Here is a 56,959-nt window from a genome sequence, read left to right as displayed (position 1 = left end):
CAAGGTACAGTTTGCAGGTAGATATGGGAAGGTGGTGTCGGGTGTCAGAATGCGTGGCTTGTTTTGGTTGGTCAAGAATGGGATCGTACAAAGATCAGGCGGCTCAATGTTGCATGTTGACTGACTCGGCGTGCTTGGGTCAGAGGTCATATTTGTCTTATTGAGGTTTTGTCCGACAACAGTCTGAGATCACCATTGCCTCGATATGGTGTGGTCATCGATAGATATGGTATGAATTGTATGTATGCATGAACACGATATGCAATAGAGTTGAGTTGGATGGTTGATACCTGAAATGGGAATGACCAATGCTCGCCAACTGTCCATAGCGTTGATTGACTTGGGCGTTGATCAACTCTGGCGTTGATTGACTGGGACGAACATGATCAATGACGATAGACGAGGTTGACAATCTCGAGCTTGGGCGCCCGAAGTTGGGCCGTTCTAGGGCGTTGGACGCTAGTAAACTTGTCCAACCTGGGTTCGTTCTGGTTACGTTGACCGACTGAATTGGGCGTTGACCGACGATCTCATGTTGACTGACAGCCAACCTAGCTGACTGGATCAAGTGTTGACTGACGAGTGGGCGAAGACGATTTTTGGCCACTACAGTTTGTCCCCCACTCTCGGAGTCAGACGAAGTTTGGCTGCGAGAGTAGTTCGTTGTTACTATTAGGAGGTTTGTTCGAGTGGCCTTGTTGACTGACATGGAATGTTGCTCAAGTGGACGCATTGGCAGACTTTGTTTGCTCAAGTGATCGTGTTGATCGACTTGGATGTCGCTCAAGTAGTCGTGTTGACTGACTTGGTTCGCTCAAGTGATCGCGTTGATCGACTTGGTTTGCTCAAATAATCATGTTGATCGACTTGATTTGCTCAAGTGATTGTATTAATCAACTTGGATCGCTTAAGTGGTCATGTTGACCGACTTGGATTGGTCAAGTGGTCGTGTTTGACCGACTTGGGTTTGCTCAAGTGGTCGTGTTTGACTGACTTGGTTCGCTCAAGTGATCGCGTTGATCGACTTGGATGTCGCTCAAGTAGTCGTGTTGACTGACTTGGTTCTCTCAAGTGATCGCGTTGATCGACTTGGTTTGCTCAAGTGGTAACGTTGACCGACTTGGATTGCTCAAGTGGTCACGTTTGACCGACTTGGGCTTGCTCAAGTGATTGTATTAATCAACTTGGATTGCTCAAGTGGTCATGTTGACCGACTCAGATCGCTCAAGTGGTCATGTTGACCGACTCGGATGTTGCTCAAGTAGTCGCGTTGACCGACTTGGAATGTTGCTCAAGTGGTCGTGTTGACCGACTTGGGATTTTGCTTGGGCGGCCAAGGCTGGCATACCTGGATTTGTTTCAGTTGTATGTTTCGACAAGCATCATCTGTCTTAAAATGACGAGCAATTTGAGAAGTACCGACTTAAAATGGTGATCGCCGTTTTAAAGTTGCGGACTACTTGAGTCAACGTTATACAAGATTAGGCATAGTAGAAAGTGGTGAGCCACTCGGTGAGCATGAGATAAATGATAAGGTGTAATAAGGCAAGGTATAAGAGATAAGTCAATGTTTAATGTGGCGAACAACCTGTGAAACACCAATGACGTGAGGCATAGGAAATTGCGAGAGTACGGTTCAAGTTGAAATAATATGGAATGATAATTAGTGTGAAACAAAATAATATGAATTCGAGATGCAATTGTCGTGAATACAATGTTAAAGTATTTCAAAAACATGGTGAGTTGTAAACAAAATAGAATGTGATTAGAAACAAAAAGGTGGCATCCATATATGAAAAAAGAAAGACGAATTCGTGTCCCGAGAAGCATGTCTGCATGTGTATAAGTGATGAAACAGGTTAATAAGAATTGAGTCTCTAAGGTTGAATCGATGGGCGGGCGACATTCATAAGAAGCGCCAATGATGTGCAATATGTTATGATAAGACAAAGGATGCGTAATAGTAGAGAGGTAATACAATGGATGGGTGGCGTACCAAAGTGGTGGACTATTCAAGTTGTTTTGTTGTTTGGTGAGCTTTTAATGTATAAAATGTTTTATAAAAGAGAGAAAGATGTGTATACAGATGAGACAAGTTAGCGTTGAAAAAAGTAAAATATATGTATATATAGACAATTGAGTGATAAAGTTTATGGCGTATAATGTTGTCCGTCACTACAAGATGCAGTGATAAAAGCGTGACAAGAGATAAGATGTAATATTGTGAAAAATTAGAAAAAATAAAGAAACGGGTGTAAGTTTCCAAGACGGAAGAGAAGACGTTGACGGAAACGAGGATATTGGGGGAGAAGGAAGTTGATCGCCAGCGGCTTGAGTTGGCGGATTCGAAGAGAGTGGCGGCAGATGCTATTCAAAGGGTCGAAATGGTAGTCAACGAGATGGAGGGGTTCAGGACGCCGGTCGCGGATGCTAAGGCGGGCGAGCATAAAGCAAAGATGGTGAATTGGTGGCTTCAGAGAAGTTGGGAGTGGTCGACCGTCAAAGGCGAGAGATGAATGCTACTATTTTGACTTTTTGAAAAGCGTGTGAGGTGGCCGTTTACACATATATATATATATATATAAAATGAGATAAAATTAGTGTTGAAGTACTAGACTTGAAGTTTGGCGAGCAAAGGTTTTTGGAGATCAATGTAAGAGATAGATTAGCAATAGAGTTTAGTTTTAAAATTTAAACAATGGATGATGAGTGGCGTGAGATAGGTTAGCAATAGAATTTGGTTTTAAAGTTCAAACAATATATGAGTGGTGAGCCACGTAAAAGAAGGGCCAATGAAATAGTGTGTAACTCGCTTTTAATAAAATAAAGAATGTATGCTAGAGAAAGATAAGTTATATAATAACTAATAAGCAAGTTAATATGTCAGTAGGAATGGCGGCCAAGGTTGGTGGCGCCATTATATAAAATTCAGGTATATATGAAATAGTTAACAGTAAAAAATGTGTAAGTAAACAATTGAACAACTTTCAAGACAATGAATATATAAAATAATTGACATGCAAATGTGGTGGACAAACCGAGAAGCGCCATTGACATGGCGTGCAAGGTGAAATATATGAAAAAATGGGATAACATGCAAGTTAACGAAACAGGTTAGTATGTATAATAGAGGAAGGTAAGCGGCGAAGCAGTACACAAACATGTATAAGACGAATGTCATATCGAATTGGGAGATAAAAAATAATACTTAGTTTGGATAAAGACAAACTTGGGTGACGTTTGACGTGTAATATGTTTTAAGACTTTTAATGTGTAACATGTTATAAGATAAAAGATTGGTGTTGGCGGACAAAGGAGACTTGACGGTCAACGAAACAACGGAGACTTGGCATAGCATGGCATTCAAAGTGTTTGTGTTCATTCCTTTTTAGAGAAATATAGCGCCAAACAACTGAAAATGAGTGTAAGACTAAACATACTTGTCAGTAGCCATTTAAAGATTAGTATCGACAAAAACATTTGTGTTGTAGTGAGTGCCAATGTATATATAAAATTAATGCATAGAAATATTGAATGGTAAAAACAATAAAGATAGAAAACAAGTGGCAATTTAATAATGTAGTGTAGTTTAGGAGATATGAGTCGAACATTGGGTGATATCCGATGGTGAGTAGGCATGGTTATAACGGTTTTATCATTGGATTTACTTCGAATGATCATGGTGGGGCATGGAAGTACCAAGGGGAAAATCGACATTTTGCGACGAAACTAGTTAGGATCTAGTCCTGTTAGCAACAATATGAGAATGAGTAAAGTCGGAGATGAGGGGGTCGAAGAAGTTGAGCAAGGGACAAAAGACAAAGAAGTTGAGTAAAAAGGCGGAGAGGGAGTTAGGAACGAGAGGTCATATGATGGTGATGATGTTGAGGCGAGCAAACCTACTTAGATATAGTTTTGTACTTTGCTTTTATTTTCACCTTTTGTTTGTATTTTGGGAACTTCATCGACGAAAGTGTTTCGATTTTTTTTTTCTTTCTCTTTTGTGTTGGCAAATACACCGTGTAACTAGGTTGTGGATGGGACGATCGAAAATATATAAACATGACAGATGAGAGGTGAGACTAACCCAATGTTCGAAAGTGTAGTAAAATGTCTCGGTAGCTTCACGTCTTTTGGTTGTTCGCCTTAGCTCTTTTATATTTGTGTGTCGTATATCCTTTGTCCCCCAGTTTGAGTGAAGTATCTGGTCAAAGGTTCTTTGCTCAAACTTAGTGTTAGTATAAACTAAAGTGGTGGGCCATAATACGGACTAACTAATAATACAGACAAGTCAACGGGTTTGTGATGAGAATTCCTTGGCGAACAAAACGTGGATAGCAAAGCCAATCAAAGACTGTTTGCTAATGAGACGAGCAAAGAGTTGTTAGTTGATGAAGAGGAAAAAATAACATTTGGCAAACGAGGGAATCAAGAAGTTGTTGGCTAACTAGGCATGTGAGGAACTCTTGGTTGGCCAGGCGAGCGAGATTATCTTGGTTGACGAGGCGCATGAGATGCTCTTGGCTGACGAGGCGCTCGAGATGATCTTGACCGACGAGGCTAGTGAGATGATCTTAGTTGACAAGGCTAGTGAGGGGATCTTGGCTGACAAGGCGCACAAGATGTTCTTGGCTGACGAGGCAAGCGAGATAATCTTAGTTGACATGGCCAGCGAAAGGATCTCGGTCGATGAGGTACACGAGATGCTCTTGGCTGACGAGGCGCACGAGATGATCTTGGCCGACTAGGCGAGCGAGATGATCTTAGCTGACAAGGCTAGCGAGGGGGTTTCGGCTGACAAGGCACACGAGATGCTCTTGGCTGATGAGGCAAGCAAGAGACACTTGGCTAGCAAAGCGAGCAAGAAGATTTTGGCAAGAGATGATGCTAAGGCTAAGGATGAGTTCAAGGCAAATGATGAGGTCAAGAGGGTTAATCGTTTGCGAGATAAAGCCAAAGAAATTAAGGAAGAAACGGAGAATTTGAGGAAGTTGGCGGCGGACGCTAATTTTGAAGAATAGACAAGAAAAAGTTGTTTTGGAATTTTTCTAAGTGGTACATAGTGTTAACAGTTTTGGGACTTGTCGGACAAACTCGCATGTCATGTATCCTTTGTCCCCCAATTTAGACGGAGTATCTTAATCAAAGTCATTGTCATTATTGAATCCATTTCTTAGTCTTCGGGCGTCGGGCGTTCCTTATCTTCAGGCGCCGGGAGTCCGTGAGGGAGTTGGTGGTAGAGGTAATGAAGAAGGGTGACACTGGTGGTGTAACTCTTTTCCAAGATAAATCAAAATATAGTTTAGGTGTTCGAAATTTTGGGTTTGTGGTGGATGAACCATATACGTTCGGCGATCAAGCTATAAAAACGAACGCCTAGACACTTAGAAAATTTTGATTTCAAATCGATTGGCAGTACTAGTTCGGACATAATCTCTGACGTCTGCCATAATAATAAACACTTAGCAAGTCAAAGATACTTAGCTTGGATTGTTGTTGATGTGTGCCCCGTTGTTGTAGTTTTAAGGTTGGCTTGTTATCTGTATTTTTCCGTGCACCATCCTTCTTTGTTTCTTTTCAAAGCTTGAGTGTCATATGTCTTATGCCTCTCACTGTTCTCGAGCTATCCATCTTGTGTTTCTTCACTTTTGGCGAATGAGGCTTTTCCTCTTTCTGTTAGCAAATCATACAGGTGGCCTTTCTTGAGCAAGTTGTCTATCTCGTAAAGATAAGCCTTGCAATATGAGGTTTCATGCCCGTGGTCTCGATGAAATTCGCACCATTTAGTAGTGTTCTTTCCTCTTCCAATGATATTCTTCAATGGTCATTTTACTTTATCCCCCATTCCTTTGAGTACAAGCACCGCCTCCTCGTGTGGAATGTTGAGGTTCTTTTTCGGCGCCTGTTCGAAGTATTCTTGTATGTTAAGTTCCTTACCAGGCGAACTAGCATTGGTCTTCGTATTTGAAGGAAGGGGTGGTTGGCCGTATAATTTTTCATCGACCGACAAGGGGAAATGTACTTCTTCATCACTGAAACTAGTCAAGTAACCTCAGACGACTCGTGTTGTCGAACGTTGTGCAAGTCATTCGAGTTATTTTTGGTCTTTTTGTTGTCATTAGTTGAGCTATCCGGATGGAGTTTTCACGTGGCTCCTCTTTCACAGACACCATCCAAATGGAGTTTTCACGTAGCTCTGTTCTCATAGCCGCCATATCGATGGAGTTTCCACGTAACTCCTCTCTCATGGCTGTCAATTGAGATAGCACGTTGACCATGGGGTCTATTTCCGGAGGAGACATGATGTTTCAAGGTGATTGAAGTTGTGGTTTCTGGCTTTGTCAGGCGAAGAGCTGTAGAGGCCCCACGATAGGCGCCAAATTGTAGATGCCTGAATCTACAATTGTTGAATAATCATCGTAATTTATATGGAGGCCTTCTACAGCAGGATCCTGAGAAGCAAAGCAAGGTTGAGATCAAAGAACTTGGGCACCAGTGGGGTACCTGCCAAAGAACCTCCGACGCTCAAGTCAGTCAATTGAAATTATGTTGGTCAAAGCAAAGATATAAGAATCGTAAAGTGCGAATGCTGGTATGAGAATGATGGATGCAAGATGCGAGGTTGCTGTGAATGAGCTGAAGGTTGAAGAAGATGAAAGGGCTATGGGTCTCAGTCTCTAAGATTCCGTGTCCGGCTCTTAAGGAGTGGAGGGCCTTTTATAGTGGGGCTACTTGCCGACCAAGACTGGGTACAAGGTACAGTTTGCAGGTAGATATGGGAAGGTGGTGTCGGGTGTCAGAATACGTGGCTTGTTTTGGTTGGTCAAGGATGGGATCGTACAAAGATCAGGCGGCTCAATGTTTCATGTTGACTGACTCGACGTGCTTGGGTCAGAGGTCATATTTGTCTTATTGAGGTTTTGTCCGACAACAGTCTGAGATCACCATTGCCTCGATATGGTGTGGTCATACGATAGATATGGAATGAATTGTATGTATGCATGAACACGATATGCAATAGAGTTGAGTTGGATGGTTGATACCTGAAATGGGAATGACCAATGCTCGCCAACTGTCCATAGCGTTGATTGACTTGGGCGTTGATCAACTCTGGCGTTGATTGACTGGGACGAACATGATCAATGACGATAGACGAGGTAAACAATCTCGAGCTTGGGCGCCCGAAGTTGGGCCATTCTAGGGCGTTGGACGCTAGTAAACTTGTCCAACCTAGGTTCGTTCTGGTTACGTTGACCGACTGAATTGGGCGTTGACCGACGATCTCATGTTGACTGACAGCCAACCTAGCTGACTGGATCAAGTGTTGACTGACGAGTGAGCGAAGACGATTTTTGGCCACTACACTAATTTCCTTTGACCGTTAAAAATGACAGACCTGGATTTGAGGTAATTGTGGGTTTTCTGGGCAGATAGGAATTGAAGAGCTATTGATGCAGATCGTTGAGGCATTTTAACAAACAGCTGTTAAGCTTCATTCATTCAACCTTGGCTACTCTTTGGGGCTTGATTTCTCCTTATACACTTAGGCCCATGAGAACGTTTTAACTATTAAGTGTGCACTCTAAGAGCTAATTAATGGATTTGTGGGTTGTAAGCATCTTGAAGCAATTGGTATAACATATTGAATGGTTTTTGTTTTTCCCTCTGATGCAGCTTGTAATGAATATAGGCGAACACGAAATTAACGGCATTCTAAAAACTCGTTGATTCTTAAGAATATCGGTGAAGTCGAGTAAAATCATGGAGAAAACTCTTAGGTCAATAAATACTAAAAATTGTCTCTCAATTGCGAGGTTACAACCCTTAAATAAAATAATAAAAACTACTCCTAGTAGCAAACAAGAAAGAAATAAAACTACTCCTAATAAAAAAGTATCTACGGTCTAAAATATACTACTTTTAACGAGTAATATACTTAAAAACAAATATCGAATTTCTAACTGATGTGAAATTTACAAGCTTCTAAAACTTGTTGTCACTAACATAATTCTAACTCAAATAAATAAACGATAAATAATATCTAGACTTAACTAGAAAGTAGTTTATAAACTATAGAATATATGTCTCATAACTCTATATGAACTCTGCTCTGATTTTTCTTCTTAATTTCCATCGCATCACCCTCTCTAAGTTTCAATTATTTGATAATTTCAATTATGTAAATTAGCTTGAATCCAAGAAAAATTTTTACTGAAAAAGAAACTTCTATTCATATTTGAATCCCTTCAATAAAAGAACATATGCTGAAAAAAAAAAAAAGGAAAGAAAGGAAAAAAAGAAAACCGGCGAGAGGCTACTTATGCAGTTCTCCGGGAAGGGAGGGTTTGGGAGGTTTCAATATATATATATATATTTCCTATCTAAACAACCCGAACCCTCCCCCTGCATAGGCTTAATAATAAACAAAAAAGACTCATTGGATCTCCAACTTTATCAATCATGCTCATCAAGTTTAATCCTGCATAATACATATCTGTCCATCTGTAAATACAAACAAAAACAAAAAAAAGAAGAGAAGAGAAGAATTAGATGATTTTCTTTCATGTTTTGCACTTTGAAAAGGAAATCAAAAACAACAGAAATAAGTATATATATAGCTGTTCTTAATTAATTACCTTTTCCCGAGCAGTTTCATCGAGTGATTCAATCTGAGACGATTCAGGATTGACTCTATACTCATGCATAAGCCAAGGGCTACTCCAATCTCTTCTTTCATTACTTCTCCAATGAAAAACCAAAGTTTTCTTGAATCCAATCACTTCTTCCTCGTGAACTATCTCCTCATCCTCTTCGATTGTTCTCCAAAAACCGGATTTGGTGCTTCTTCTTTGTGATGACTTTGTTGTGTATTCTGGATCTATTTGTGTGAAGTAGTAGGCTTCATTATTCATTCTACCGTGCTTGAATTCATCTGCATATGGTTATAGTTCCAATGTAATTAGAAATTCAAGTACATACGGGTGTACCGCTCATAAACCAGTCTAGGGTTGGTCAAGTTAGCTGAGAATGAATATTTCGAGGTAAGAGCCCTAATTTTGACTCGAAGATCGGAGCATTTACAAAGAGCGGAAAGTATATGATTACCTGTCAAAAAAGTCTAATTCTCTATAATTATAGATAAGATATATGAAAGCTAGCCATCAATAAATACCAACATATTATCCAAGTTGAAGCACCATTCCAACAACTCCAATAAAACCGACATAACATATATCTTTGCCTTTTATCTATTACGACACTCAGAGGCAGATCCACTCTCTTATAACACTAATAGATTTCCGTATGTGAAAAGAAGTATAACTATCTCCATATACCATACGCTCGCCGGCCGCATCTTCAGAATTGTAACCCTCCCATGGCATATAAGTTACTAAACCTAAATCTCAATAGTCACTATCCTATCTCTACTCAACAACGTTCAGCATATAAGTTACTAAACCTAAATCTCAATAGCCACCATCCTATCTCTGCTCAACAACGTTCCAAGAACTCTAGGAAAGAAAACCATAATAATACGAAAAAAAATCATTTTTCTCTTCAATATATCGAAGAACAAGGCCCAAAAACTTCATCTTGCTTTGATCAATATGCATGGGAATTAGTTAGTGTGTGCCTCCAATGATTGGATCCGCCACTGCGCACACAATGTTTTGTGCAAAACTAATTATAAACAAAAAACCCAAAAGTTTCTTTTTATGGGTAAGTAGAAAGAATAAAATTTTAACCTATATATACCTAGCTGCTAATAATCACACAACATCAATTCAGCTAAACAGAAACAAGTATATAAAATCAGGCACAAATCTTTGACCAATGTATTAAACTTACCCTCTGAGAGTTCATGAGGGTCATGGTTATACAAATCGATGTCTCTAATGATATTGACAGAGATTTTCCGATCCAAGATCTTCTTGTGGAGGAAAAACAAAATTAGCTCGTGATCCTCCGGTACAAATCGATACCCGAGTGGCAACATGATTTCGTATTCTTCTTCACCTTCACAAACCATGATTGAGATGTGTGGAGGAACATTAAGATACGGAGGAAGAGAAGGAGGAGGAGCTGAATTTGAATTTGAATTTGAAGCACTGGAATCACTGCCCATGGCTGTTAATTAGTTTCGATCCAGTTGTTGTTGTGATCTCTTTATATATCTCTCTCTCTCTATATATAGTGGTGAGCTATTCACCTTCCCTGATTTTTCGATGATATAGTTTGACTAAGAATCAATCACTATGATTCTTTCAACTACCAGTCTTTCTTTCTTTCTTTCTTTGTTTCCTTGTATGAAAATCAGGAATCAGTTTCCACATATCTTTCCATATCTTGGGCACCAGACGCCAGGGATACTGCCAAGAACAAGATTTCGCACTGTAATTTCTCTAACAAACTGATTGCTTCTGTGACTATGAGGAAAATATCAAAAGCTATTAATTCCCCGCTGGTGGAAATTTAAGTGGAAAGGTATCATTGCCCAAGTCGAATCATCCCATTAAGACTAATAGTATTCTCAACGATTGTGTTATTAAATATTATAAGATTAAGAGTACAACTGAGACTTGGGCACATAGATGATGTCTACCTCATAGAATTAGTTGAGGTACATATTGACGCAGGGGCATCCCTCGGCTGGGACGACATGGGTCGCCGCCCATGCTACCATATTTTTGAGAAAATTATCAATGTTATAGTAGCCCAAACCTATTTAAGTAACATAAGACATTTAAGTTTGTTTTGAGGACCCCTTTTAGGGTTCTCACAGGACCTCCAAAGACTCAGGTATGTTATACTGTATTAACGCAGTTAGGAAACTAACTACGATTAAGGCTAAACCAACGTCGACCTAGAATATCAACATTGGAATCCATTAAATAGAAAGAAAACACTCTCAAAGTTTTGATTGTTTTATTCAGAGCAACAACGAGATAATGAACCTTAAAGGTGACTACAAGTCTACAACCCCAAATGATATCCAAAAATCCTAAAAGACTCGTTTGAAACCTAAACAGTGGAATTTGATTAAAAAAATAAGGTAGGGCTTAAGTCATAGCTACTAGTTTTGACAATCACATTGAAATGAGTCTTCCAGTCAAGTTTTGCGCAATTATGACAATATGACGTTTTGATCCTACTAGTCAATTTACTTGTAATTAGCTTGCCACTAATCTTACACCACATATGGAAAGAAAGAGAAGAAAAAAAAAATCAAGCCCAATCATCAACAATATGGACCAAATTAAATATTATTATTATTTTAGCAAATAATATGCCACCATAATAGATATATATGCATTCAAGGGTCACTCATATATATTATATGGATAAGATAATGACATGAACATTAGGAATATGCAATGTCCTACATGTTTACTAACATGCACAAACAAATAGTGGAAGTTGATGATAATATGAACATGGGCCTAAATTTGAAGGAATGATAGGTTGAATGGGAGCACCATATCTAATCTTCTCATCAAATTATTGAAATATTTCAAGTAGCTGTTGGTCACACATAGTATTCTATTGTTTGTGTCCATTTCTTCTGTAATTTATAATTATCTCCACCTTAATATAAAAACTAATCAAGGCTTAAAATGGTCAAAGTCCTCCCTTCCACAAGTAAAATGATTAATTGTGGACAAGAGTGTATAATTTAATTTGATTAAACAGGGCCTTTTATATTAAAAGTCAAAGCTCATTGAATTTCAGTGGGGTTTAATAGTTGAGGAGTAGTCCACATTTGAACATAATTATCTCTATCTACTTTCATCAGTCAAATTCTTTAAATTAAAATTAGAAAGTTGGCCAATAACTTATTAAAATTAATCATATTTTTATGAAGAAATCCCTAAACATATTATATATTAGCAGTATCCTTGTTGCGTGGGCATAAATGTATTTCTTCTAGTGAAAATCGAATTCAAAACCTTCTGAATCTATACGGTTTGACCTCTAAGGAATTCATCAACACAACTATCACCCAAATAGAAATATGCAAAGCAAACCCTAAACAAAAAAACCCACTAAGTGAATGTCAAGTCTAAGTTCATTCCCTCTACAAATTAAAAAAATTGAATAAGATTAGAATAAAAAAGGTTACTGCTTTATTTGTTAGCTCAAAGTATAACACCACATATATATGGCTCTATCTTTAATATACATATATATATATGACAAAGTTGCAACCACATATCCTTATTTGTTAGTTCTGCAGCTGCCGCTGTTCCAAGAGGGCACATTGCAGTCTATGTTGGAGAAAGGTGTAGGAAAAGATTTGTGATTCCAATTTTTTACTTGAATCATCCTCTCTTCCAAGAACTACTAAATCGAGCTGAGGAAGAGTTTGGATTCGATCATCCGATGGGCGGTTTGACAATTCCTGGCAGTAAAGACTACTTCATCAATCTCACATCAGCTTTGAGTTGCTCATAGATAATTAATTATAATGCAATTGAGAAACTTCTGTGCGCACAAATCCTGCTCGAGTTTAGTTCCATATAAGATATTTGAGAACTTGTCTTGTGCCGCTTAGGGTTACCAAAAAAAGAATATACATTAATTTTTTTCTTTTTCTTTTTGGCGCATGAAGCAGATAGTATAAAATGGTTTCTCCACATAATTCAACCAAAATACAACCTTGCTTTTGGGAGATCAACCATAATATTAGAATGAAGCAATTGCTAAAGTTACTGAAGTAAAAGGAAATTATAGTTGAGCAGATTTAAGAAATCCAACCAATTATCTGACCAAATAAATAAGTGGGTCTACGTCTTAATTGACTAGGCCGAGTCAGCCAGTACAGGCGAGATAAATAATTAGAATACAGATGGTGTCAAATGTCACTTATGAATGTAGAGAAATTGGATGCCTAAAAATTGGACTAAATGTTTTGGTATATATGATATATAGAGATATATAGACAATATGATAGGAGTGCTCTATATATAGTGTCTACATATTTCTATATATCATATATACTGAAACATTGATCTAGTCCCAGTTTGAAAGATCCAATTTTTCTACGTTCTCATGAATGGCAATGACACCAAATCTTCAAAAACCACACAATACATCCAATGAGCTGCAAAAGCAAAAGCCACCCATTACTGTCCGATCGCCACGTCACCATGAAGACACGTGAAGATTATAGCCAAACAAGTCCACGCGGCAGGTCGACATGGGCGGACCAAAGTGTAAGAAGACTAATAATATGGGTCCCAGCTCCGTCTGGGGCTCTACCTCTTTTTATGGGAGGCTCTGTAACTGCCCCACGTGTCAGTATCCACGCAAGATTAAGTCATAAGTGGTTAGCCTCACTGTCCTAAGGCCATGTTTGTTTGGTTACACAAAATCTACCTACTCCCCAAGCGTCTCTTTTCTTATCAATTTATTTATTTTTAGTGGATTTCAGTGTTTTTTGTCTCAATTATCTCAAATATTGGGGATAGATACATATTATCCATGTGAAATCATAGGTTTTATATGTCTAATATGATTCATAGCAAATTATGTGCGTCTATCTCAATATTTAGACTAGTCAAGATAAAAAAAAAATCACTGAGATCTGTAAGATTGTTGTTTCTTAATACATGATCTATCTTTCTGCATTACAACACCGGGCACCGGTCCACCACCTCTCTTATTATTTAAAACCCATAAGCATACGAACAGAAACGAAAAGAGAGACTCGGGCACACAGGCCGGTCTCTCAACTTTAGCAAGTAAGGTTCACGAGACTCACACACGAACCCATAACCTTCACAAGATCATTCACAAGAAACCAGAGAACTTTTTTATCCAAAAACAAGCTAAAGCAGATAGAATTAATTAGATGGAGACAACAGAGAAGAAAAGTGAATGGTCAGGAGGATCAAGCAGTGGACAGGTGCTGGACCGTTCAGATATAATGGAGTTGGTTGGGAATGAGGATGTGAATCATAAGTTTCATGAGCTGAATAAGGACAGAGATGGTCAGCTCTCTGTGAAGGAGCTTCAACCTGCTGTTGCTGATATTGGTGCTGCTCTTGGCTTGCCTGCTCAAGGCACCTCTCCTGACTCAGACCACATCTACTCTGAGGTACTAGCTTGATTTTTAGATTTGTGGAGACTTTATTTCTTTGATTACAAACAATTTAATGAATGCATGTCAACTTGCCTTGTAAGTGTTTGTTGAAATGCTTGGTGCTTAACAGTATATAATGAGAAGTCTTGGCAGATGGGTTAGTTAGTTCTTGAGTTATTAGTGTTAATTTTGATAAATCAATAGAGGATTTAGGGCGGGAGATGATGTGTTCAAGGACAAATTCTGGTGACTCTCTCTTACTGTGCAAACAGATGAGGCAAGATTATGGACTCAGTAACTCCCTTGCTTCAAGACAATATTGAAGAGATAAGAGTCATCACATTACGTATTGTATCGACTTTTGGCACTTTATTAAATCGAATACAATTTGGGCTATATCAGATCACTTCAAAAACTACAGCAACAATGGTGGTTGTTGAAATTCCTAGCCCAAACACCCTAACAATATCCCTCTTTAAAGCCGGAGCCTACAAAGCTTTGTTTCTCTTGGCCGTCTCACTTAATAGTACTTAAGCCGAGAAAACGCGTTGTCGAAGTGAGAGGGATGTGGCTTTGCTTATAAGCCACTCGGCTGGGTTATTGCCAAACTTATGTGAGATTATAGTCTTGACAATTGTGTTTGTTTATTCACTAATTTACTTTCTGATGCCAAATTCTTGTGCTTCCTTCCTTGGGTGGCAAGTGCAACACAAAAATGTCAAAAGTTTTCTATTTCTAGCAAAGCTATAGAGAAAGCCCCTCCTGTTGTTCAACTAGGTCGGTGCATGTGTTGTGGGACTATGCCTTTTCAATTAGACTTTTCTCTTACTTTATCTCCCTTTCCTTTTATCTTCATATGTAAGGTGGAATCTACTCATCTAGTGATGAATTATGTTGAAAAAAATGCCTTTTCATGGACTTTAATTATTTACAAGAACTCATAGTCAATTGCTATTATATTCTATGATGATGGTTGTATGTCGCCTACCTGTTTCGAAAAGGGCAGTACTTTTAGTTCTACAAAGGAAAGTGCTTTGGATAATTTAAAAGTTACATATATACCTGCCATGAGGAAGATGTTGGAGCCAAAGTGCACGCTTGTATGGTGCCGGTTATCTAACAAAAATGGAGATGCTGGAGAATACCTATATATCAACCACATGTAATTTTATCATTTTACTCCAGAAAATTTCCGTCTTTTAGGTCCATTATAAACATGGCCACTCTGGTGCACTATCTCATGAGGATCATTGGTTCTGTTATGTCCACAGAGGTCTAGGCTTTCATATCTCTCTCTCTTTCCAACCAGTGAGTCTAAACTTTGAAATTAGGTCTTCGTTTACTTTCTGAATCATATGGTCCGAGAATTATGGATCGGATTTTGGATAGTTTTCTTGATATGAAATATCAAAGTACCTGCTACGTATATTTTGACTAAGATATATTGTTCTTGTTCTCTGTCATTCCAATTTACTGTAGTTCGTGAACATTTCTTCTAACAGCAGTGAATCATATTTCACCTACAATATGAGTTAAAATTTTAGAAATAAGCCATTATCATATTTGTATTTGCCATTAAAATGTTATAGGTTTCCAATGAGTTCACACATGGCAAGCAAGACAAAGTGAGCAAGACTGAGTTTAAAGTTCTCTCAGACATACTAATAGGCATGGCTGCTGCCGGTTTGAAACGTGACCCTGTAGTGATCCTTCGTATTGATGGAGAAGACCTCCTGGAGTTCATCAATGGACCAAGTTATGAAGCAGAAATGGTCAACATATTTTCAGGGATAGAGTTGCCCGATGGATCGCTCCATGATTGCCTTATTAAGGCTTTGGAAAAACTCACGGTCGAGCAAGGGATGCCCCCACCTTCTGATTTTTGGGTAATTAATTTTCAACCCTTGAACATAGCTTTTGAATTCATTACCAAATAATGGATACCAATAATGGTTGATGAAGTTTTTTCGTCTAAATTAGGTGATTAGAAGCATTGTGGCACCAGCTTTGCAGTCCCGCACTGGACCTGATCATGACAAACCCATCTCTCAGGAGACATATCTGGTTGAATTTAAGAAACTAGCAGAAAACGTGGCTCGACATCTCAAAGAGCAGCCTGTGATTGTCGCTCATAGTGAGAACACCTTCGATGGAAGTGGCATTAAGAGACTATTATCCAATAAGTTCGAATTAGAGAAGGTTTATTCATTTGCAATCATTCTCCTATTCAATTAGTTTCAGATTTATTACTAACCAGGGCATTTTACCAAGCAAAATAACTTACTGGGATTCATTTTGTAATTAAGACACTCAATGCAGCCATAGAAAATGTGTCAAAAGATCGCAATGGAAAACTGCCTAAGGAGTACTTGCGCGTTGCGCTTGATGTTATAGCATCATCTGCCAGTCTACCTCCAATCGGAGCAGTCGATCAGGTAATCAATCGATATTCATAGTTAACCTTTATTCTTGCTTAACATATGTAAAAGTTGCCGATATTAAACCTTGCGTTTCTTGATAATCTGCAGATTGACAAGGTTATTGCAGATGTATTGGAGATGATGAACACTGATGATGGAAAGACGGTTAAAGACGACGAGTTCAAGAAGATATTGACTGAAATTCTTGAGGGTCTCATGTTGGAACTAGAGGGCAATCCCATCTCAATTTCTACGAATTCGGTTGTGCACGAGCCTATTGCCTCCTCTTCCACACCCTTGCAATCATCTTCCTAGTTATAATAGGTGTCTTTACATAAAGAAATAACGAAGGATAAGACACAGTTCTTACTAAGCATATATATATATATATATAACCAGTAAGTGTTTGTCCTGTATGATTCACTTGGTTTTGCATCTATGGCATGACATGTAGTTGATAGGGTTGTCATGACGATCCACCCACCCTCTTGGTGTAATAGATCTCTTCTATGTGTACCTTTGGCTTGTGTTATTAATCAGTTCATGACCGACTTTTTTTATGTTTTGTATTCTTGGAGAATCTAATAAAATATTTTCCAGAAATTTTATTGCATGGTAGGTCTTCCACTGTCACCACTGTTTCTATCTTTTCTTCAAGATTATAAAAGTAGGGAGCTCCTTTTCGCTATATACTTGTGATGGAACACGATATTGTGTATTTGTTTTGGTGTTTTGTTATTTTTGGGCTTTTTATATTATTTATACAATATTTTAACACACAGGTAAAGATCCACGTTTAGGGTAACAACAAATGAGGGTTTAAGTTGCAGAAATTAAGGTTTGAACCCAATATCTCCCTGATACTATGTTAAGATTAGTTTTTTTGGTGACGAGAGAATCCACCGATGGCACTCCACCCTAAGCCACGAGCCACATGCAATACCTGCAAACCATTTGGGTTGATGAAGTCCTGGGCCAAAACTAATGTGGAAATAACTTCAAATCGTACAAGAGTGGATGTAACTAAGAATCTGCGGCCTACCACACACATATACTAAAAGGTTCAAATAGCTAACTTAACCATCTGAACCAATTATTTTTTGTTATGTTAATATTAATTACTTTGTCATTCAGCTCAATAAATTAACTTATTGATTTTGGACCTTTCACATAATTTATACAATATTCTAACTTTCTTTTTTTTTTTTTTGAAATAAATACACACACAGATATAACTCTAGCTAACCAAACACCGCCTCTAAGGGCTTAAAAGATGTTTGGTTTACTATACTTATATACTACACACACTTATAACAACCGATGTGGTATTTTTTACCCAAACTTTTTAAGTGAAACACCTAAACAATTTTGGAAACACACACACTGTACTAATCTCACACGGATTTTAGTTTTTTTGAAATAAATACACACACAGATATAACTCTAGCTAACCAAACACCGCCCCTAAGGACTTAAAAAATGTTTGGTTTACTAAACTTATATACTACACACACTTATAACAACCAATGTGGTATTTTTTACCCAGGCTTTTTAAGTGAAACACCTAAACCATTTTGGAAACACACACACCGTACTAAACTCATACGGATTTTAGTTTTTTGAAATAAATACACACACAGAGATATAACTCTAGCTAACCAAACACTACCCCTAAGGGCTTAAAAGATGTTTGGTTTACTAAACTTATATACTACACACGGATTTTAGTTCTAACAGTATTATTCATGTGTTTATGAGAATAATTAACTGAAATTCATAAGTATTTCTTCCTTTCTTATCCACCTTTTCTTCATGATTATTACATGCATTGCATTTGGTGTATCCAAGTGATGATGAAATATATAATTTTTTAAAAAAATAACATACTAATCAGTTCGATTATCGATCGGTTTTGTTATATCGGTAATTTTTAACAGGCCTAAAGAATAATGTCCAGAAAGCAAGTGCTCAAACGAAATCATAACTGACGCGAATTAAGATTGTTATAAATAGCAATGTCGTGTGGTTTTCTTATTGTAACAATTTACAATCAAGGGAGAGAGAATTAGAGTATGAGTTTCATTCTATGTAACATTCTCTAATATAATGAATCGTGATCTCTGTTGTCTCTAGACGTAGATTATTGCCGAATCACGTAAATCTATTGTGTCTTATACTACTTTGTTTTGATTCTTTGTCTCTAATTTGCTTGAATCTTAATGGATTTACTAATCCATTATGTGCTTTTTTAAGTGAAGTATTGGTAAGATGAGTAGATTTTAGGTGTAGTTAGGTACCATTTTTCTCATCAGATCTTGAAGTAAAAAGTCCCAAATAGACAAATAAAGTAGTGTTTATATTTGGACAACTGGTGAGCACATTCCAAACAAGTCCCAATGAAAAAGCAATACAAAGAACATAATTCACAATTCACTTATTACTTTTTCCTCCATTCAGTGCCTTTGCCTTTGTGGGATTGCTTTTGTGTACAGGCTGTATGCAACACAAGCAATAGCAGGCCCAGCCCAGAATACCCAGTGCCCATTCCACAGGTGGCCCCCTCTCACAATTGCAGGTCCAATACATCTTGCTGGGTTCATTCCTACCCCTGCATAGCCCTTTTGGGCCGTTACTGTAGTTGAAATAAACACAAGTAGGCCCACTACCAGTCCAACCACTGAGCAAATAATAAACCGGCCCATGGATTCGGCTTCACGCTTATCAAACGCAACCCATATTCCAGCAAACAAGAACACAAATGTACAGATTATCTCAAGCCAAAGGGCCTGGCCGGTCTCGAGCCCAACCGTGATGGGCCCATTTGGGCCTGGTGCAATAATATTGAGGGTGCAGCCTCCAAGTGAAAAGGTTTGTTCAATTTTGCTGTCCACAACGGCTTTTAGTGCTAGGGCTCCCAGTATGGCCCCAGCACATTGGGCCAAAATATATATGAAGGCCCGTGAAAGAGAAATGAGGCCCGTTAAGGCTGCTGCTAGAGTGACAGCAGGGTTAATGTTGCCACCAGAGACGGGAATCGTGGCAATAAGCAGGATTGCCAAGGTGATGGCGATTAGGGTTGACATTATGAGGTTTGGTGTTTTTGTCTGGGTCTCAAAGGAGGAGATCACTATGGTGTCTATTGCAAAAACAAGCACTGCTGACCCAACTAGCTCTGCCACAGATGCTCTCCACACCTTAAAAATGTCAATTCTAGGTTAGATGTACAGAAAAGGCAGACTGCTAAATATAAAAAATGCTAACCACATTAGTGTATTTTGTCCCAACTATCCCAAATATCGAGATGAACGTATATGATTCATATGAAATCGTAAGCCTCCACATGATTGATATGGAATCGCGTGAGTCTATTTCAGCATTTGGGATAGCTGTGACAAAATAATAATGATCACAACAATTGATATCTCAGTTATCCCAGTTGTTGAGTTGTACTTATAGGATTTCATGTGAACACAGATGCACTTAAATCATGTGCATCCAAATCAATAGTTGGGATAACTAGGATACCAAACTATTAGGATCTTTATCATTTTCAGGACAAAAAAGACTAGGATTCAGAAGACTGGAGTCTGCTACTTGAATATAGGAGCGTCTTATTGAACAGAGTGATGACATGCATGCCTACTTAGCTCACTAATTTCTATTTTTAGTAACGTGGAACCCAATCACCTGTCCACTAGACAACTGACCTGTAAATCTGGGCCACATGAAAGACCTTATAACCCTCTTGGACCAATTGAGACCTAGTGCGAAGAGATAACATAGGGTGACATTTACAAATGCTGGGCAGAGTAAGGGTTCATCACGCAGATTGCGATAATGAAAACATCCATGAAATTTAAACTCACGACCTCCCGTTTACGCTAAGAATTACCGCGATCAAGTTCACTATCTCAGCCAACGACCTATTGTTTTTAGCTCATTGTTCTCTCATGAATTGATGTAACCGAACCCAAACAACACTATGAGACAAAAATCAGGAAACATAATTGAGTAACTCTACCTCCAAGGAGAACAGCTCTTCCAAACGCACAATCTTGGCAATTGTATTGGCATTTTCCTTCTTATTCCTCCCTCTCTCAGCTCTCAATTCATGTGGCCTACACAAACAAAAAAACCAAAATTGAACAGACAAAACCTACAACCCTCAAAGACTAATAAGATCATGTAAAGTTATGAGACTTACTTGGGTGTAGAAGCAAATGGTTGGACTTTGCTTCCACCAATGATGCTTTCTTCATCCTCCATCATCACTCCATTGGCAGCCATATCTCCACTTAATTTGGATACACTTGTTCTCTCTATGATTGTGTGTAAATGTATAGATATAGAATTGTGTATATATAGGAGGTGGTAGGGACAAAAAATAATATATTTAATTGAGCAAGTATTTTTCAACTATCGTAACCACCTATTAAATTGTTCATAACTTAGCCTAGCTACTTCTCATTTATTGAGTTCTGTGCCAAATCAATTTCCCATCACATGCATTCATATCTTCTCTTCAAGGGTCGAATTTTTTTGTGAAAAATATTACGTCATTAGATTTTTTTAAAAGATTTATTAATTTCGTGTGGAAGAAGTGGATTGATATAAAAATGATAAATTAAATATTTTCATAAAGTCGTGGAGACTAAATGAAATATAAAAATGATGAAATTGAAGTTTCACCATAAATGAGAAGATTGAAAGAATCTTTTGGGATCTTCCAGTATCAATAGGCCGACTCTTTTGCAACCCAAGGGTGTTGTTAAAGCATAATTTTGCCTTAAACAATATGTCATGGTGAAGAAATGAAATATAAAAAATGATATGTAGAAATAATAGCCTCATTATTATATTATTGTGTTGATCAAAATAGGACGTTAATGTTTGTTAAGGGATATATTGTTGAGAAATGAAGATCTAGGTTAGCCCAACCAAAGCCCAACCATCACCCACAGTTGATTATCGCTTGAGTCTTTATTTTCTCTTCTGAAATCATATCTAAATCTACATATATTATATCTATTTTGGATTTATTCTGATATGTTATCTGTTTCAAAACTTCAAACAAATAACAGTTTAACAAGACATATAACATTTAGCAAGACAGATAATATTATGACAGATATCAAATTAATTGAAATAGATAACATATTACCTGCAGATCCTAAAAAACCACGAAAATGTCGAAAATAATAATGTGATGACAAATCGAAGAAAAACATTAAGATCTATAGGTCCCGTGGTGAGTATGAGTAGATATAGTTCGAATACAACAAAAATCGAGATCAAAAATCACTAAAAAATGTTATAGAACTCTGGAATAAGCCATGAGAGGCAGAGAAGAAGCTTCCGGCGGCGGAGACAAAACTTCCGGCTAAGGTCGGAGATGATCATGTGCAGGAGGCATGTGCCATGTTTGGGGATGAAGATGAGAGTATTTTAGACCATAAAACCATATATTTTAACTTTTTGGAATATTAGTTCAAAACTCTTCAATAAGGGATTAATCTTTAATTTTCCCTATTGTTAAAGCATAATTTTGCCTTAAACAATATGTCATGGTGAAGAAATGAAATATAAAAAATGATAAGTAGAAGTAATATCCTCATTATTATATTATTGTGTTGAGCAAAATAGGACGTTACTGTTTGTTAAGGGATATATTGTCGAGAAAAGTTTGAGGTCGCTAAGATAAAATTTTAATAGACAGATTATAAGCCTATGTATTTTTCTGACTATAATAAGACTCATTTTAAAGCCGTAAGTTTTAGAAGGTTTTAGAAGACCCTAGAAGTTTTGTGATGGGTTGAACTTGAATTTGGACTTGGGAAACTAGACAGTATCTTAAAATGATTGTCATTGTCAAATATATGTTAATGAGGATTTAAACAATTAAATCGTCAATAACCAATCAATTTAGTCGTTAAAATTTATGTTAAAAAATCTATCGTTGACACTCCTAAGATGAACCATGATGGTTATCATCCGAGTTTTTATCTCAAAAATTTAGAGTTGATTAAAAGCAACTCTTCGTGAATAAAATTCTCACAATATAAGTGATTGAGAACATGTAGAATGTATACAAATTTATAAGTTCGGGAAACAATGAGTAAATATGTAAAGCATAGAGTCGGTTATAAACAACTCTTCATGCATAAAATTCTCAAATTGATAAATAGAGTCCATTATTGTTTTTTAAGAGTGATATCAAAGAGAGCTAGGTTGTTTAGCTTGAATGTGGGGTTGTACATGTGTGACTCCTAATTTCACTTAGTGGGCTTGACCTCGGCCCATAAGTGAGGGGGAGATTTATTGAGACATCGATAAAATAAAAGATTTAATGAACATATTATAAATTCAAAGAGTTTTCTCAAAACTTAGTAAGACATGTTTTAAAGCCATGAGTCATAGAAGGTCCTAGAAGATTGGAAGTTCTACGATGAGTTGGACTTGAGAAAACGAACATCATTTTACAATAATAGTCAAGTTTAGACAGAGAGTCCATTAGTGTTTTCTAACATATAAATATGATGAATAAAGTACAACAAAAACTTTCAAAATACAAACTAATCAAATCTAAAGCTCTATTTATCGTGAATATTTTATTGATATTACAAAAGAGTTAATTATTTAAAATTATTCATGGATAAGTAATTGCAAAAGAGTTAATTATTTAAAATTATTCATGGATAAGTAATTGCATATATAGAATAGTAGTGCTTGAAAAACAAAATAGTATAACTTTGAGTGATAAAATTATGAGTATAGTTAAGGCAGTTGTAAGTGTAACTGGCCTCGTAAGTTGGTAGGGAGTGAGCATTCAAGTGGTCATGATCAATCAGACAATCACCGCCAAACAACCTTTCATTCATTGTGATATCCGAAAGCTTCCATACGAAATTGCAACTACTAACCCTAACATATGCATTATTAAATAATTATCTAACTGGTTAGGAGGAGGGTGTCTTTCCTCCTCATTGGAAGTTGTGGATTCGGTTCCCACTATATTTATACATTGAATTATTATTGTTTGCCTCGTACGTGTGGTTTGCGGGCTATTGCAGAGACGCATGAATATATCCGGTCAATGGATAATTCAAAATTTTTAAGTTATATTATAAGGTGTAATTGCTTCGTTATTGACTAGTTGAATTTTGCTTCGTTTGTGTATAACTTGATTGTCTTAAAAGAAGTTATGATGTAAGGTGGCTGACTCATATGAGTGTCCTTCAAATTAAAAAAAAAAAATTGAGAGTTAATCAAATTATTTTAAAACTAAAAAGTGTGCAAAAGGTCTTATAGTTCCAAGTCTTGAAGTGGAGTTAAATTAATTTTTGACAAATATATTTGGAGCTGTAAAGGTGAACTAATCTTCAAATGGATTGGAACACAACATCACAAAAGTGGATCATTGCTGGTCTCTCAACGGGATGTATTCCTTATTATGGGTCAGTTTGATATGGTATCTGAAATGTTAGTAGTATTTGGATCAATTTTTGTTGTTAGCCATAACATATATGATGTTAAAATTATTGTGGTAAATTACGTACAGGGGTATTATGCATTTAAGTGGTAAGATACAAATTCAAATTAATAGCAAAATAAAAAACAAATAATTTATAATATTAATAAAAATATTAAAATTAATTTTAAGATTTTTATTATATTAATAAAAGTCTCATCATCTCAGTGAGCTGGTACCGCCACACATGATCTTACAAACCAAGTAAACAATTGACCGTGAATGAGAACAGCAAGTACCCACACTGAAAGGATATTATCATTAGTCCAAATAACATCAAGGATATAACAGGAAAATACACTCAAAAATGGTTTGAGAATGGTTCAATTTGGAACAATTTCAAAGTGACAATAAAATGGTCTTGGATTGCTCAAAAATTGTTTGGGAATTCTAATCTATGAAATGTTGTTGAAAATTTCTTTAATTTCTTTATTGAAAATTTGTTGGTTATAAAAAAGAAAAAAGAGCACGGGCTTGAAAGCTTTGACTTCGGGTAGGAAAACTTTAGTCACACCCCACTTTTTACTAAAGAGACCCCGTCAACTGAGTTTTACAAGGGATGGTCAACTCAAATTGGAGTGTCTTTAATAAAAGGTGGGGTGTGACTAAAGTTTTCTCTTCAGGTATTGCAAGTTGGGCTCTTAATTGATTATCGGGCCCATTGGACTGGAAAGTCTATCCATGCTGCCCATGCATGTCCCTCAAGTTTGGCAAATAATTCTCTCTCTCTCTAATATATTATATAACTCAATCGAAAAAGTAAAATAAACGAATTTTCCCAATGATCCTTCTTGGAAGTTTGATTTTCATGAACAAATTTGTCAATCTTACTTCTTCATAAGCATCTTCCCGTTGACAGTTCGAGACTTACCGTTATATATATTATTTTGTGCTCTGTCAATAGCAGATTGGCTATGCAACGTATGCATATCGCCAACATAGGTTTCGGCCAACATGCAATATCCTCTAAGAATTTCCGAATCCACTATGTTTTTCCTCCAGCTTTGTCTAAAATTATAAACTCAGATTCCATTGTGGATATGGCTATACAATTTTGCTTTGACAATTTTAGAAGGGAGAAAGATAAGTTTTTATCGATTTCGAAATTATTTATTTTCTTCTCTTCTATCTCCTGTGGCTGATCTTTTGGAAGTCTCAGCAAGACTGCAATATTTGTAAGAGTTGTGACTGATATAGATGATGGTGAGAAACCAACTGCAGAGGAATTCATCTAGAATTTGGTGGCGATGACTGTTGCACTTGGTCGGGCAATTACCCAAGTCGTCGATTGTATCTGTTATGAGATAAATGTCTCACATCATCTAGTTTGGGTGAATTATATGCGCATACATGTAATATCCTCTCCTCTCTCTAATAGATCCTTTTAGAGAGAGTGTATGGGCCACTATAATCCAAACTGATATACTTTTCAATGTCATTCTTGGAAATGGCCCCCTTATGTAACAGTAGGGATGAATGTCCATGGAATGATATTCTGCTTGAGCTTCTCTTTTTTTTTTTTTTTTGAATTAAAACAATCTGAGCTAGCTATTGCCTTTTGTAGAGAATGATTAAAACATGTTAATTTGGTGCTGTTGAATAGGATGTGTATGACTGCACTATCTGATTTTGTCTGCAGTGTCATGCTTGGTGGTGCTAAGCGAACTACTGAGTGGTGAGGTGGACTTAGTGTTCTAAATCTCACATCGCTCAAGAGATAAGTGAAGTGCATAATATAATAGACCAAACTTTTTAATCAGTAACAAACGTTTTTCCTAAACTTAAACTAGTATGGACGGTTGCTGGACATAAGAAGACAAAGCCGTGTGGACCAGTATGAGCTGACCCAAAACGGACAAAATGTTACTAATGCGGAGAGACGAGTTGTTACATTATCTCAATGCACTTGAGTGTTCTTGATGTTCAGGTGGTTCATGGGAGTTTCAATTTTGTGGTTGTGGAACTCCCAATGCACTAATGTGGTGTTCTCAATTGGTTTAGTATGAAACTATGTGTTTACAAATGCAGAATATGGGTTTAAGGACAGTACTACAAGAGTGTATGACTGAGGCTAAATATCTATATTCAAGTGCCATGCCATTGATGCACCAAATATAAAACCAAAACCTGCACCAAATTCGTACCAAAACCTTCAAAAGCGAAAATCTTGCTTCTCAACTACTCTTCTCAAACCCTTATATCTCATATAAGATATATGTTGGCACCAAATTCTCCTTCTGCTTGTTATAATACCTTTTCATGCAACCATGGCACTGTATATATATACAAAGCAGTCATACTATGCTTCACCACCAACAGTTCTAGCAAACAATTAATTCTCACAGAATCAGAAGAGACATGGGGAGTGGAGAGACTGCACAAGTTTTTTCAACAAAGAAGGCCAACCCTGGCAAAGCTACAATTCTGGCTCTAGGCAAGGCCTTCCCTCACCAGCTTGTCATGCAGGAGTTTCTTGTTGATGGGTATTTCAAGAACACCAACTGCGACGATCCGGAGCTCAAGGAGAAGCTGACTCGCCTCTGTAACACTTCCCAACCCTTCTCTCTATTCTCTCTTTCCATAAATGCATTTACATTTTACTAGCTCTAAACTCTTCACTCTGGAAATTTGCAGGTAAGACAACAACTGTTAAAACAAGGTATGTGGTAATGTCAGAAGAGATCCTAAAAAAGTACCCGGAGCTCGCGGTTGAAGGACTCCCTACTGTGAAGCAGAGACTAGATATTTGCAACAATGCAGTAACACAGATGGCTATTGAAGCTTCTCAAGCATGTATCAAGAATTGGGGCAGATCTTTATCTGATATAACACATATAGTCTATGTATCCTCGAGTGAAGTCCGGCTTCCAGGCGGAGACCTTTACCTGGCAAGAGGACTCGGAATCAGCCCCGAGACTCAACGCGTCATGCTCTACTTTTCAGGCTGCTCGGGGGGCGTAGCAGGCATTCGTGTTGCGAAGGATATCGCTGAGAACAATCCGGGAAGCAGAGTTCTGCTAGCTACTTCTGAGACTACCATTATAGGGTTCAAACCACCAAGTGCTGATAGACCATATGATTTAGTTGGTGTTGCCCTATTTGGGGATGGTGCTGGAGCAATGATCATAGGCACAGACCCTGTTCAAGGCACCGAGAGGCCTCTTTTCGAGCTTCATACAGCAATCCAGAATTTCTTGCCAAATACTGAAAAGACTATTGATGGCAAGCTCACTGAAGAGGGAATTAGCTTCAAGCTAGCAAGGGAGCTTCCTCAGATAATTGAAGATCACATTGAGGGGTTCTGTGATAAGTTGATGAGAGTTATTGGATTAACTGACAAAGAGTATAACAAGATGTTTTGGGCAGTACATCCTGGCGGCCCTGCAATCCTAAATCGGATGGAAAAACGACTAGATTTATTGCCGGAGAAACTCAACGCCAGCCGACGAGCTCTAATGGACTATGGCAATGCTAGCAGTAACACCATTGTGTATGTATTGGAGTACATGATAGAGGAGGAGGGCTTAAAGATCAAGGGAAATCAGGAAGATAGTGAATGGGGATTGATTCTGGCTTTTGGACCTGGAATTACCTTTGAGGGAATTCTAGCAAGGAACCTCACTGTCTGAGAATAATAAGATGTCACTGTCATTAATGGACAAGAATTATAGATACATCTTGTCCAAACATGCCTGTCCTTCATGTAATTTTGATCACCACTTCCAGTTCCCCAATCTATGTCTGGAAGTCTTCCTAAGTTCTCCATTGTTTCTTTTTCTTTCTCCAATAGTTCCTCAAGCAGTAGACATCTGACTGATAGTATGAAACGAATAACTGATGGCTAACAGCAAACAAACAAATGTTAAGCCATGAATGAGTCATCATGTCGGTTTAATAGAGCTATCATAACTGATCAAAGCTGCTGAAAGATGTTAGGTAACCAGGTCAATGTATAAGCCTGAGAGTCATCTTGACTTCGAACAAACTAGTCCAGTAGAACATCACAAGATTTGGCTACTAGGATGTTGGTTCAAGGAAAAGAGACAAAAATGGACGTTCAATCATGTTTCAAATATAAATATCCAGCCAAGTTTTGTGCATCCCCTACTTTACAAACCGCTAATTCAACTTCCGGTCATGATGTAAGAAAATATCGTTACAGCAAGGCAGAAAGGAGCTCCAAGATCACATAAGTTCCCGTTTGATAATATGCCCCGGGTTTACGTCCCAAGAGGATTTTCCAGTTAGACCACTCCAGAGGGAAGTCGAAGGACAAGCTGTCCTCCAAAAACACTGCAAGCAAAGAATAACCGCAGTTCCAATCACAATTATCTTTACAACTATTCTGCCAATAGATTCTAGATACACTAGTTACAAAGAGAAAAACATGCAGATATTAACTGTTTGCAACTAACCTTTTGACATAATAATAACAAAAGTCAGCCAAGATGAAAGTCTGGACAATTTCAGAAATAAGAACCATAGAGGGCCATAATCCATAGCCCAAAGCAACCAGCAAGTGTCCGCGACTATCCAAAACCTGAAGCAATGAAAATAATTCAAAAATCTCAATTTATCCAATCAGTCCATATTATCACAAAAAAAAAAAGCAAACATCAAACACATATAGTCCACAACAATATAAGCCACGATTAATAAAGCTATCAAGCACACACTTAATTAAGAGGCACACATGCGACCACATGCCACAGCATCAGTTTAATCGCATGTAAGGTATAGTTGGAACTCCACTTTTGATAGTAATAAATGGATATAGAACCTTGCAAAGGTATTTTAAAAAGTGGATAGAAGATTCCCACTTATATCAATCTCATCAACATCCACAACTAAGTAACATATATTCTACTTGCATCATAAATTACAAAAATACATATTTTTAAAGTCTTGAATAAGATAGGATCGATAAGCCCCTATGCCACGAGAGACTCACAACAGAAGGCAGCCAACTCAGTAAAAGCATCCAAAAGCAGTATTAGACAGATTATATAGCCAGGTCAGATTCTTAGTTTGCCTTCCTCACACAAACTTAATCCATCAGGATCATATAAAATTGTTTGAGAAGCACATTAAAAGTAATTAGAGCAGAACTGGATTACATAACAGTACCACCCATGACCGTAAATGCACATTAATGATTCGCAAATAGCTCAAAAATACACGTAGTTGACTCTGCAAAATCAAACCTGAAGAACCCAATGGGCACAGCTCAGGAACCTTGCAACACCAAGTGCAAATACATAATGTGCTGTGAACGGTTCAACAATCTGGAAAATAAAACAAAAGATGAGTTTCAATCTGAAAGTCCGTCAAAAGCACGTAAGTCTTCTATAGATTACCTTGGTGTTCTGCATGACCCGCAATTGAGGTAGCACTGAAACAGCTTCCAGATATACACAAAACGCCCAGAATATTCTGTTCAACAGATTATGAGAAGTCGTTGGATGAATTAACAAGGCTAAAACAGCACAGGGAACCACCTGCAACAATATGTACAAACAATAATTTAGTTTGTGAAACAAACACAAACTCTACCATTAAAAGGAAAAATAAATCTAGAAAAAAAATAAAGTAAGGAATTATGCCTTCCTCTCAACAATCATAATTTTATGTATAAAATTGTACTCAATCTCAAGTTCATCAAACTTGAGCCTCAAATTTACGGAATGGGTGCAACAATGTTAATGTCCCAAATAATATCACAAATAACATCTGGAATGTACTCACAACAATTTTAAAACAAAGAAATCAGATAGACAAATCACATAGAAAATTTTCATAAGTTAAAATGTCAATACTCTGCCAAGTATCCGAACAATGTTTTTATGCCTTTACTTTTACTTATTACAAGCAGAAACCATGACTGGCATTGCCATTATAAGATTTAGAAAAGCCAATAGAGAATTCTCATCTACTTCAAAAGCCCTGCTAAACCAACAACAAATCTTATAATCCATTAATTTTTCAATTAACCAACAACAAAATCCCTATATGGGTGCAACCTAGTTGTCAAAACTCACACAAGTTCAATTTCTAGAGACAATATCTCCACATATCATGTGGGGGTAAAGCATACGTACATCTTTCTTATCCCCGACCCTGCCCACCACAAGAGTCTTATTTATGCACGGGTGTTGTTTACCTTCAGACCATACGATTTGTCTTTCATTCAAACACTGTTCTATGTGAAGTAAGTTTTTACCCTTTACTTTTACTTCTATCAAGCAAGAATCATGCACAATACTTCCATTATAGGCACAGATACCATCATCTTATATGTAATTTTACTAAAACTATCCAAATTATGAATATTAGTTTAATATATTAAAAGGAAAAGGAGACTCTTCTGAAGACTAACCACAAATGATAATAACAAGAGAAGGACGGAAACCTCACCACATAATATATCGCAAAGTTATCTTTATCCTCCATGTAACTAGACCTTAGTTTGAAACGGATCATATAAATAACCCAGATGGTTGTTGCCAAGGTAGCCAAATCGAGTAGAGTATGAATATCATATTCCATAACAAAACTGCAGTACAGTCTAACAGCTAAGAATATAGCTGTCAGTTCCTGTGTTTTGAGTGACAATCCTGCAAGCAATTCAGGAGTACACTATGAGATAGATAACCAGAGGCACCAAAAGGAGAAATGAAATGAGATATGTAGAGCATCAAGGAAACCTTTCTGAATCTGTTCTATACACGCACAGAGAGAGATTGCATTCACAGCTTGTGGACGTAAGAGATAGCAAGCTAATATTTATTTCAATGAACAACTAACGAGCTAGTATTACTAGGACTAGGGATACCACCTGTGCCAAGAACAAAGGCAGGCCGCCTGTGGCTAAAGACCAAGCTAATAAATATTTCCTTCTATTAAGTAAATTATCACGATCATGGACTTCAAATACATCAGCCATAATAGACTTCCATTTACAAGGATGGGCTTTGAGTGTAAGTCATAATCAGGTCACTCCAAAATTAGGAATTGATACTCATGAGTCATTATTTCACATATTAAACAAGCTACAAAGTTCCCTAGCATATTCAATGTGGAATCCAAACAAAAAAAACTTTGATTGTTCATCACTTGTTCTGATATTTTTGTTTTGAATGTTAATTGTTAAATGAATGAATTGAACTTCCAAAACTCGAAGTCGTGGAAGTTCAGCGATCATCGAATGGGCGGTTGCCTCCCAAAACTCGAAATGGGCCAGCTTTGCCACCCTTCCTATCAGATTCTCTCTCTTTCTCTCCATTTTTCATCTCGTTCTTTCATCCGTTTAGGTAAAGTTGATCTATATATGCTCTCTCTCTTTGTCACTGTTGGTCTCCGTTGGTCCACAGGTGTCCAACTCGTGTCCGATAATTAAAAAAAATTTTAAAAAAAAATCAGAAACTCAAATTAACATGTCCGACACATATCAGCCACGTTTCCGAGTGTGTCCGTGTCTGAGACGAGTCGGATAGGGATACTCTGTCCAAAACAGAGTGTCCATGCTTCTTAGCTTACAACAACAGAGTTTCTTTCAAAATCAGCTTTCACACATTTTGTCAACTCTTTCAAGTTTTCCATAATGATCAACACAAAGTTAACTTGGGTGAATAATTTCTTCTTACTTGAGATAAAGTCAAATTTTGCTCAAAACCATCACATTTATGGCTTTTAAGAAACCAAAAGAATCCACACTGCAATCACTAAAGTTTGGCACTCGTGTTTTGCAATTAAACTTCTACAAAAAAAATAGAAAATCGGTTACGACTTGGGAGTTATATTGGTATTAATAGATAGAAAATGCACTAAATTCTGATTCAAACAATTAGGGGACCTTGAAAAAGCAACGGATTTCTTTCCTTTTGCTGCAAATTTTCCCCAAAACTACAAATCATACCAAGCAAAAAAACATTCTGATTCAAACAATTAGGGGACCTGGAAAAAAGCAACGGATTTCTTTCCTTTTGCTGCAAATTTTCACCAAAACTACAAATCAGAACAAGCAAAAAAACCCCGTACCGTTTACAATCCAAAAAGAAACTGATCTCTCCAAACAAGATTCCCGTGTAAAAAAGACTCATCAAAACGGGAAAAAAAAACCCAAAAGAGAAAATTTACAACACGAATTCCATTGGAACGAGACATGGAGGATCAAAATAAAAGATAAGCAATCAAACAGTCACCCATCAACGCCATTAAATCCCTTCAAGATGAAAAATTTTCCACAAATCGTCAGGCCCAAAGTAGTCTGAATATCTTTTCTAAGAAAATTTCAAAGCAAACCCTATGTGCCGAAAACTCAATCGCCCCCCCCCCCCACCCCCCCAAACACGGAAAATTAACCCAGAAAAAAAAAACAAATTTAATTCGAATATAGTATTACCAGCACAAGTTTTCTCCTTCATGAGCTTGTAGATAAGGACGGAGATTCCGATGGAGTGTACAGCCTCGGCGGCTACGAAGAGATTGTCGTGGTCGTGTACGATGAAGCGAAGCAGCACCAGCGTCGCCATCCCCGAAACCACTGCCAAGAATGCTTTGACTTTTGGGGGCTGGCGCCGCACCCATGTCGACACCGCGTGGATCGGCCTCTTTGACGCTCTCATGGCGAAGTTCTATTTTCTCTCTCCTTTCCGGGGAAAGTGTAGGAAAATAGTTGAGGTTGATTTAATCTGGAAGTCCCAGTACGGACTTTTGAGGGGTGGTTTTTTTTTTTCTTCCTTTGGTTTGGAAATTGAAATTAGGGTTTTTTTTTTTAAATGCAAGTACAACTCATATAAAAAGAGACCTCAAATGCTAGGAAAAAATTCTAACTCTTGCACTTTCAATTAATTACTTGTTATGAGAATAAGGGCTCTAAGTACTGAGCAATCCTCTCTAACAAAACTTGAGCATTAGAGAGGTTCTCCAAACACATCCTCAATGTCCTACCGTAGCTTACCTTTGTTCTCTGTGTAAGGAGGAAGGCATCTAATTACTTGTTCTGAGAAGGAGATCTGCTCTAAGTACTGAGCAATCCTCTCTAACAAAACTTGAGTGTTATTTGAGCATTAGAGAGGTTCCCCGGGCATACCCTCAGGGTCCTACCATAGCTTACATTTGTTCTATGTGTAAGAAGAAAGGCATCTGATCACCAGGAGGGAATTGGTTGATTTGACTAACTAATTCATCTAATAGGGTTAGTCTCATCAAAGAGGAGCCAATCTATGAGTCTAAATCAGTCAAGCTTCTATGAATTCTCAATCAACTAATTTAGTTATTAAATACTAATATCTTAATTCATTTTATTTAATAAAATAGGTGTGTACCCATGCAATCCACAAAATCATTATACCAAATAATATTTTTACTAAATAGTTCACGCAATTAATCGTATTAAAAATATCTCTCGCCCACAACTACACAATACGTGAGAAGTATTTGAAAAAATAAAATAAATTCATAATTATTATGATTAGTGAATAGTTTTTCATTGTAAAATAATGGACGATAATATATACGAGTAAATCTTAAATTTATATTTTATTTATTTTCTTCTCTTTTATTAATATCATATATTAACATTTACGTGTAGAGTGTAGAACAACATTAAATTTACTTTATTCAAATAATTTTTTAAACTTTTTTTATGGGTATTTGGCAAATAATTAAACACGTATAATAGTAAGCGATAACTCAAGTCAATGTGTGGATGATCAAACAAATTCATAATTATAAATTTATAATGAGTAAATACTTTATCTTTTAAGTTGTCACTTACAAGGCTTGTGCTCCTAGCTAGGATATATTGTGTTGAGGGATATTAGATACTTGTACTATAAGCAGCATATATATATATATATATATATATATATGCTTATATATCCATGCATGTTTATTTCCCCATGATTTTGGTTTTAATTTGGGCTCATGCAAGGTCAAGACATATATACATACATGGGAAGTTACATTCATATTGTTTTCTTCGCTATTTAATTGCAACAAGCGTAATTTGGTCTTACTATATAAGCAGCTGCATGTTAACCTTAACATAGTCTACGTATATATATATATGTTGGTTCTTACACAGCTCTCATGCTTCTTTGAAATTGTTAAAAGTTAAAACCGATTCTTTCCAATCAGATCTCGACACGTAGTCTAGGTCTAGGTCTCTCTCTGTTATTGGTCTGGAAAGCCTAGGTGCAAGTGTAAAAGCTTTCTTTCATCTGATTTCACTTTTCCATCATCCAAAAACACAACCCTCTAGGCTTCTATTATACGTACGGGACTAGGTTATATCAATATCAACAGTAACATTGTAGTACTAGGTGTTCATAATTTGTATTACATTAACATAATGATGCAGCTGAAAAAGAAATAATCCATTCAATGATAATGGGATTTTAAATTATAGTTACATTTGGAAGTTTAGGTCTTTAGATGTGTATTTTAGTGTTATTTTGGTAGTTTTGCTTTGTTTGAGGTACCTTACGGTGTTATCATTTTGTTTCCTTTTGATTTGTTTTCTTGTTGATTAGAGTTTTGTTTCGTTTTCTATTTAAGATTGTAACTTCCTTCAGTTTTGTTTCGTTTTCTATTTAAGATTGTAACTTCCTTGAAGGAAGACAATTTTTTTGAATTGAATAAATATTATTAGAGACTAGTCGCTTTTATATTTCGACTTCTTTTGTATTCTTTAGTTTGTGGAATCAACAAAGTGGTTTCGTTCTCTATTTAAGATTGTCAACCCCTTGAAGGAAGATAGTTTTTGAATTGAATAAAAATTATTAGAACCTATCCATCTTTGAGTTCCAACTTTTTTGATATTCTTCTGTTTGCGCAATAAACAATAAAGTTTTGAAGTCTTGAATATGGTATTCGCAAATCGAATCAACATATTTGAGAAACCTTAAATATGATATTGATGATTCGAATCAACATATTTGAATTGAACGTTGATTTCATCACGCTGCCCTTGCATCACATAGCATTGTTTTTGTGTGCTGTTAATGACTAAACCATGATTAGAACCCAAGTGCATTGGAGGGTTGGAGCCCATGCATTTAGACCAAAGCTAGCTGGGAGCCTGGAAGATACGAGTACTTACTAGTGCTAGGGCACCTATATATGTATCTAGGTTCCCAGACACCCAAACCAACCCAAACACAACCCAAGACATGTATTTACAATTGACCATTGTATTACAAAACAACCCAATGTGGTATATTCCTCTTTCTGACATGATTGTGTAAGCCCCCTGCCTTATAAACTCGACACGTATTAACCCTAAAGCTTTTGGAATGTTAAGGTTGCTGACAGTAGACTTTAGCCACTCAATTCTCCCTTTGCCACAGACACCACTAATAAAGAAAAAATAAGGAAAAAGTAAAAACAATTATTATTATTTTTTTAAAGAAAACCCAAATAGGGGAATAGTAGTCATCTGATAAGATGAAAGAAACCCTAAACAGGGAAGAGGGGAGCAGCATTTATAAACCATATATATCCACACAGAGAGAAAGAAAGAGAGAGAGAAGGGATTTATAATATTATTATCATAGAAAATATTATAGATTTATTATTAAATTAATATCTATATATAGAGAGAGGAGAAATTAAAGAGAATGGGAAGAGGAAGAGTGGAGCTGAAGAGAATAGAGAACAAGATAAATAGGCAGGTGACATTTGCTAAGAGAAGGAATGGGTTGCTGAAGAAGGCTTGTGAACTTTCAGTGCTTTGTGATGCAGAGATTGCTCTCATCATCTTCTCCAATCGTGGCAAGCTCTATGAGTTCTCCAGCGGCTCTAGGTATTTCTTTCTTTCTCTATTTTCCCACTTCAATATTCTCTCTTTCTACAGCTTTCTCTCAATGGGTTGTTTTGATCTTTATGTGTTGTTTTTGTGAATAAAATACTATGTTCTTGGTTTGATCTGAGTTTTTTTTTTTCTATTAGATCTGAATCAATACCAGTTGAATTTTTATGTAATATTTCTATTTCGTTATTTTTTTTTAATATTTCTTTTTTTTTTATTGTGGGGCGAATTAAATTATTAATTGGGGTCATTTCTATTCTTTTATGAGTAATTGATAATCAAGTTATGAAGCTGGTAATATCTTTGATTTTTTTCTTACTTTTATTAAAATTTTCCCTTCCATAAGAAAAAAAAAACTAAATTTATTAATTATAATAAATGTTACTAAAGTGTAGTATTCTGGGGGTTTCCCCTCTCTTGTCATTATATGATCTTATATATATATATAACAGAAGATATTTGATTATATATGCTGGTCCTTTTTGGTGTCTAAATTAAAGCTGCAGCTACAACGTACACCACGACCTGCAATTTTGTTCAAAAGATAGAATAATTAAATATCTTCTGTTAAATCTAATATTCCCTTTCTAATTTCTACGATTTTATTTTAATCCAAAATATGTCCACAGAAGAAGTCATTTCCATCATGTCTGTTTTTATTATTATATGAATGAGAAGATGCTTCTTTCTGTGAGGTTTTATCACTTAGGACTTGAGAGAGAAGAAATTCTTGTCCAAAATAAAAGTATCCTAGAATTTGTAGAACTGGTGTTACATAGAAGAAGAGAATCACAGGCTATTCCTTAAATCTTCAAACTGATTGGAATATTAATAGTGCAAGTAAGTGACACAAGGAGAAGAGAAGAATAGAATCGAATCGGGTTTCAGACATCTTTTGAGTCTCCCACTAGTCACACAAATACTTTATGCTTTTGTTTTTAACTATTCACTCACCACTGGTTAAGTTGGACTTAAACTCAAACCTAGTAGGCCGAGTCTCAATGCGAAACCTAAAGGGTATAGATTCCATTGAGGATCGAATCAAGGAAACCCCGGCAGACATACGACTTTGGCCGAAGCCGATAATTAGATGGGCTATCTCAGTTCGGTTTAACACTATATGTTATTATTTCCATCCAATTTTTTCCTTACTTTTAACACTTTTAAATACATGTTCTTGTCTTAATCAGTAGCTTTTTATTCAAGATATAGACGATACTAATATTCCTTGGAACTATTTTTAGAATGATGATGCTTCTTGTTGCCAAATTGTGAACAAGATTGATTCTAGAGTAAGCCATGTTTCATATGCATTCCAGTCCTTGACAACCTTCGACATACAAGTATTAAAATTAAAATATCGACATATTGACACATGTTAAGCCTCCAAAAAGAAGTACACTTGTTTGAGCCTAATAGGCTAGTACAAGTATTCGGTACCTAACTTCCTGTAGCACCCGGTTCAAGTAGACGGTCGACAATGCCTACGAAAACTATCGAGTGGACAAGGAACAGAATGCTCTAAATCCTACATTGTCCAAAGGAAGAAGTGAAGTACATAATATAATAATTCAAACTTTCAAATTAGTAACAATTAGTTTTTGTAGGTCCAAACTAGTATGGACTAGTGTTGGGAATTGGGAGAACAGACATGCAGGCTTGCCCAAACTTAGTCATAGTGTAATGATCTTGGTCCCTTGATGCATTAATGTGGAGCTAAAGTTTGACCCATCAACTGTTTTTCTTCCCCCTGTTTGGTAGCTGCATGAACGTTAATTGTTCAATACATTGTTGACAAAACATACTCTGGTATAATTCAATATATATATATATATGTTAGTCTACCATTTCAGGCCACCCTGAAACTTAGTCCCTTAAAGGAGAGGATTGCATGTACAAGTTTCGAGTTGTCTTTTCTTAACCCTAGAAGATTATTTTGCATTTCTTATTTGATGGATACTAACTAGTTATAAGAATACATAGATAGACTCTAAAATATTGATATTTGATATGTTTGTTTTTCATGCGTTTTATTTTTATTTTTATTTTTTCTCAAAAAAAAAAAACAACCCTTAAAAAACGTTTGGTTGTCCATTTTATAAAACATGAAAAATATGAAATCGCTTTAAAATAATAAATGGAAAAACAGTGTTTTCTGGAAAAAAAAATAGAAACAGTAATTAAATGCACAACTCCTCTGAATTTTAATTCATGGTTATTGAATCATTTTTCGGGTTTCGATTGAAGCATGGCCAGAACTCTTGAGAGGTATCAAGCATGCACTTACGGATCAATGGAGACCAATGAAGCAGGAAAAGACACAGAGGTGGGGATTGTCATTGTCTTTTATTATTAGTCTTTTCTTCTTAATTTCCTGGCTATGTTTGATTTTCCTAAAAGCCTTAGGCGCCTGACAAAAAAATCTGATCGTTGTATTGTACTGAAGCAGAGCAGGTATCAGGAATATGTGAGACTAAAAGCCAAAGTCGAACTCTTACAACGTTCACAGAGGTAATTCAATCGATGTTAGATAAAAGTCTTAGAACACTCTTGGGCCAACAAGTTGACAGAGAGAGGTCATGTCCTAATGGACCTAATCTTAGCTCCGATATCATGTTAGAAAGTCGTGCTCTAACACTACAAACCAATATTGTCCACTTTGGGACAACGGCCAGCAAGCTTTGTTATTCTTGGGGTCTGTCCCTATTAGTTCTTAGGTTTAGAAAATGCATTGGTTGTTTTATGAGAAGGACCGATGTTTTGCTTATATATCGTTCTGTTGGGTTATATCAATCCGATGTGAGATAAATTCTCAACATTATCTAATATAAAACAACCTTGCATTCATGTAGGAATCTTCTTGGTGAAGAGCTGGGAGATTTGGGCTCCAAGGAGCTAGAGAGGCTTGAGCATCAGCTGGACTCATCATTGAGGCAAATTAGGTCAACAAAGGTATAGTGAAATCAATAAACACAAATTGTTTCCCCAAAGTCAGATCTAAAGTGTTTGAAAATGAATGGGGTAAAAGACATTACCAGTACTCCTAAGCTAGGTTTAATTTGTCTTAAGGTATAGTGATACCATAAACTCTTCTTAATTTTCTCCAACTTCTTTGTCTTAGTTTTTTGTCCATTCAATCTTTGCAGAGCCAATTTATGCATAATCAACTTGTTGAGCTTCAGAAGAAGGTGCGTATATTTCCCTCTGAATAATTCAATATTGAAAATTTTCATTGAAAAATTTGTATTGCTCTTTGGTGCCCTTTTCAGGAAGAAATGCTGCTAGAAACCAACAAAGAATTAAGGAAGAAGGTACAAGTATTTTTTTGCCAACCCAGGCTAAATCCTTTTGTGGTTGTCTAAATTGAAGAAAACACAAAATTTCCTCTCACTTCTCATGTTTCTGTGCTTGTCCAATCCTGTTTCTCATTATTCATGTGACTTAATTTGTCCAAAATGATACCACCACTTGCATGAGATTTTAATTTCCTTTTTCTTTTTCTTTTCTCCCTTTTGAATATAGAATTTATATTTTGAATCACAGAGGAGTTAGCTAGGCCCGAAAATGCTAAGGATCTAGCTAGTATTTTTTTGTCTCGGCTATATCAAATGTTGAGATTGACGCACATGATTCATGTGAAATCGTGTATTCCACATGCCCCACATGATCTATATGTAATCTTGTACATCCATATCAGCATTTGAGATAGCCGAGATGAAAAACATTGCATCCATAAGACTTGTTTTAGGCCTAACTTTGTACAGATATAAAATCACATTTGGGTTAGTCCCAACACTTCTCGTGTTATGTTTGAGTAGCTAACGCACATCTTAATCTCTAACGATACAAACAGTTGGAGGATTCTAATGCTTGCATGCGACCCATGCACGCCGGGGATCAAAGCATTCCCCACCATGCACGCCGGGATGATCCGCAGGAGGGTTTTTTCCAGCCTCTACACTGCAATAATACAGTACCCCAAATAGGGTAAGTGTTTTTTTCACTCATGAACTCATCTTCATATATTATAATTGGAAGGTTATTTCCTCGTTAACTTCACTTTCTTTGCTTCAAATTTCTTTCTAGCCATAGTTACAATCTGGAGGCAAGAGATCAAGTGAATGTTTCGACTGCTGCGACGCCATACGTGAACCGATTCAACCTGGGTTGGATGCTTTGATGATATATATATGAAGTTGCATAAACTGTAGAAGTACTTGTCCTTGAACAAAAAAATCTAAAGAAAGAAAAGAGAACATGGTTTGTGTAAGAAGTGCAAATTATAACTGGTTATTCCAATAAATCCGGATTTGTTTTTCATAAAGCTTGGAGCATATGATGTAAAATGGCATCAACTGATCCTCTATTTGTGAGTAGTTATTTATGTTTATTATGAATGTTACTCTTTTTTCATAAAGACTAATATCTATATATGTTGCTTCCAAAGGATCTTTTATCACTTGTACTCTCTGATATGCTCTCACATTGGAAGAGCAATGGCGTCCCAGATGTCCCAATTGTTGAAGTGTATGGACGAAAATTAAAGTGTATGTGATGGGCTCCACATGCACTTTAAATGTTGTCTATACATCTCAAAAACTGGGATCCTAATTGTTCGGACGTCTAGCCCTGTTGTTTTTGTAGAACCTAGCTCTAGTGGGTGGGGCCACGAGCCTTTTGTAGTGTCATGTTTAGTGGTGCTCTGCGAGCTACCGAGTGGTGAATGGGCTTAGGGGAAGAAGTGAAGTGCAATATACAATAGGTTAAATCTTCTGACCTAGTGAACTCGATTTCTGGCCAAAGAACTTAGGAGATCGAACAAGCATGTGTAGGCTAATATGGGCTGCCCCAAAACGAACATTGTTGACTATTTGGAGTATAAAAGTATCTATCTGCTCCAACCCATCACGGTCCTATTCAGCTATGTCTATGAACCATAAAAGATGAGCCATCATTTTTGTGCACTGAGATTTGGAATCATGGTGGAGTGACTAGTCAGGGTAGAAAATTGCACGCTATGTACCGTACTGGAAGTAGGCCTAGTTAGTGAAAGAGAGACCTCAATGAGGGTGTGTGGGCCTAATTAAGCCCACTGCGTCATGATGTGCAGCCAAGATTGGAAATTACACTGTGTACATTTATATTGAAGAACTGTTTCTGGATTTCAGGGATGAACTCCGGAGAAACACAAGAATCATGAGCAATGTCATTAATTAGTTGAGTTAAAGATTAGTCAGGACAAAATCTTGGACTATTAAAATCAATATATATTCATTAAAAGAATAGTAAAGAAAATAGCTAGTTGATTAGATGTGACTCAAGGCGGTCAAACAGTTTATTCAATGGCGGATCTAGAAAATAAATTAAGGAGAACTTGGTTATTGACGGAGTTACAAATTTATAGTAGGGACCAAAGGTGGACCGAATCCCACTATTGATAAAAACCCATTGATAAAGTCTATTTTTCTTAGCTATATAATTATAGAAAATAGTTATATACATACACATACATATACATAAATCCGTACTCTCATGTTAGATAGTAGATATCGACATTTAGTGTTTAGATAGACATAATAATTATTAAAATTATTATTAAATTTTATTACATTGTTATTGGAGTCAACTTAATTGCATCATGGAAGCATCCATCGATCAATCCTTTAATGGAATCCAATGAAACATAATTTATTCCCGGCAGGTAGGAGATAACGAGGAACTAGTACTTTAATTATGTTTTGGCTAAATTTCTAAAGACAAGTAGTACCAAATAATTACAATCAAACATAATTAATCAAGTAAAAGGAAAAAAAAAAGTGATGTCAAAGTGAAGGCCTATAAAACATTGACTATGTGTGAATTGTGATTAACACATAATTCTTATTGATTAATATATATATATATATTATCATCTGTCATTTTCTTTTTTGTAGCTTCTGTGTCATTTTTGACAAACATAAGGTCCGTTTGGTCTTTTTGTTTTCTACAAATTTTTTGTTTTTATATTTCAGAAAAACAGAAAATAACCCTAAAAACACGTTTGGTTGTGTATTTTTAGAAAATACAAAAAAATATTAAATCAGTAGAAAACAACTTTAAAAAAGAAAACGAAAAAAAAAAGACGTTTTATATCAAAAATAGAAAACAAGGAAAACATAAAACAAACCAAACAGACCGTAAGTTATTCTCGTTCCCAAATCAAAGGTCCAACTAAACGTAAAGGAAAAGAAATTGATATGAAGGAGGTTTATTAATTATTATGTGCAATAGAATAGAAAGGAAAAAGGGCTCCAAAGGTATCCTATTAAAATGCATAGTTAGTGAGAGTAGTTAAGTGTTAACTTGAAAAGATAATTTATGATTCATCCATGTTTAAAAGTTGGTCTATGTTTTGGACACCAACCCCATTAATTAAAATTAATTATACTTCTTTAAAAAAAGCAATATAGTTTACTTTTGTAGTGAATTTACATCATGATGAGGTTTGCTTTAGCCTAAAAGATGGAAATATTGGAGGATATGATATTTCTATGAATTAATTATTCATCTTCCTTTGAATCATTAACATGTAGCGTCTAATCCACGTTTGATATATAGAATTAAACATAATATATATTTCATTTGTATAAGAGAAATTCCAATCTATGATTCATCATTTGCCTAAGATGTACCAACACTAAATTAGGAGTACTACAAGCCACCATGACCCAAAAGCTATATAGCTAGTTCCACTTGTGCGGATATTCTATCGAGCCACTCCTAGCGTTTGGAAATGAGCTGGGGGCGACAATTCTTTTAGTTAGAATTGGCTATAATTCACTCTAAACCATGTTAAATCATGATTTATTAGGATTTAGTGTCTAGAATCCAGGGTTTAGGGAATCAAATTGAAGGAGTCTAGTTGATCACAAGCTTTGGCCAAAGGAGTATGCCCGTGGGGTTTTCGTTGTTCAATCCTCAGTGGGATCTATTCTTGTTAGGTTTTGCGCTGTTCCTTCGCTCAACCTATCTGTTGCTAGGGTGTTCGTGCGGCCTGTCTGACTCGAGTTTATATCCAACTTGCTATCCAAAATAAACGAACCCGATAATATCGTTCTCGATTAACTTTTTTATTTTAGGATCTAGAGTTTAGGGCGCTGGACAGTCTCACATACTATTCAAGGCTTGATTGCATTAACATGCTAAATCTCCTGAAACAGGATGGACCTACAGCTTCATGAAAGCACGTTCAAGAACAGCCCCCACCCAACCAAGGTACAAAGAAAAGAAACAAACATGAAACAATGATCACACAACAAAAGTAAAATAAAGAGAAACTAAAGCAAACCATACACATAAAAATGGTCCCAACATATTTAGTTCTGCAATTTCAGTCTTTCGATTTGTGCCTAATTCACCTTCTCCACTTCTTCTTTATAACATCTGTGCATCTCCATGAAGAACTAAGATGGGCAGGGCAGGTACAAGGTTGCCAAATTTCTGCCTGAACAGAATCAGGCCTCACGTTCGAGTCCGGTCGCCGCCGATACAATCCAAGCACAATGTGAAAGCTACAGAGACTGATCAGAAAACAGAGGACTCTGTTTGCACTACTGGGGATGATAAGAAATCTGGTTCGGTGACTGGGAGGAAAATCATGATTGTGGTTGATTCAAGCCTTGAAGCTAAGGGAGCTCTACAATGGGCACTATCACATACCATTCAGAGCCAGGACACACTTGTTCTTCTCCATGTAACCAATCCTGCCACCAAACAAGGTTTGTTCTGTTTATTCTAAATTATGAACAAAAACTAAGGATGGATTTGATTTAGTTTTCTTTTACAGCTACTACAGGTGAAGTGTCTAACAAGGGGAGAACTCCTAGAGCTTATGAGCTTGTTTACTCATTGAAAAAGACTTGCCAGATTAAGAGGCCTGAGGTGGGTATTAATTAATATCAGAATTGTGCGAAATTTAATTGGCAGACTCGTTTCGATGTGGTTGACTACCCACCCTATTTTTGATGTTCTAAAAATATTTTCGTAATTTTGTGTTTTTCACTACTTTAGTTTTGTAACTGGCCCTAGGACTCATTATCTATTGTTTCAAGAGATATACTGAAACTTTAGAGTTGTTCGTTGGTTTAGTCTTGTTCGTTGTTTCTGCCCGCGTCATGATAAATGTATGTATGTATCTTTAAGTAGGTACAAATTGAGGTTGCAGTGTTAGAAGGGAAGGACAAGGGAGCAATGATAGTTGAAGAGGCAAGGAAACAAGGAGTGGCACTACTGGTTCTGGGTCAGAAGAAGAGGTCCATGACATGGAGACTGATCATGATGTGGGCTGGGAACAGAGTCACGGGTGGTGTGGTTGAGTACTGTATCCAAAATGCTGCTTGTATGGCAATTGCAGTCAGAAGGAAAAGCAAGAAACTTGGAGGCTATTTGATCACCACCAAGCGTCACAAAGATTTCTGGCTCTTGGCTTAAACCTTCATCTAATCTTAGTTTGATAAGATTAAAATGTCTGGTTTTAGTAGTAATTTATTTGTATTTGGTTGTAAATGATCAAAAGGTGTATATGTTGAGCAATGGAAAAAAAATGATTGGTTTGTGAATGGAAAAAGTTGTTCTCTCTCTTTTTTACGCACATAGAACTCACACACATGCAACAACACACACTCACAAATATACACAAATATGTTGTCTGCAGGATTCGAACTTTGCACCGTGAACATAAATACACAAATGGTTAGTCAACTAAGCTGAGCATCGGGGTAAAAAAAGTGGTGATCTATAATGCCTAAGAGGAGGCACAAATGGGGTCCCCATGACCACTTTGGGTCTGCTTTGGATGCTACAGAGTCAGTGTGAGGCACATGGTTCAGAGCTTTTGTTTGCTAAGTTTTGTAAAGTTGTAGACTTGACTTGGGGGAGCGGAGTAGCAGACAAGACACCTGAATACTTCTAGAATTGCCCATGCAGTAGCAATGAGCATATGTTTGTTCATTTTGTGCCATGATTATACCATCAATGTGCAAACTTCTTACATTTTGACCTATTTGATGGGTCTGTCAATAGATTGGGTCTAGATCCATACCCGATCCAGATCCAAATCCAAATCCAAATCCAAACAGACAGATAGCTCAGGCTACAATCAGTTTTGGGCCACTTGGGCCTTTCATGTTCAAGAGGAGTTCATACCAACTTTTCTACCTTCAACTTCCAAAACCCGAGACACATACTGAATCTGTGATCTCTAAGTTACACCACTACAACTCTATCATTGACCACATAGTTGTCTATATTTTATAAAAAAAGATGAAGGAAGGAATTAAATTTGAAACTAATGCTGTTTAGTATTTCCAAAAATAAGAAAAAAATTATTAAGATTAACCCTTATCTAGTCCCTAACATGTACAATAATATTAATCTTCTTTGTACTTCCGCTGCTTTCAATCACCACAGGATTTGGAAGAATCCTTGATGTTTCCTTTTTTTTTTGGGGGGCCACATCATCTTGGGGATATTTTATCTTTGCTTATATATATGTGGGGTTGATCTTTGACCTGGAAAGAAGCTCCCAACCAACTCCATAATTGACTCCAAGTCTTCACAAAACGACAATGACTAAATAATCCAAATCTTCCTCATCACAACATTAGTAAACAAGTCCAATTTTTTTCCTATCCAATAAAAAACACTAAAAATCAAAAAGGGTTTTCTGAATTTTGATTTGGAAGTGGCTAATATTGTGATATTAAGGGAAATGAATTCGAAACCTTAAGGGGTTGGCAGAGTTGGTTGCTGTCATTTCATGAAAATTTATGGATTATAGTTTCAAAATTTCTTGCCAACATTTTGGGTCACACCAACGAAGTGTTCTGATCCCGTGTCGTGTAGCTGTATAGGCGACGCACATGTCCAAAAATTTACTACAGTGGACTGGGTTCAAAGGGCAAGGGTCTGCCTTGGAGAGAAAAAGGAAGTGAAATGAAATCAAAAGAAGATGGGGAAATCTAGTGTAACATAATTTCATTCATTCAGGAAACAAAATCAATAAAAACAGAGCAGCAGAAGATAAGACTTCCTTTAATTGAAACACATATATAACATGAAACTCTCTTGTATCTTCTTCTCTTTTGCTCTATTAGACCTAAAGATTCTGGTATTTGGTTGAAAATGATCTTGTTTTCACTTCACTTTTGGTGGTAACTGAGATTATTTTTGGCATTGTTTGGTTTCTCGTTTATGGTTGTAATCTTGAGTTTTGACTGCGAAATTGGGTTTCAAAAGCCTTTCTTTTTTTAATAAAATTAGTTAATGATTATGCAATACTTGTTCATCTCCATGTTGTCTTTTACGAGATATGACTCGATTGGCAATTAACTACGTTAGGCATATGTGTAGTCAAGATTCAAGTTTGAATTTGAAACATTTCTCATAGGTATTTCAAAAAAAAAAGAAAAAAATAAGAATGAAGAGTTAGAGTTAAGGAAGTTTGATTATCCTTTTCTTTGGTTGAAGGTGATAATTTAGACAAATGATGATCAATAAACAAGTAGTAAATCTCATGCTGTAATCTTAGAACAGATTGTTAGAGAACGGGGAAAACCTGTTTAATTACATATCAAGAATAGTCTTCAGAGTGAAGAAAAGCCTTTCAACAATCATCTTTTTCCTCAGCTCAAAGTAAGAATCTATATAACACCCCCGGTAAAATGCCAGCGAAACGCCCTAATCCTTTATATGCAGTTCAAGGGGTCGGGGATTAACTCCACCGGGGTGTGCCCAAAGGACTTGCGTTAGAGAGATTTTCACGATAAAAAAAAAAAAAGTGAAATGAATTCAAAAAACAAGGGAAAATCTAGTAACATATAAATTCATTCATTCAGGAAGGAAAATCACTAAAAACTGGGCAGCAGAAGATTAGACTTCCTTTTGTTGACATGCATATATAATTTCCTTCATTCGGGAAACAAAATCACTAAAAACAGAGCAGCACCAGAAGATGAGACCTCCTTTTATTGACATACATACACATATAATTATAGGCCTTGTTGAAGATTCTACTTGCGTAAGTCGCGGAAAGAGGTTTTTGGGTCTTTCTCAAAGTCTTCCCTGTTTATGCGATAATCCCTTCCTGGAGCTTTCATTGTTTTCTTATCCTTGACGGCGGAACCAGAACCAGTAGCAGCCACAAGAGAAGCTATTCCGCAGCCCAACAGAACAGCTCCTGCAACCAATGGGGGTCAAATTTTGGAGGTCTTTAGCATTGTCCTTTCTAGTTCTTAACATTCTATGTAAACTAATAGGTTCCAAGTTCGAAACCTTTTGCCAACACTTTGGACCACACCCCTTATAAAATGCCAGCGAAGCACCCTGATCCCTTGTTGGCGGTGCAAGGATCCGGGGATTTCCACGGGGATGTGCCCAAAGAACTTGCCTTGGAGAGATTTCAACGATTAAAAAAAGTGAAATGAATTCAAATAACAGGAGAAAATCTAGTAACATATAAATTCATTCATTCAGGAAGTAAAATCACTAAAAACAGGGCAGCAGAAGATTAGACTTTCTTTTTGTTTACATGCATATATAATCTCCTTCATTCAGGAAACAGAATCACTAAAAACAGTGCAGCAGCAGAAGATGATAATTCCTTTTATTGACATACATATACATATAATAATTATAGGCCTTGTTCAGGATTCCACTTGCGTAAGTTGCGTAAGTTGCGGAAATAGGTTGCTGGGTCTTCCTCAAAGTCGTCCCTGTATATGCGATAATCCCTTCCCGGAGCTTTCATTGTCTTCTTGTCCTCGTGGACCTCATCCTCGTCGTCCAAACCAGAACCAGAACTAATAACAGCCACAAGAGCGGCTATTCCGCAGCCCACCAGAACAGCTCCTGCAAGCAAACCCCCTATAATCGCGGTCTTGTAAACCTTATTTCCACTATCTTCACCAGCCTTAGGCTTCTCTGTGCTTTCTCTAGAACCCATTCTTTTTTCTTTTTCTGCAAATGGTTAGTACTTCCTCTCCTTGTTCTCTCTGCTTAAGTTTATATAGACAACTCAGGTAAATTAAAGAGGCATTGGTGAAAGAAAATGGAACTCACCCACAAGGCAACACCAGCAAGCAAGCTCAAAGAATTGGAAGATGACTCGGGAGGGTGCGGGCCGCACCACCAGGCATAGAAAGAAAGAAAGCACATTGTAAATTGTAAATGGTCCTGGTACTTCCAACCCATGAGGAAGTATGGAGCCTTATGTATTAAGAAAATCATTGTTAGTACTTTAGTTAAGTGTAATCAATTTACTTTGTGGTTCCTTGCTTTGGTCCAACTTTTAACATGCCTTTTGACTTCCTAGTGTTTTTTTCTTCCCGATGGGATCAGTAGTGACCACCTTTGGGTGTGTGCTGAATAAATTCATCGGACACGTATGTTAGATGTTACATTTGGAATGCGGGTAGACTTAAAAAAAATAATGAAGTCGTCATCAATTGTTTTGGAGATGTAATTGATCACTTATTAAAATATCGATCTGTCATTCTAAGAATTAGGCTCGGGGGTCGATTGTGCATAGAGAATGTGTTAGCATCCTACAACATCCATTTGCACGATAACCAATACTTGAACAAAGACTAATGAAAATATTTTTGAGAATTTTGAAAAAAGAATTTTGAAAGAACTCTGTCTAACGGGAATAGAATCCCTCGAATGTTCTTATTTTTTTGAAGGGGAGATTCTTTGCTTTTTTTTTTTTTTTTTTAACCCGAAGTGAAAGAAAAAAAAAAAAAAACTCCCCTTCAATCACGGGGACAGAATTCCTCTGCTTTCAAATCACCACAGGATTTGGAAGAATCCTCGATGTTTTTTTTTTTGGGGGGCCACATCATCTTGGGGACATATTTATCTTTGCTTTTATATATGTGGGGTTGATCTTTTACATGGAAAGAAGCTCCCAACTAACTCCATAATTAACTCTTAAGTCTTCACAAAACGTCAATGACTAAATAATCTAACTCTTCCTTATCACAACATTAGTAAATAATTAACTCCAATGGTGCGTTTAGTATGGGGATAAGAATTTGGGGTATAATTTGTTACTCATGTAAATGTTATAAGGGTAATAATAATTATGGAGAATAATTGTTACCATTGTTTGGTAAAGAAGGGTAAAATTTACCCAAGCATTCATTTCTCTTGTTTGTTACAGCTATACGTTACTGGTGTAATACCATTACTTTTGTTTGTTATTATTGTAATGAACCAAACTAGAAAAAAGTAAGATGATGTTTTTTTTTTTTATTGTTACGACTATCATGTATCAAAATTTAAAAAATATAGATATATATGAATATATATAAGTTTCTAGTGTGAAATTATTCTCGTTGGAGCTTATTTTCAATTACCATGTGTGAGGAGTTTTTTGGAGATTTAATTAAGGGGGTAATAGGTTAGAGTAAAACTTCCTATTACTTTTTATTACCCAAGTCTCCCACCAATAAACTTTATGTATAAAAAATAAGCTCAATTACAAAAATTTATTACAGGAGTAAAAATTATACTAACATAACAAACACAAGTAAACTTAAAATTTAATTACCCTTGTAACCATTACACCCCATTACCACTATACCAAACGCACCACAAGTCTTCAAGGGATTGGCCGAGTTGGTTACTGTCATTTCATGAAAATTTATAGATTCTTGTGGAGTAAATAAGTACACTCCGTATGTATGGTTCTCCCAGACGAAAGGACTTTATCCAGAATCAGTTTTATCCAGTTACCGACGGTTAACATGAGCAGTTACAAGAGAGATTACCAGAGGCAGTTAACCGCATCAACTGACATATCCCAAGCCTATAAATACATTTCATTTGACATTTGTAAGCGAATCATCGACAATCGACTCTAATAAAAGATCAGATTCCATGGACCTAGGCAAGTTGCCGAACCACATAAATTATGTGTTGTTATTCTCTTGAATCTTTCTACTTAATACACATTCTATACTTCGGTGCAAATTTAGCATCGACAATTGGCGCCGTCTGTGGGAAATCGTTTATTAATATAAGTCATGTCTCAAGAAGCGGAAGTATCACGACAGGAGGAACTGCCGCATCCAGAAGAAGAGAGGATTCGGCATAATCATGATGAAATAGAAGAGCAAATTCCAAATGAATTGGAATTGGAAGAAGCCCTCCTTAGGGTAGAAGAAGATTTGCAAAAGAGACAAGAGCATGCTCAAGCTTTAAGGGAAAGACTCCATACCATGAGGAGAAAGGAGAAGCGTTTGGCTAGTGAAATCCAGAGTGTTGTCCGAGGTGATAGGGATACGAATCCAAAGCTTGTTCGAGAGCAAGAAAGCGAGAGTACTGGAAGGTCCCGCAGGAGGAGAGGTCTAACCCCAGAAAGAAGAAGACGCAATCCATCCCTACGGAAGGCAAGATACAGATCCCCAACGTCACCAAGAAGGACAAGGCACCGAAGTCACGTCCAAAGGCATAAAGTAGTTTGGAAGAAAGATGCTGGAGAAGCCCAATGGAATGCTCAGAATGAGGTTGAGGGGACTCTTAAGAAGATGACCTCTATCCCATTTGTACGGGCTCTGCGTCTGGAAGATCCTCCGAGCAAATTCTCCCCTCCAACATTTGTCATATACGATGGAAAGACGGATCCTGTGGCACACATATCCGCGTATTCGCACAAGATGGCTTTGTGGACAAACCGAGACGGACTTATGTGTAAAATGTTCCCATCAAGTTTGGGGACCACAGCAATAAAGTGGTTCCATCAGCTTCCAGAAAACTCAGTTTCATCTTGCAAGGAGTTGGCAAAGATCTTTGTGGCAAGGATCATAGCGAACAATAGAGATATGGCAACTTTGGATACTTTGTTTGACTTGCACCTGAGGAAGGGGGAATCTCTCAGAGCCTATGCATCTAGGTACTCAAATACTTATGCAGATATTGAAGATTGTGATGAGAAGACTGCAATGACTACCTTTCGATTGGGGCTGCCACGGGATCATAAATTATGGGAGAGCTTGACTATGGTACCACCAAGGAATATGAGTGCATTACAAGATAGGATAAAGCAGTATGTCAAGCTTGAGGAAGATAAGCAGGAAGGTCATTAATTAGCCTACCCTCAGGAAGGAGTCCAAAGAAATGATAAAGAGACTAGTGTAAAAAGTTAAAGAGACTAGTGTAAAAAGTCGAACAGACTGAATCCTACTTCTAGTTAAAGAGACTAGTACACAAAGCCGAAGAGGCTAAGTTCTGCTAGTTAAAGAGACTAGTACAAACTGCCAAAGAGGCTAAGTTCTGCTACTAGTTAAAGAGACTAGTACGAAATATCAAGGAGGTTAAATCCTTCAAATACTATATGAAAATAGAAAGACTACTTGAAAAGAAAGCAGACCCCTACTAGAGTGGGGTTCGGCCCCAGAGTAGGGGTTCAGCCCCAGAGGGGGGTTCGGCCCCAGAGAAGGGGTTCGGCCCTAGAGGGGGGTTCGCCCCCAGAGTAGGGGTTCGGCCCCAGAGGGGGTTCGGCCCCAGAGGGGGTTCGATCCCAGAGGGGGTTCGGCCCCAGAGGAGGGTTCGGCCCCAGAGTAAGGGTTCTGCCTGAGAGTAAGGATTCGGCTCCAGAGTGGGGTTTGATTCTTGCTCCCTTGGGAGTAGGAGCTCCCAAAGGGGGCTGAACCCCCAGCTCGTCGAGGGAGTTGGGGTTCGGCTAGGGGATCCGACAAGGGGGTCGGACCCTAGTCCTCTCTCCTAATCTAACTAGAAGACTACTTGCTGATAAACATGAAAAAACCTTTAAATTTATCCTAAATTTATTTAGGTAAATTAAAAGGTTGGGGGTATTTGTGGAGTAAATAAGTACACTCCGTATGTATGGTTCTCCCAGACGAAAAGACTTTATCAAGAATCAGTTTTATCCAGTTACCGATGGTTAACAAGAGCAGTTATAAGAGAGGTTACCAGAGGTAGTTAACCGCATCAACTGACATATCCCAAGCCTATAAATACATTTCATTTGACATTTGTAAGCGAATCATCGACAATTGACTCTAATAAAAGATCAGACTCCGTGGACCTAGGCAAGTTGCCGAACCACGTAAATTCTGTATTGTTATTCTCTTGAATCTTTCTACTTAATACACATTCTATACTTCGGTGCAAATTTAGCATCGACAATTCTAGTTTCGAAATCTCTCGCCAATATTTTGAGTCACACCAACGAAGTATCCTGATCCCGTGTAACAAATGCACGTGTCCAAAAATTTAGTCCGGTGGATTGGATTCAAAGGGCAAGGGTACACTTTGGAGAGGTTCCACGATTAAAAAAAAGAAACGAAAAGAAAAGGAAGTGAAATGAATTCAAAAGAAGATGGGGAAATCTAGTGTAACATAATTTCATTCATTCCGGAAACAAAATCAATAAAAACAGAGCAGCAGAAGATAAGACTTCCTTTAATTGAAACACATATATAATTTCACTCATTCAAGAAACAAAATCACTAAGAACAGAGCAGTAGAAGATAAGACTTCCTTTCATTGAAATACATAAATAATTTATTCATTCAGGCAACAAAATCAGTAAAAACAGAGCAGCAGCGGCAGCAGATTCTACTTGCGTAAGTTGCGGAAATAGGTTGCTGGGCTTTTCTGAAAGTCTGCGATGATTCCTTCCTGGAGCTTTCATTGTTTTCTTGTCGGAGGAACCAGTACCAGCCACAAGAGAAGCTATTCGGAAGACCAACAGAACAGCTCCTGCGACCAAACACCATACAATGCCGGTCTTGTATACCGTATTTCCAGCATCTTCACCATTCCACATGGACCACATCCTTAGGTTTACGCCGTGCTTTCTCTAAAACTCGATTCTTGTTCTTTTTTTCCTCTGCTAACAGTTGCTACTTACACCTCTTGTTCTCTCTCTGCGTTTCCTTTATAAAGACAACTCAGGTCAATTAAATGAACGAAAATGGACCCCACCCATTACACCAGCAGGGAGCCTCACAATAAAGAATTGCAAGATGACTCAGCAGGGACCCATAGGGTGCGGGCCCCACCACTGATCCATACTTGAGCCCAAATTATCAATGCAATTCAAATGCAATGGCATAGTTGAGCCCAAATTTAAGGACTTATGCGTAATACGTCGGACCCATTATATACTAGGGGTTTAATGAATAGAAATGAACCTCAATTTATTTAAGGACTTATATGTAATTATATAAATCCTAATTATCAAAAGATGCAGGCTTTAAGCCCAAATTCAGTCCGTACCTAGAGGCCCCAGTGTTGGGTATGATATGAATCGAGTAGTGTTGGGTATGATATGAATCGAGTTTGATAAAGTTATAGCATAACTAATGTTAATTGTATTTGAAAAAACAACAATCACAATCCTTAGTATATATTATATAATACAAAGATAACACAGGCTTGCCAAGCTTGGGGCGATGGACATAAACAACAACTTTTGTGACTAAAAACTACAGCTACTAATTCAAAAAAGAGAAAGAAAGAGGAAATATGAATACTAATCAAAAAAGATTTGCCATAAACTAGCTAGTTGTCACTATAACCCTATTACTGGCCTAGGTAGCGGTGGAGTCCTGGATGTCCAGCACGTCTCCGAGCTAGGACGACGAGCTCAAACGATTGAACAACAGGCACCACCAGATCAATAAGAGTATTTCATTGGCGAGATTCTCTTCCGTGTTCAAAAAGGATCCGAAGGTTTCGACCGATAATGTGTTTGGCCAATAATGTGTTCATCCAAAATTTGTTCTTGCAAAATCCTGCCACTTTCATGTTCTTAGAAATTGGATTATGGATTTTTGTTATTTTTATTAGTAATTAGATCATAGATGTTGCATAGATAACTGAGCAGATCATTTCTTTGAATCTGGGATGTAAAGGTTGGTTTATGGAGAAGAAAGTTCAAACTCCAAGGAAGAGATCCTATGTGTTTTGGGTTGATAGGATTAATGACTTGACTCTTTATTTGGCCCATTAGATTAATCTGATGGTCTATATATTGAAGAATTTGAGACTCTAGAATTTCCTACAAATTCTGGAGCCCCAAATCCGGACCACAACCTAGTGTAGTCCCCCTAAATCCACCCTTGATCGCTGGCTTTTATAATTCAAGTTTGATCATGCATGTGGTTGATACTTGTTTTGGGAAAAAATTGATGTTGCTGATATGCAAGGGTGAACACAGAATTTTATGTCAGGATGGACAAATCCAAACGAAAGTCCGAGGCAGCGTCTTGAATTTTTTTTTGGATTGTTTATTCATTTTACATTCGAAAGTACGAAAAGTAATATTAAAGCATATATTAGGGTCATTGGGCTACGATGAGTCTGCCTCTACTTGACATTGTTCGATATGTTGAGAGAAAATAAAGAAACAAATAGAGAGACGGATGGAGGAGAGAGCATACCTTATGACATGCATAACAACTAGCAAGTCATCATCCCATAAACAAAGGGATTAACCAAGTTGGTTTCAAGCATTCCATGTAAATCCATAGGTTCTAGGTTCGAAATATCTCACCAACATTTTGAGCCACACCGCTGGTGCAATGCCAGCGAAACGCCCTGATGCCTTGTAGGCGGTGCAAGGGGCCGGCGATTAAGTCCCCGGGGTGTGCCCAAGGGACTTGCCTTAGAGAATTCAAATAACAGGGGGAAATCTAGTAACATATAAATTCATTCATTCAGTAAGTAAAATCACTAAAAACAAGGCAGCAGAAGATTAGACTTCCTTTTGTGGACATGCATATATAATTTCGTTCATTCATGAAACAAAATCGGAGCAGCAGCAGAATGCAGAAGATAAGACTTCTTTTTATTGACATACATGTATAATTATAGGCCTTGTTGAAGATTCTACTTGCGTAAGTCGCGGAAATAGGTTTTTGGGTCTTTCCCAAAGTCTTCCCTGTTTATGCGATAATCCCTTCCTGGAGCTTTCATTGTTTTCTTATCCTCGACGGCGGAACCAGAACCAGAACCAGCCACAAGAGAAGCTATTCCACAGCCCAACAGAACAGCTCCTGCAACCAAACCCCCTATAATCCCGGCATTGTAACCCCTATTTCCACCTTCACCATTCCCCATCCTTAGGTTTCGCTGTGCTTTCTCTAAAACTCAAATTCTTTGAGTTGAAATCCCACCCATGCACTGACATTTCATACAAACTCATGAGTTGAAATCTCTTTGAAGCCACACCCTGATAAAATATCAGGAAGCGAAGCACCCTGATCTCATATAGGCCGTCCATGGGTGGGATTTATACTGCCGGATGGCCCAAAAGGCCCTGCCTTTGGAGAGGTTCCATACGTGGAAAAAAGTGGAATGAATTCAAATAACGGGAAAATCTGGTAACATATATATAATTTCATTCATTCGGGAAATAAAATCACTAAAAACATAAGCAGACTATTAAATACCACATCGGTTTGATAAACTCAAACCGATGATCATACATATATACTTTCATTCATTCACGAAAGAAAATCACTAAAAACAAAGCAGCCGCAGAAGATAAGACTTCCTTTTATTGACACACATATTTAAATTTTAGGCCTCGTTCAAGATTCTACTTGCGTAAGTCGCGGAAATAAGTTTTTGGGTCTTTCTCAAAGTCTTCCCTGTACATGCGATGATCCCTTCCTGGAGCTTTCATTGTTTTCTTCTCCTCGTTGGAGGAACCAGAACCAGTAGCAGCCACAAGAGAAGCTTTGCTGCCCAACAGAACAGCTCCTGCGACCAAACCCCATACAATCGTCTTCACCATTCTTAGGTTTCGCTGAGCTTTCTCTAAAACTCAAATTCTTTTCTTGCTTTTATTTTTTTCCTGCAAATAGTTGTACTTCCTCTCCTTGTTCTCTCTGCTTATGAAGTTTATATAGACAACTCAGGTGAATTAAGAGTCATTGGGAAAGAAAATGGATCCCACCCACAACGCAACACCAAATAAGCAATCTCAAAGAATTGGAGGATGACTCAGGAGGGACCCATAGGGTGCGTGCCCCTCCACTGAGGCATAGAAAGAAAGGAATGCCCGGGTCAGGTTCTGTTGTAGAAAAACTGAAAAACTAGTCTTAACATAATCCACCTTACGACCTACGTTGATAATTTTTGAAGGTTCACGTTGATCCGAGGGGTCAAAGATTGCACTACATATTTTTAATAATTTAATTAGTTAATAAATAATAATAATTTACTTATTTATAATAATAATAGTCATAATAGAGCATGGGAAGAAAGGAGGAACATATTCGTCATTCGCGCATGTGGTATTGTATTTGTTGGGGGGTTTGTGGGTTTTTCAACATGCGAAATCGACTTCCTTAGGAAGTTGTTCGAACGAAAAGTAAAAAATGGCACCCACCATCAAATGAGACGTCAGTTTATATTTTCTTTCTTTGCTCTCGTCTCTTGAGTGGAGTGGGAACATCGGAAAAATGACAAATTTAATTCAAAAAAATTAGTGATAAGTCTCTCATTTAAAAGTTTTATTCCAATAAATACAATCAAATATGTTGTGTTCTTGTTTGTACCAAAAACAAATCCTACAAGTCAGTTGACAAGTGGCAAGGTGAGACCCACAGTGCACAAAAAGCGATCAATCTCCTGGTGACACGTGGCGGAGGCAAGGAGAATTTAATACTAATCGGTGTTTAATTTGTAGGTTTTTGATTGGTTGCTGACCTGAAATCCAGGGACTAGTTCCCATAAATCAAGACTATCCAAGACTTGTTGTCCAAAGGGCTACAATTCAAGGAGTCTTGGTGCTAATGAATAAATTTGTTTCAAACATGGTTTGTTGGATAACTACCGAGATTTTTGTTGGATTACATCAAAGATGGTCTTGGAGAAACGGAATTCTGTTAGCTGAACAACCCAATTTTCTCTCAAACCTGTTTCCAGCTGAAGCACGACTTCACAAGGCTCAACCCACGTTCGTCCTACACAGCTCAAAAGTTCATCTTTTTACACAATCTTTCGTGCATAAGCAGTAACGAAATGATCGCCACGAGTTATGCTCCCATATTTTCAACCATGAAGCCTGAAGACTCGCGGAGCAGAAGCTACCACGACTT

The 56,959-nt window shown here is 37.2% G+C and overlaps 8 protein-coding genes across 9 annotated transcripts; 4 read left to right on the top strand and 4 right to left on the bottom strand.

The window, feature by feature from the left end:
* Positions 1 to 8,256: 8,256 nt before the first annotated feature.
* On the bottom strand, positions 8,257 to 10,094 carry LOC119983097 (NAC domain-containing protein 37-like). The gene is made up of 3 exons (XM_038826763.1): positions 9,850 to 10,094; positions 8,637 to 8,932; positions 8,257 to 8,502 (listed from the first exon to the last, which is right to left on the bottom strand). The coding sequence occupies exons 1-3, from the start codon at positions 10,028 to 10,030 to the stop codon at positions 8,455 to 8,457; spliced, it is 525 nt and encodes a 174-aa protein (XP_038682691.1). The 5' UTR covers positions 10,031 to 10,094; the 3' UTR covers positions 8,257 to 8,454.
* Positions 10,095 to 13,643: 3,549 nt separating this feature from the next.
* LOC120011819 lies at positions 13,644 to 17,063 on the top strand. The gene is made up of 5 exons (XM_038862945.1): positions 13,644 to 14,098; positions 15,673 to 15,969; positions 16,064 to 16,282; positions 16,390 to 16,518; positions 16,612 to 17,063. Exons 1-5 carry the CDS (start codon positions 13,853 to 13,855, stop codon positions 16,816 to 16,818), a joined length of 1,098 nt encoding a protein of 365 aa, XP_038718873.1. The 5' UTR covers positions 13,644 to 13,852; the 3' UTR covers positions 16,819 to 17,063.
* Positions 17,064 to 18,838: 1,775 nt separating this feature from the next.
* On the bottom strand, positions 18,839 to 20,827 carry LOC119982193 (aquaporin-5-like). The gene is made up of 3 exons (XM_038825438.1): positions 20,708 to 20,827; positions 20,525 to 20,621; positions 18,839 to 19,697 (listed from the first exon to the last, which is right to left on the bottom strand). Exons 1-3 carry the CDS (start codon positions 20,788 to 20,790, stop codon positions 18,957 to 18,959), a joined length of 921 nt encoding a protein of 306 aa, XP_038681366.1. The 5' UTR covers positions 20,791 to 20,827; the 3' UTR covers positions 18,839 to 18,956.
* A 5,096-nt stretch (positions 20,828 to 25,923) lies between these two features.
* On the top strand, positions 25,924 to 27,929 carry LOC120005122 (type III polyketide synthase B-like). Its single transcript, XM_038854595.1, has 2 exons — positions 25,924 to 26,573; positions 26,666 to 27,929. The coding sequence occupies exons 1-2, from the start codon at positions 26,390 to 26,392 to the stop codon at positions 27,658 to 27,660; spliced, it is 1,179 nt and encodes a 392-aa protein (XP_038710523.1). The 5' UTR covers positions 25,924 to 26,389; the 3' UTR covers positions 27,661 to 27,929.
* Positions 27,930 to 27,965: 36 nt separating this feature from the next.
* LOC120005112 (ER lumen protein-retaining receptor erd-2.2-like) lies at positions 27,966 to 32,758 on the bottom strand. Its single transcript, XM_038854586.1, has 6 exons — positions 32,433 to 32,758; positions 30,446 to 30,645; positions 29,389 to 29,529; positions 29,236 to 29,316; positions 28,447 to 28,571; positions 27,966 to 28,324 (listed from the first exon to the last, which is right to left on the bottom strand). The coding sequence occupies exons 1-6, from the start codon at positions 32,653 to 32,655 to the stop codon at positions 28,276 to 28,278; spliced, it is 819 nt and encodes a 272-aa protein (XP_038710514.1). The 5' UTR covers positions 32,656 to 32,758; the 3' UTR covers positions 27,966 to 28,275.
* Positions 32,759 to 35,505: 2,747 nt separating this feature from the next.
* Positions 35,506 to 40,233, top strand: LOC119981383 (MADS-box protein CMB1-like). The gene is made up of 8 exons (XM_038824477.1): positions 35,506 to 35,837; positions 38,091 to 38,169; positions 38,293 to 38,354; positions 38,696 to 38,795; positions 38,990 to 39,031; positions 39,113 to 39,154; positions 39,697 to 39,830; positions 39,930 to 40,233. The coding sequence occupies exons 1-8, from the start codon at positions 35,653 to 35,655 to the stop codon at positions 40,021 to 40,023; spliced, it is 738 nt and encodes a 245-aa protein (XP_038680405.1). The 5' UTR covers positions 35,506 to 35,652; the 3' UTR covers positions 40,024 to 40,233.
* A 2,808-nt stretch (positions 40,234 to 43,041) lies between these two features.
* LOC119981930 (universal stress protein PHOS32-like) lies at positions 43,042 to 44,441 on the top strand. 2 transcript variants are annotated; one of them, XM_038825078.1, is made up of 4 exons: positions 43,042 to 43,097; positions 43,284 to 43,600; positions 43,678 to 43,763; positions 44,028 to 44,441. In XM_038825078.1, exons 1-4 carry the CDS (start codon positions 43,060 to 43,062, stop codon positions 44,310 to 44,312), a joined length of 726 nt encoding a protein of 241 aa, XP_038681006.1. In that variant the 5' UTR covers positions 43,042 to 43,059; the 3' UTR covers positions 44,313 to 44,441. The 2 variants fall into 2 exon arrangements, with proteins under 2 accessions (XP_038681006.1, XP_038680999.1); XM_038825071.1 differs by having other exon boundaries at positions 43,669 to 43,763.
* A 2,884-nt stretch (positions 44,442 to 47,325) lies between these two features.
* Positions 47,326 to 48,048, bottom strand: LOC119980720. The gene has a single exon (XM_038823517.1). The coding sequence runs from the start codon at positions 47,821 to 47,823 to the stop codon at positions 47,512 to 47,514; it is 312 nt and encodes a 103-aa protein (XP_038679445.1). The 5' UTR covers positions 47,824 to 48,048; the 3' UTR covers positions 47,326 to 47,511.
* Between the last annotated feature and the right edge of the window lie 8,911 nt (positions 48,049 to 56,959).

Source organism: Tripterygium wilfordii, chromosome 2 (genome assembly GCF_013401445.1).
Source record: "Tripterygium wilfordii isolate XIE 37 chromosome 2, ASM1340144v1, whole genome shotgun sequence".
Lineage (NCBI taxonomy): Eukaryota > Viridiplantae > Streptophyta > Magnoliopsida > Celastrales > Celastraceae > Tripterygium > Tripterygium wilfordii.
This window is presented reverse-complemented; position numbering and strand designations above follow the sequence as displayed.

What these genes read in the sequence shown, in the direction of transcription:
- LOC119983097 (XM_038826763.1), bottom strand. Translation starts at nt 10,030, where the DNA reads ATGGTTTGTGAAGGTGAAGAAGAATACGAAATCATGTTGCCACTCGGG. An exon ending in CCCTCATGAACTCTCAGAGG is followed by an intron (nt 8,933 to 9,849) that starts GTAAGTTTAATA and finishes AACCATATGCAG; the next exon opens with ATGAATTCAAGCACGGTAGA. An exon ending in ATGAAACTGCTCGGGAAAAG is followed by an intron (nt 8,503 to 8,636) that starts GTAATTAATTAA and finishes TTGTATTTACAG; the next exon opens with ATGGACAGATATGTATTATG.
- LOC120011819 (XM_038862945.1), top strand. Translation starts at nt 13,853, where the DNA reads ATGGAGACAACAGAGAAGAAAAGTGAATGGTCAGGAGGATCAAGCAGT. An exon ending in CCCCACCTTCTGATTTTTGG is followed by an intron (nt 15,970 to 16,063) that starts GTAATTAATTTT and finishes CGTCTAAATTAG; the next exon opens with GTGATTAGAAGCATTGTGGC. An exon ending in CAATCGGAGCAGTCGATCAG is followed by an intron (nt 16,519 to 16,611) that starts GTAATCAATCGA and finishes GATAATCTGCAG; the next exon opens with ATTGACAAGGTTATTGCAGA.
- LOC119982193 (XM_038825438.1), bottom strand. Translation starts at nt 20,790, where the DNA reads ATGGCTGCCAATGGAGTGATGATGGAGGATGAAGAAAGCATCATTGGT. An exon ending in CCATTTGCTTCTACACCCAA is followed by an intron (nt 20,622 to 20,707) that starts GTAAGTCTCATA and finishes TTGTTTGTGTAG; the next exon opens with GCCACATGAATTGAGAGCTG. An exon ending in AAGAGCTGTTCTCCTTGGAG is followed by an intron (nt 19,698 to 20,524) that starts GTAGAGTTACTC and finishes GACATTTTTAAG; the next exon opens with GTGTGGAGAGCATCTGTGGC.
- LOC120005122 (XM_038854595.1), top strand. Translation starts at nt 26,390, where the DNA reads ATGGGGAGTGGAGAGACTGCACAAGTTTTTTCAACAAAGAAGGCCAAC. An exon ending in GGAGAAGCTGACTCGCCTCT is followed by an intron (nt 26,574 to 26,665) that starts GTAACACTTCCC and finishes GGAAATTTGCAG; the next exon opens with GTAAGACAACAACTGTTAAA.
- LOC120005112 (XM_038854586.1), bottom strand. Translation starts at nt 32,655, where the DNA reads ATGAGAGCGTCAAAGAGGCCGATCCACGCGGTGTCGACATGGGTGCGG. An exon ending in GAAGGAGAAAACTTGTGCTG is followed by an intron (nt 30,646 to 32,432) that starts GTAATACTATAT and finishes AATTGCTTGCAG; the next exon opens with GATTGTCACTCAAAACACAG. An exon ending in ACTTTGCGATATATTATGTG is followed by an intron (nt 29,530 to 30,445) that starts GTGAGGTTTCCG and finishes ATATTGTTGCAG; the next exon opens with GTGGTTCCCTGTGCTGTTTT.
- LOC119981383 (XM_038824477.1), top strand. Translation starts at nt 35,653, where the DNA reads ATGGGAAGAGGAAGAGTGGAGCTGAAGAGAATAGAGAACAAGATAAAT. An exon ending in TTGTTGAGCTTCAGAAGAAG is followed by an intron (nt 39,032 to 39,112) that starts GTGCGTATATTT and finishes TGCCCTTTTCAG; the next exon opens with GAAGAAATGCTGCTAGAAAC. An exon ending in ACAAAGAATTAAGGAAGAAG is followed by an intron (nt 39,155 to 39,696) that starts GTACAAGTATTT and finishes CGATACAAACAG; the next exon opens with TTGGAGGATTCTAATGCTTG.
- LOC119981930 (XM_038825071.1), top strand. Translation starts at nt 43,060, where the DNA reads ATGAAAGCACGTTCAAGAACAGCCCCCACCCAACCAAG. An exon ending in ACAGCCCCCACCCAACCAAG is followed by an intron (nt 43,098 to 43,283) that starts GTACAAAGAAAA and finishes ATCTCCATGAAG; the next exon opens with AACTAAGATGGGCAGGGCAG. An exon ending in CAATCCTGCCACCAAACAAG is followed by an intron (nt 43,601 to 43,668) that starts GTTTGTTCTGTT and finishes TTTCTTTTACAG; the next exon opens with CTACTACAGGTGAAGTGTCT.
- LOC119980720 (XM_038823517.1), bottom strand. Translation starts at nt 47,823, where the DNA reads ATGGGTTCTAGAGAAAGCACAGAGAAGCCTAAGGCTGGTGAAGATAGT.